At 38.2% G+C, this 72089-nt stretch overlaps 2 protein-coding genes and 1 long non-coding RNA gene across 5 annotated transcripts; 1 reads left to right on the plus strand and 2 right to left on the minus strand.

Annotated features, from left to right (window-relative positions):
- The first annotated feature begins 26694 nt into the window (after positions 1–26694).
- On the plus strand, positions 26695–37293 carry LOC104116590 (PHD finger protein EHD3). Of its 3 annotated transcripts, none has more exons than XM_070199962.1 (7): positions 26695–26836; positions 27577–27856; positions 29051–29287; positions 29390–29701; positions 34875–34964; positions 35064–35108; positions 35971–37293. In XM_070199962.1, exons 2-7 carry the CDS (start codon positions 27629–27631, stop codon positions 36856–36858), a joined length of 1800 nt encoding a protein of 599 aa, XP_070056063.1. In that variant the 5' UTR covers positions 26695–26836; positions 27577–27628; the 3' UTR covers positions 36859–37293. The 3 variants fall into 3 exon arrangements, with proteins under 3 accessions (XP_070056063.1, XP_009625770.1, XP_070056064.1); XM_009627475.4 differs by having other exon boundaries at positions 26698–26836; positions 27613–27856; XM_070199963.1 differs by having other exon boundaries at positions 26735–26836; positions 27357–27856.
- Positions 37294–37396: 103 nt separating this feature from the next.
- On the minus strand, positions 37397–41599 carry LOC104116589 (uncharacterized). The gene is made up of 5 exons (XM_009627474.4): positions 41202–41599; positions 39618–39756; positions 39083–39114; positions 38334–38420; positions 37397–37999 (listed from the first exon to the last, which is right to left on the minus strand). Exons 1-5 carry the CDS (start codon positions 41418–41420, stop codon positions 37865–37867), a joined length of 612 nt encoding a protein of 203 aa, XP_009625769.1. The 5' UTR covers positions 41421–41599; the 3' UTR covers positions 37397–37864.
- Positions 41600–62145: 20546 nt separating this feature from the next.
- Positions 62146–64133, minus strand: LOC138910656 (uncharacterized). Its single transcript, XR_011415800.1, has 3 exons — positions 63446–64133; positions 63183–63243; positions 62146–62879 (listed from the first exon to the last, which is right to left on the minus strand). It is a non-coding gene; the product is annotated as an uncharacterized lncRNA (long non-coding RNA).
- Positions 64134–72089: the final 7956 nt, after the last annotated feature.

Genomic DNA, 72089 nt, shown 5'->3' on the forward strand with positions numbered 1-72089 from the left:
CACCTGTATACTTGCACCCAAGAGATTCTAGAGTGCCCAAAGAGATGAGATTTTTCTTCAAGTCAGGAACATGTCTAACATCGGTGAGAGTTCTTATCACACCATCGTGCATTTTGATTCGGACTGTATCTTTTTCAATAACTTTGCAGGCAGCATTGTTGCCCATCAAGATAACTCCACCTCCAATAAATTCATATATGGTAAATAAATTCCGACTGGGACACATATGATAAGAACAACTTGTATCTAAAATTCACTCATTATTAGATTTGAAACTATTATTAGTTGCTAAGAAAATAGTTCCCTCAGTCTCATCAGCAACTACACTTGCTTCGGCAGTGTCAGAATTTTTGTGCTCATTTTTGTTTTTTGTATGCTTTTCTTTGTTTTTCAATTTAAAGCATTCAGAAATAATGTGACATTTCTTATGACAATATTTACACATGACATTTCTGTATCTGAATTTTGACCTTGATTTAGGTTTCTCACTACTTGAATCTTTCTTATTGGATCTACCTCTTATGAATAAGCCTTCCCCTTGGTTCCCACTAGTTTTCCCAGTAATATCTCTATCTATTTGTTCTTTTGATTTCAAAATAGATTTGATATCTTTATAAGAGATATTATCCTTTCCGTAAAGCATAGTATCTTTTATATGTTTAAACGACTGGGGTAAGGAAACAAACAATAACACAGCTTGATCCTCATCTTTGATTTTAACATCTATGTTACTTAAATCTATAAGAAGAGAATCAAAAGTATCAAGATGTGTAAGTATTGAGGTACCTTCAGCCATACGGAAAGTGTAGAGTTTTTGCTTTAGGTAAAGCCTGTTTCTACTGTTCTTTTCATATATAGGGTTTTAAGCTTTTCCCATATGCCTTTGGCTAAGCTTTCTGCTGCAACTTCACGCAAAACCTTATTTGAAAGATTTAAAATAATACCTGCTTTTGTTTTTTTGTCTATGACAACAAACTCCTCGTCCATCATTTTATCTGGCATCTTCTCCTTTCCTTGCAGTGCCAAATCTAAGCCATCCTGAATTAGGATAGCTTCCATCTTTAATTGTCACATTCCGAAGTCTGCACTTCGGTCAAATTTCTCAACATAAGACTTTGTTAAAGTCATTTTGGCTATTAAACTAACCCGGTTAGATCTGGCTCTAATACCAATTTGTTAGGATCGGGTTATCGGGTAGTGTAGAATTTAGCCAAACAACATTATAATGACAATAACAAAGACAATACAAATTGATAATAACGGCAATTAAAGAAGATAAAGAAGACACAAATTTAACGTAGTTCGGTAAAGGTGACCTACGTCCACAAGCGGAGATGAGCAATTTTACTATACCAACAAAAGTACAAAAGAGAGTACAAAATTAGAGTAAATACTCTAATTAATCCCAAATACCCCAAGAGAATAACCTCACAAGATCACTCCAAAGAAAGGGTTCACATAAGTGTTTCCCAATACTCACTCTCTTACAAAATACTCTATAATAAAATAAAGGAGGAAAAAGAAAGACAAGAGTGAAAAAACTCTTGAATTGGTGTGTTTGCAAATGAGGAGAAGCTCCTCTATTTATAGCAAGAAATCCTTGGTCTAATAATGGATATTATGTCATGGCAAATATCATGATCCACAAATTTTGTTATAATAGATATTATATCATGGCAAATGTCATGAAAATTTGGCTATATTACACGCTTTTTGATACTTTCGCCCCTTAGGATTGCCCGGGGCGAGTTTGCTACTCCCAGTCCTGGGCTCGCCCCAGTTTCATTGTTTAAAATACTGGTAATTATGTATGAAATCATTGATTGTGATAGTTTTTTTGCAAGTATGAAATTGTTGCTTGTTCTGCTCTTCGTTATTTGTCGCTAGGCTATATTTTCTTTCTCTAGCTGTATGTATTTCTAGCAAATGCCTAACCATGCGAGTTTCTCTAATTCCACCTTTAGTAATCTAAGTTGAATCTGTTATTTGATTTTTATTTTCTTCTCCAATAATTTTATAATAGCGCAAGAAAAAAAGAACGTGCAGTATAGGGGTGCACATAAAATCCGAAAAATCGAATTACGAACTGGACCAAACTAATTTGGTATTTCGGTATCGATTTATTCGATATTTTAGTATTATATTTTTCGGTATTTTGGTATGGTACTTGATATTGAGTTTACAATAGTTCGATATACCGAAATACCAAAATACCAAGATATTTAAGTGCTACACTGACCAGCTCACCTCTATTTATATTTTTCAGCCCAATAAAACTAATCCCAACACTTATACCCCAACTGCCCAACGCCCCAAAACTGTGATGATCTGCTTATCCATATACTGCGAAGTATTCATCGATGGTGTAGTGTATATATAAATTTTGCTTTGTTCTTGTGATTTTGGATTACTTGCGCTGAAAACTATAGAGTTTGTTTTATTCATCGATGGTGTAGTGTATATATAATTTTTTTTGTTTTTGTTCTTGTGATTTTGTTTTATACTGCGAAGTATTCATCGATGGTTATATTTTGCCATTTACCTGAAATTAAATGATATAATAATGTCATAGTTTACAATAAATAAATATTCATTTTAGAACACAAAAGCCTTATACAATAATAATAATAATGGAGTAATTACTCTTTCTTTATATTCTATTATTGATATCTCATCCTCTTTCTTTTTTCACTTCTACTATCAGAAGTTATGGAGCTACAAGAAAGGCACAAAAGTATGAAAAAGAATGTACATAAAGGTCTAAGAGGGTGTTAGTTCACCTTTCCTAAGACCATCTCTATGACTCTTGGATGATGATGACGCCTATAAAGAGTTAAATATATTAGTACTACCTTTCAAGTTTGACAGGCTATCTCTAGCACTTTTGGGATTTCTTCCATTTCGTCAATCGGCATTTATACTCAAAATTTTAAAAATTTCAGCCTCTAAAGATGACACAAAATAATACTCTAGAATTTTGAGTTTTAAAAAGCAATCCCTTGATAACATATTGACAGAATTTGTGATCTTAAAACTCTCTTGCACAATAAAGGTGAATTTACATTCAAAAAGAAAGACTTCTATCTGATTTAAGAGATGCATGATTAAACTGAGAGCGAGAACATAAAGTATATATATAGTATCCTTTCAAATAGGGGAGTTGCTGCCCTAATCCTTAGCATCAGAACTCTGTGGCCTCTTTTGCTGCCATTGTCGTATTCAACCAATTGTTTTAACCTCCATCTTTCTTCAATGCCCTCACTCCTTCTATTTCCTTCCTTTGCTTGTCCTCCTCATTAGATACAACTAATTTATAGCCATTGGCCAATACATCAACAGTGCTTCTCAGTTCTAACTGCAAAAAAAAAAAAAAAAAAAAAAAAGAGAAGAAAAAAATTTAAGTTTTTGGAAGCAATTTGACGAAGAAAATATTATTTTTCGCAGTCACATTTGTGCTCACATACAAACAAAAATTCAGCATAACCTGTGTTACACATATTCAATATTTCTTATTTTTACTAATAAAGAAATTAGCTATATAGGCATTTGATACATTTAAATTACAAATAGAAATCGTAATAATCAAATCCAAAACTATTGAAGAGAAGATAAATAGAACTTACCTTGATGAGAGCAAACTCTTGCTTGTTGAAAGTTCAAAAATTAAAATTTTTTAGTACAAAAAAGAATTATAGCATAAAACGTGAAAAAAAAGGTTAAGAGAAAATTTAGAAGATAAATAAGGATACAAACGACAAAGCAGACTGATGAAGCTTCTTGTTCTTCACTCACTGTTTTGTCTTTTTACCATACCATGATGTTAGAGATTCAAGAACATCTCCATCTCAAGCATAGGCGTATCCAGAATTTTAAAACTATGGGTGCACTGTTTGAAAGTAGTGAAGGATTTGTCATCCTTTGAACTTCCGGAGCTATTTGTGAACTCACGGATGGCCGAGTACGTAGTACTAGAACTTGGCTTACCATTTTTTGGCTTGGTGAGAAATCTATCTATTTCAATGTTAAGAATTATCGTTCCTACAAAGTTAAACATTTACACTTTTATTCAATCTATCTTAATTCAAATAGAATAGTATAATTCAAATCATAGAGTAATTGAATTTAAGGGACACAAATCAATCGATTACTCCATTAGATCAGTTTTCTCATTCATTGGCCTCATAGTATGATTCTTTTTTTGATTGTTAGTAATTACTTCATTTTTAGAGAATTCTTAGTAGAAGTTCAAACTCTAGTTCTTAGCAAAGTTCAATCTTATGTTATCTTGGTACAAAATACTAATAATTAGTCAGAAATTAAGTTCGCATAGCCCCTACTTAACTAAGCTCGATCAAGTATTTTCTCAAACATAATATGTGGGCAATAAATACTGCCAATATTCAAGACTTTAAAGCCATAGCTCTCCCAAATTCTCCCAAAAATTGCGTTCAATAACCCAATCTTAGAAATAAACAATAATAATCACCAACAACAAAACAAAATCTTGGCAAGAGATTCATACATTGAAAAAAGGAAAAAGAGAATTCGAAAAACTGCAAGAGGAGAAGAAAGTTCAGCGAGTAAATTAAAATATAGAGCAAGAAGAGAGACAGGGTAGTTGCATACCTGAGAAACTAAAAGCAGAGAGCAATGAGAATGAGGAGAAATTGCGCTCTTGATTCTTGAAGAATCCACCGAGGGCGAAGAGAGATGGAGTATTCAAAGAGAGAAAGAGAGTAGTTGTAAAAAGGAAAGAAAAAGATAGTAAAAAGGGACTTGGGATTGGGGTCTTAGTGTTTTAGGGATCCGTTAATAGAAAATTTTAAGACAAAAGGGACACTCAATCACCAATGCACCAAAGTAATCAATTGAGCATGAGTGATCATCAATATATTTATGTATATAACTGAAAATTTTATACTGTATATACATAGCTTAGGAAGGAAAGCATGGGTGCATATACCCCACTCCCCTCCACATAAATCCGCCCTTGATCCCAAGCAATTATTATCCATTTCAATGGGGGTATTACAAGGAAAGAGAAGAGGAACCAACGCCTGTTAAAAGGAAAGGCATCTACGGTCTGCCTTTGTAAGCAAGAATTGGAAGAAAAATGCCCATGCATTAATACTCACTCATAATTGTGGTACTTAATTCATTTTAGGAAGAGAAAACGGAAGCAATACAAAGGAAATTTGAGAGATTTCAATGAAGTAGTAACTAGTATTAGCATCGCGCGGACACTAACCATGTCAAATATTTGAGTTATTTGGATTATATGTGAATAATCTTAAAATTTAAACATTCTCAATAAATATAGATAATCATTGGATATTAATTAAGAAACACTACGTGAAAAAGATTAACTATTTCTCAAATCTCCTAGTTATAATTCTATTTTTTTGTACCATTCTTGCCGGTGTCATTGGATCCTAAAAATAGTCACGAAACAAAATAATAATTCATATTTATGGTAAAATAATCAAAGGTTGAGACTATGAAGGACTCTTTGGATACGACTTGAATTTTTCACTATTACTTGAACTCTTATTTGGTGTGTTGATATCTTTCAAAAAATATTTCTATTTTAAAATTTCAGTTTCTAAAACTTTGTTTTTCAATAATAATTATTTTTATAATAATGAAAGTGAAAATATTATCCTTAATTCAAAACTCATTTTAGTCGGCTATCTAAACATTTAAAAAATTATTTAGCTAGTGAATTTTTTTTCCCCAGTATGACTCCATTTTGATATTTGACATTAACCATATTAAATATCTGAGTTATTTGAATTATATGTAAATAACCTTAAAATTTAAACCTTCTAGATAATTATAGATTAGAGCCGTCAATATGGGTTTGGCTCGTTGGGCCAACCTAGCCCAACCTGTGATTTAGCAGGGTTGGGCTAGAGTTTTTGGAGCCCATTTAAAAACGAGGCTTTTAAACCCGACCCACGTAACCCGTGAGGCTTGATTGAGGCTGGTCTGGGCCGGCCCGTGGGCCTAATAAAAATATTTATTTAAAATATATGAAATATAAAACGTATACTGCCTCTAGTGATGGAAAGTCAGAATTGAATCTTTACTTAGAGGAACCAAAGCTTGATCTTGAGAAGTTCCAAGAGATGGATGTTGTCATGTATTGGAAGGACCATTTTAGAAATATCCCGATCTTTCATTGATGGCGCGTGATGTACTTAGTATTCCTATTATCACTTGTAACGACCCGGCCGGTCGTTTTGAGAGTAATAGCCCCGATCCTCTATTAACTACTTTTCACAAATATTTTTCTGCTATTGTGATTTGTCGGGATGATTGGTTTTGAGTTTTAGAGTATTTTGGGACACTTAGTCCCTAAATGAGAGCTTAAGCCTTAGAATTTGGACAGTAGTCGGAACTGTGTGAAGACGGATCCGGAATGGAGCACGTCCGGAATGTGTTTTGGGGGGGTCTGTAGCAGATTTAGGCTTGAATTGGCGGAAGCTAGTTTTTTGGCGATTTCGGCCGATAGTGAAAATTTTGATATCGAGCTCGGAATGGAATTCTGAAAGTGGCTGTAGGTTCGTAATGTTGATTATGACTTGTGCGCAAAATTCGAGGTCAATCGGACGTGATTTGATAGGTTTCGACATCGGTTGTAGAATTTTGAAGTTTCAAATTCTTTAAATTTGAATTGGAGGGTGATTCGTGATTTTAGCGTTGTTTGATGGGATTTGAGAGCTCGACTAAGTTCGTAAGGTGTTTTAGGATTGGTTGGTATGTTTGGTTGAGGTCCCGGGAGCCTCGGGTGTGTTTCGGATGCTTAACGGGTGAAAACTTGAACTTAGAGGGATTTCTGAACTTTGCTGGTTATGGTGTTCCTCGCACCTACGTTTCTTTGATTTCTTTGTCGTGCGAGTTATTGACACCAAAAAATTCTAAGATTCTATCCTATTCTTTCTCACAGATGGTGAGGACCCGCAATGGGAGGACCGACGATCAGGCACCCGAGCCCCCTGCCAGAGCCACCAGAGGCCGAGGTCAGGGTAGAGGACGACCACGCGGTGCAGCCCGAGCACCTGTGGTCTCTTTTACGCTGGTGCGAAAATACCAGAACCAACAAAGTTCAGAAATTCCTCTAAGTCCAAGTTTTCACCCGTTAAGCATCTGAAACACACCCGAGGCCCCCGGGACCTCAACCAAATATACCAACCAATCCTAAAACACCTTACGAACTTAGTCGAGCTCTCAAATCCCATCAAACAACGCTAAAATCACGAATCACCCTCCTATTCAAACTTGTAGAATTTGAAAGTAACGACCCGGCCGGTCGTTTTGAGAGTAATAGCCCTGATCCCCTATTAACTGCTTTTCCCAAATATTTTTCTGCTATTGTGACTTGCCGGGATGATTGGTTTTGAGTTTCAGAGTGTTTTGGGACACTTAGTCCCTAAATGAGAGTTTAAGCCTTAAGATTTGAACCGTAGTCGGAATTGTGTGAATACGGATCCAAAAAGGAATTCCGTCAACTCCGTTAGCTCCGTTGAGTGATTTTAGGGTTAGGAGAACGTCCGAAATGTGTTTTTTGGGGGGGGGGGGTCTGTAGCACATTTAGGCTTGAATTGGCAGAAGCTAGTTTTTCGGCGATTTCAGCCGATAGTGGAAATTTTGATATCGAGCTCGGAATGGAATTCCGAAAGTGGCTGTAGGTTAGTAATGTAGATTATGATTTGTGCGCAAAATTCGAGGTCAATCGTACGTGATTTGATAGGTTTCGATATCGGTTGTAGAATTTTGAAGTTTCAAATTCTTTAAGTTTGAATTGGAGGGTGATTCGTGATTTTAGCGTTGTTTGATGGGATTTGAGAGCTCGACTAAGTTCGTAAGGTGTTTTAGGATTGGTTGGTATATTTGGTTGAGGTCCCGGGTGCCTCGGGTGTGTTTCAGATGCTTAACGGGTGAAAACTTGGACTTAGAGAAATTTCTGAACTTTGCTGGTTCTAGTGTTTTCGCACCTGCGTAAAAGAGACCGCAGGTGCGCGAGACGCACATGCGGAGATGGAAGCGCAGATGCGATATATCGAGAGTTGGCTTGGGGTCGCAGGTGCGAGGAAGTTTCCGCATCTGCGATGCCCGCAATTGCGCAAGGACGTTCGCAAATGCGCAAGATGCGCAGAAGCGGAAGGGACTCCGCAGGCGCGAGTGCGCAGATGCGGCCCTTTCGTCGCAGATGCGAAGGCAGAGTGGGTAAGTGAGTTGCACAGATACGCACATTTTTCCACATAAGCACACCCGCAGGTGCGAGCCCTGGTTTCGCAGGTGCGGAAATACTTGAGCAGTGATTAAAACAGAAGGGCTTCGCGATTTTTATCATTTTTAGCTTTGCAAACTCGGGTTAGGGCGATTTTTGAGAGCATTTTCGAGGCATTTCTTGAGGTAAGTTCCTTATGCTTATTTTTGGTCAATAATCTTGCCTTGCCATATATTTTCCCACCTAGTTAATGTGTATTTAAGGTGAAAATTGGAAGTTGGAGACTAGGGATTTGAAAGTTTGAATTGTGGATTGGAGGACCATTTGGTGTCGGATTTTAGTAAATTTGATATGGTTAGACTCGTGAGTGAATGAGCTTTCTAGTTTCATGAATTTTGTCGGGTTTCGAGACGTGGGCCCTGGGGCCGAGTTTGAGACAATTTCGGATTTTTGGCCTAATTTTTGTAGTTTTCTTGTGGGATATATTCCATTAGTGCGTATTGATGTTATTGTACTGTTTTGAATAGATTCGGGCCATTTAGAGTCGGATACTCGTTGCAAGAACGTGATATCAAGTTGATTTGAGCGGTTCGAGGTAAGTGGCTTACCTAACCCTGTGTTGGGGACTCCCCCCTTAGGATATCTTGATATTATTTGGTGTGTGGGCACCATGTACGTGAGGTGACGAGTACGTACACGGGCTATTATTGCAAAAATCCCGTTTTTCCTTTTTAATCATAAATTGTTTTTTTTCTTATTAAATTGCACTAATACGTTTAATTGTGAAACTTAGACTAGAGAAGTATGCTTACGTGTTTTAATGCCTAATTGACATTTTGTGGGTCATGTTTAGTTAAGTCCTTATTTGCCTTATCTGTGTCCAGTATAAACTGTATAACTCGATGCCATACCTGCTATTTCATCTTGCATTGCATATTTAAATTGGGACTACGGACGTATTCCGGGAGATCCACCTGTACTGCATATTTAAATTGGGACTACGGACGTATTCCGGGAGATTCTCCTGTACTGCATATTTAAATTGGGACTACAGACATATTCCGGGAGATCCCTCTGTACTGCATATTTAAATTGGGACTACGGACGTATTCCGGGAGATCCCCCAGTACTGCATATTTACTTTGGGACTACGGACGTATTCCGGGAGATCCCCCATGTACTTCATATTCATTTGATACTACGGGACGATATCCCGAGAGATTTTCCATTGTGTTTACCTTGTTCTGAGCCGAGGGCTCCCTTTTTAATTGTGTTATCGTAAATTTTACTTATATCTTTTACTGTTTGAATTACTATATTTTCTTCGGTAGGGCCTTAACCTGACCGAGGTTAGGCTTGGCACTTACTGGATACCATTGTGGTGTACTCATGCTCTTTCCTGCACATATTTTTCGTGTGCAAATCCAGGTATGAGCTATCAGCCTTGGGGTTAGCGCGTGCTGCTGATTCTAGGAGACTTTAAGGTATTTCTGCTTGCGTCCATAGATCTTCGGAATCCCCTTCTACTCCCTCGTCTAGAGATTTTTCTTTATTATTTTCAGACTTTTGTATAGAGCTACATAGATTATAGCAGCTTGTGACTTAGCGATATTTCGGGTCTTGGAAAATTATTTTGTATATGCCGAGTGGTACTACTCTTGGCTATTTATAATATGTTGATTATCTTTAAAATATTGTATTTCTTTATATTTTTCGCAATATTAGGCTTACCTAGTCGTAAAGACTATGTGCGATCACGGCACCTTACAGAGGGTTAATTTGGGATCGTGACATCACTGTAGTATCGGAATTAGCATTTAGCATTGGTGGGCGTGTTTTGACAAAGTACAGAAGTTGCATCCATCATGAAAATATCCAAACACTTGTTACTACTCGAAATTAGCTGCACGGCTTTTCCCAAACTCAAACTGGTAATATTTTTTTTATGTGAATTTGAATATTATTAGTTTTTAAAATTTAATTATTCTTAATATTTAACTAATTAATATTGCATATGAATTATAGATGTAGATGAAAGTGAAGATATTAAGACAACCGTGTCACAAGCGGATCCAAATGTGTTTGATGAAAATAATGTGTTGGATATCCCATAAGCGTCATGGACGCTCTTGAATAGTTTGTTTTGAGTTTTGACTTTTAGTGAATGAAATATAGTTTTGTCTTTTACTTTTTTAGTGTTTATTGTGATATATTGGAACAGTATAAAAATTTACTAAGTTTTGCAAAAATTTTCTAATAAGATATTTTTTAACGTTTAAACATTTATCTTTTTTTAGTTTATAACTTAAAAAAAATATATAATTATATTTTAAAAAATAATGGGCCGGCCCATGGGGACCTGCGGCCCACATAGGGCTGGGGTGGGCTGACCACTATAAAGTCCATCAAAATGGTGGGCTAGCCCAACCCAGTTCGGCAATTGCTAAAGCCCACATGGGTTGTGTTGGGCTAACCCGGTCATGCCCATATTGACAGCTCTATTATAGATAATCGTTAGATATTAATTAAGAAACACTAAATGAAAAACGACTAACATTTTCTCAAATCTCGTAGTAATAATTTTATTTTTACACTATTCTCATTGGTGTCATTGGAACCTAAAAAAGCCACAAAGCGAAATAATAGCTCGTATTTATGGCAATTCATAAAGGTTGACACAATATGAATGATTCTTTTGTTATGACGTGACTCTTTTACTATGACTTGAATTCTTATTTGGTATGTTGTTATCCTTCAAAAATATTTCTATTTTGAAATTCTAATTTCTAAAACATTATATATATTTAAATAATGATTATCTTTATAATGATGCAAGTGAAGATATTATTCTTAATTTAAAATCCACTTTAATCGGCTATCTAAAATTTTAAATGATTCTTTAGCCGGTGAAACTTTATTTTAGTATGACTCTGTTTTGAGTTTATCGATATCTCTAGCCACATATTTTAAATTTTGAATATGCTATGTATACAGATTTTTTGTTCTTTGAATCATTAAATGTTAAATTAGTTGATTGTTATAATATAACATTGCATATATTATCTTAAAATTGCCAAGTAGTTTTTTTTGACACCATACTTGGCTTAACCTTAATGCAAACTACACAAATTGTATTTAAATTTAAATTCAAATATTATATCAGTTTGTTAGTAATAGTAATTTTTTTAAAAACGACACACAATGTAAAGTAAAAACAATATTCTAAGATATCCTTATCTTATAATCTATGTATTTGAGTTGAAAATAATATTTGAAATTGATGAGATCAACTTTCAAATTTTTATACTCAACAAAGATGAAACAGAAGAAGACATTCGTTGTCATCTCTTATTTCTGGTTTTTAGAATTTTTCATACATTATTTTCTATATTTATTTTATTTTATCTTATTTTTTGTGTCTTTTTTATTCTGTTACAAAAAATTAATTTATTTCGCTATAAAAGGATGAGTTTTAATAGAAATTTTCTACATAAGAACTTTATTTATATTTTTAGTCTTTGGTTGAAATTCTTTTATATTTTTCTTTTGGCTTTATCTAATCAACCTAAATAGGTGCTCACCCAAGTTGGGCGTAAGGCGGGGCATTTTATATATGTCTCAGCGGGGCGTAAGCCCCGAGACGTGAGGCGTAAGCCCCATAGGTATTTAATTTTTAATATTTTATAAAATAATATAATGACAGTTAATATTTATAAACAGGTAAAATTGCATAAAAATTGAAGAAAACTATATATATGTGTACTCCATCCCCACAAAAAACTAATCAAAAAATCTATTATACGTTACTTACAAGCACAAGTAATTTGAATTTAAAAGAATAAAGTTTTCTATATAGAGGAACAAAAAGGATGATTAACCTGCAATTTGAACTTTGGATTTGTTGCTATGAAGAAAAATATAGTTCTCTTTGTATTTGTAAAAAAAATAAAATATTCGTTGCTTTTGGGAGATATTAGCAGACTAGAGGACAAGATAAAAAATTGGAAAAACCATGAATTAGAGCTTAAATCAATAAAAAAGATCTTTACTTTTAAATTTAATACTTTTGAGTTCCTTTTTAAACCTTTTGAGTAATTACCAAACTCACTTTTGAAACTTTGGGTATTATATGAAGGACTAATTCAACAAATTTTATTTTAATTTAAAAAAGTATCTAGGGCTTACTCCTTACTAAAAAAGCGCCTTTTGAGACCTTCGCCCCACACCATCGCCCGGGTGTATGCCTTTTGAGACTTTCGCTCCACACCATCGCCCCGGGGCATTTTTGGTACGCCTCGCCCCGGGGCTCGCCCCAGAAACGCCTTTTAAAACAGAGCACCCAACCACTTAAATTAAAAAAATTGAAGGATGTGTAGTTTATATATAATTCATATATAATATGTGTATAATCGTATGTTGTCGGTATATCATCTATGTATATTAGCTATAAAAAAGTAAATAATACATCTGGCCGGGATATTTATATAAATATTTCATAGGATTTAGGTTTCTTGATTTTATCCATGATATGACTTCTATTATAATAATTTTAAAAGCTCTTTACTAAAATTCAAAAATATCTTATTTTTTTATTTTTAAAATTATATTATAATTTAAAAAATAATCCCATTTCGAATAATTTATTTACATTTTCAAAAAAAAAAATTCACGTCATACCAATTTATTTTTTAAAAAAAATATACTTTTTGTTACACTTGAAAATTGCTATAGAAACTATCAATTAGAAGCCAATACTCCTCTTGTTGAATTCGAGAAAAAAAATCTTTCACATAATCTAATGATGAATTCGAGAAAAAATAACCTTTCACATAATCTAATGATTCAAAACTAATATTCTTCAACGAAAAAAATATTATACCTTTGCAATGTTGGCTTAACTGCAGCTAAATGAAGAGGTTTCAGCTTATACCCTTCAATTCTAGAAGGTGCTAAATTGAAATTAATGATAGCAATTGTATAGTCAAAATTTTGTTATTTGTTTAATGTCCATTTATACAAATTGACTCTTCGAACGAACATTCTTCAAAAAAAAAAAATATTGAATATTGACTGATTTTTGTGATGTTTTTTCTCCAGCATATAGTTTTACTTCATTATATACGTAAGTAAACTTTTATTCGATTTTTAAACTCTTTTTTGTTATCTAGATAAACATAGACATGTACCATATATATATATATATATATATATATATATATATAAAACTGAATTAAATTTAAAGGATAATTTTGAATTTATAGATAATGTTTTTAAATTTGAATTAAAATAAAAAAAATTTTATCTTTTATTATTTGTTATCATACTTAATTCGGTTAATGTTCATATGCAATCATGTTTGGAACTTTTGTTATCTTTTCTAATTATTTAAATACTACTTCGCCTCTGAAAAAAAAAGGAAAAAAAAACTGCTCCATATAACTATAAAACTCTTTCACATTTAAAACCCTATAATTATAGTTCTTTAAAACACTATATCTAGATTTGAATAAATTGAATTTCATTTAAAATAAATGTAATATATATATTTGACTAACATAATCAAATATAAAATAAAGTTACTATATACTATTGACATTTATTAGCTTGCCACTTGGCTTAACCACAATGCCAATTATGTATGGTAACTTTATTCCTTTAATATATATATATATATATATATATATATATATATATATATATATATATATATATATATATATATATATATATATATATATAGAGAGAGAGAGAGAGAGAGAGAGAGAGAGAGAGAGAGAGAGATAGATAAATGAGTAGTATTAAGAAGGAAAGAGATAAATCAGGTAAACTTAAAATTTTGCTGATTTTTAGATGAAAAATAAGGATAAAAAGCAAAAAATTGAGAAAACAGATAAATAGGTTTTTTTTGCATATAAGAGGTACCACCTCACTTTTACATTTCCCTCTTTTATATAAATATATAGATTTTTCTTTTTAAGTATTTAATTTTAAATTATTAAATATGGGTGTTACAATTAGGAATTTGATCGCTTGGAGTATGTATTACTCTGTATACTTATAATTATGCTTGGATAGTTAAATCAATTTTTGCTCATTCTTTATTTCTTGAACTTTATAAAGAATAATATAATTTTATTTAATTTCATGGAACTTTGGCCTATCCCCGTGATATGATTTCACATGACAATATTAACTTTGGAAAGTCAAATCGTTCTTGATTACGGTTTTCAAATGTAGTGTACACGGTCAAAATCGAGTTAGCCTTCGAACGACTGGTCGAAATGGAATATAATGGACCGAAGAGCGTCTTCATAATATCGGGATGAGATCCGAAGTCAGGTTACCGAGCTTCGAGTTTCAGAGACCGATCAATACCGAGCTCGAAGTTATTATCGAGCTCGAATCTAAAATCGAACTATGATGCGAAGCGACGTTATCGAGCTTAAGAATCAAAGACAGACCAATACTGAGCCCGAATTAATACCGGGCCCCGAGTCAAAATCGAGCTCGAGTCAATATCGAGCTCGAGTCAAAATCGAGCTCGGGTCAATATCGAGCTCATAGACAAGAGCCGTTACAGCCGCACTAAGAAAGGGAATGTAGGCGGAAACTAGGAAAAAAGTGATTTATCATGGGTTCCCCACTATTATTTTTAATTATATCTAAAGTAGGATCCCTCCACTATAAGAGAGATGACTATTATTCCTGTAAAGGGAATCTATCAAGTGATTCATACACTGTAACTAAAATACTATTGATACATTCCTATATTGGAAGATTATCCATTGGAGCTTCATACATCATTTTATCTTGCTTGTTCATAAATCATCCTCTTTTTATCTTTGCTTGTTTTTCATCCTTTACAGTCAATATTTGATATTTTTATTTTCCTTTACGATTCATGTCAAGTTATACCACATATCCTTAGAACTATATACAAATTCAACTCTATCCATTTTTCGGGTAAACAGTTTGGCGCCCACTGTGGGGCTAAGGATAACAGTGGTTATTTGATACGAATCTACAAAACACGCCATTTTACGTTTGTTGTTGAAAGTGTCTTTGATTTCGGGTTAGCAACGACGAACTCCCAATTAATGGCCTTACCTATCGACAACGAAGCTGGCCTTCAAGGTGAGAACAATAACTTGATGCCCAAGGCCGAAAGGCCGCTTGTCGATACCATTGGGGCTCAAGTCGAAGTACCATTAGACGTTAATTCGCATGTAGTCATTGAGGCAAACCAACATTCTGAACCTGAAAATAGCATTCATGGTGATATTCGATCTGCAGCTCGAGACACCCATAACGTTGAGGAAAACGGAATCCGCTTTGCGTATGATTTTCGAAATGTTGGCAAGCTCAACAGGTAGCGATAGCTCAGTTGCAGATTCAAACCCAGATACCGAGCAGGCCAGAGCCCAGTCCACCCCGAGAAGTCACCCATAGAACAGAGCCAGCTATAGTAAGGTCAAATGAGCAAGAATCGGGGACTAATCCCGAAATTACTAAGATGTTCGAAGAACTGACAAAACGAATAGAATCAGGAGAAATGAGGATCGAGGCAAACGACAAAAATGTGAAAACGTATAACTCCAGGGTTGATCAAATCCCAGGGGAACCACCAGTATTGAAGGGTTTGGATTCCAAAAAATTCGTGCAAAAGCCTTTTCCACCAAATGCAGCTCCAAAACCGATCCCCAAAAAATTTCGCATGCCCGATATTCCTAAATATAATGAAACGACCGACCCCAACGAACATGTCACCTCTTATACATATGCCATTAAAGGGAATGACCTAGAAGATGATGAGATCAAATATGTACTGTTCAAAAAATTCGGAGAGACCCTTTCGAAGGGAGCAATGATTTGGTATCACAACCTGCCACCAAACTCCATCGACTCATTCGCCATGTTAGCAGATTCTTTCGTAAAGGTACACACAGGGGCCACAAAGGTCGTAACGAGGAAATCAGATCTTTTCAAGGTGAGACAAAGGGGTAATGAAATGCTGAGAGAGTTCGTGTCCCGGTTTCAAATATAACGCATGGAATTGCCACCGGTCACATATGATTGGGCCATTCAAGCTTTCACCTAAGGGTTGAACGAGCGGAGTTCGATAGCATCACGTCAGTTGAAACAAAGTTTGATCTAGTATCCGTCCGTAACGTGGGCAAATGTGCACAACCGATATCAATCGAAGATTAGGATCGAAGACGACCAACTAGGGGGCCCTTCCAGTTCAGTACATCCAAACAGGTCGGTAGTCAAAAACCAGAGGGAAATCGAAAGGGAGCCAAGGTCGAACAGAGACCGATATCAACCATATACTGCAGATCGAAGGAACAATGGTTCAGGACGCAATTCCATCTGAAACAATCCAAGAAGTGATCGAGGACAAAGTTCTCGGGGACTTATGAGTAAAAGTGGTTTTGACAAGTATGCCGATCCCACAGAGTCACCTCGGTTATCGGAATATAACTTTAGCATTGATGCATCGGGAATTGTATCGGCAATCGGAAGGATCAAAGATACTAGGTGGCCCAGACCCATACAGACCGATCTTTCCCAAAGAAACCCAAATTTGATGTGCAAGTATCATGGCACGCATGGCCACAAGATCGAGGATTGCAGACAATTAAGGGAGGAGGTAGCCCGTCTATTCAACGAGGGCCACCTTTGAGAGTTCCTCAGTGATCGAGCCAAGAATCATTTCAGAGAAAGAGACGCCAATAGGAAAAATGAACAAGAGGAACCCCAACATGTCATTCATATGATCGTCGGTGGGGTCGACATTCCACAGGGACCCATGTTCAAACACACTAAGGTATCAACCGCTAGGGAAAAACGAACCCGAGATTATGTACCCGAAGGCACTTTGTCATTCAACAACGAAGAAGCAGAAGGCATTTCTTAGCCCCACAACGACGCTCTAGTAATTTCTATATTATTAAGTAATGTTCAAGTTAAGCGTGCTTTAGTGGATTCAGGTAGTTCGGCGAATATCATCCGATCGAGGGTCGTGGAACAACTTGACCTACAGAATCAAATCGTACCCGCAGCTCGGGTTTTAAACAACTTTAATATGGACAGTGAAATAACTAAAGGGAAGATTATTCTACCGGTGAACGTGGCTGGAACAATTCAAGACACCAAGTTCCACGTAATCGAGGTGACATGAGATATAATGCCCTGCTCGGAAGACCTTGGATCCACAATATGAGGGGCAGTCCCTTCGACCCTCCACCAAGTGATGAAGTTCCCGACGTCAGACGGTGTAAAAGCAGCATACGGGGAACAGCATGCTGCAAAGGAAATGTTTGCGGTCGATGAGGTAACACCGATATCGAATCTATCAACCTTGGAAAGGACGAGCATTAAAGGTAAAGAGGAAGTCAAATAGCAATCACAACCATTAGCCTCGACCGAATCGGGGAAGCATGAGATAAAAGAAAAAGATGAGGACTTTTTGACCCCTCGAACTTTTATTGTTCCCGAAGATTCCGACGCCACCAAATCAACGGTCGAAGAGCTGGAACAAGTTATATTGATCGAGTACCGGCCCGATCGAAAAGTATACCTGGGAACGGGATTAACCCCCGAACTCAGAAAAAGGCTTATTCAATTTCTTATTGATAACATAGATTATTTTGCTTGGTCCCATTTAGACATGACAGGGATCCCACCGGAGATAACGATGCATCGGCTAAGCCTGGACCCCGGGTTCAAACCGGTGAAGCAAAAGAGGAGACCCCAGTCCGAGATAAAGCACGCATTCAAAAAGGATGAGGTAACTAAACTTCTCAAAATAGGATCCATTCGGGAGGTAAAATATCCCGAATGGTTAGCTAATGTAGTTGTAGTCCCTAAAAAAGGGAACAAACTTAGAATGTGTGTAGATTATAAGCATTTAAACAAGGAGTGCCCCAAGGATTCTTTTCCACTGCCTAACATCGATCGCATGATCGATTCCACGGCCGACCACGAGATCCTTATTTTTCTTGATGCCTATTCCGGGTACAATCAAATCCAAATGAACCCGGAGGACCGAGAAAAGACTTCATTTATCACCAAGTATGGAACATATTGTTATAATGTAATGCCATTCGGGCTAAAAAATGCAGGAGCTACTTACCAACGCCCAGTAAATAAAATGTTCGAAGAACAAATATGTAAATCAATGGAAGTTTATATTGACGACATGCTAGTTAAGTCCCTGCACGCAGAGGAACATTTGGTTCATTTGCAGGAAACGTTCGAGATTTTAAGGAAATACAACATGAAGCTCAACCACGAGAAATGTGCTTTTGGGGTCGATTCGGGCAAGTTCCTTGGATTTATGGTATCGAATTGGGGAATCAGGATCAACCCCGATAAAATCAAGGCCATCGAAGACATCACCGTCGTGGACAGTGTAAAAGCCGCACAGAAGCTAACCGGATGGATAGCTGCCTTAGGCCGATTCATTTTGAGGTCGTCGGATCGAAGCCACCGATTTTTCTCTCTACTCAAAAAGAAGAGTGATTTCGCCTGGACCCCGAAATGCCAACATGCATTAGAGGAATTGAAGCGATACCTATCGAGCCCACTGCTGCTTCACACTCCGAAGGCAGATGAGAAACTTTACTTGTACTTGGCAGTATCAGAAATATCGATAAGTGGTGTCCTAGTTCGAGAGGAGCAAGGTACGCAATTTCCTGTTTATTATATAAGTCGAACCTTAGGGGAAGCAGAAACTAGATATCTGCACTTAGAGAAATTGGCACTTGCACTGATAAGTGCCTCTAGAAAGTTAAGACCATACTTTCAGTGTCACCCCATATGCATGTTAACCACTTACCCACTTCGTAATATTTTGCACAAGCTCGAACTATCGGGCCGATTGGCCAAATGGGTCGTCGAACTCAGTGGGTACGATATCGAATATCAACCCCGGACGGCCATCAAGTCTCAAATTTTAGCGGATTTCGTGGCCGACTTCACGCCAACCCTCGTACCTGAAGTTGAAAAGGAACTCTTGTTAAAATCGGGTACATCATCGAGGGTATGGACCCTCTTCACATACAGTGCCTTGAATGTGAAGGGGTCCGGGTTAGGCATCATTTTGAAGCCGCCCATGGGTAGCACTATTAGGCAATCTATCAAAACTTCTAAGTTAACTAACAATGAGGCCGAGTACGAGGCCATGATTGCAGGTCTCGAGCTAGCTAAAAGCTTGGGAGCAGAAGTCATTGAAGCCAAGTGTGACTCTTTACTGGTGGTAAACCAAGTAAACAAAACCTTCGAAGTTCGAGAGGATAGAATGCAAAGGTATTTGGACAAACTGCAGGTAACTTTGCACCGTTTCAAAGAATGGACTTTACAGCATGTACCTCGAGAACAAAAAAGTGAGGCTGGTGCACTTGCAGATTTGGGGTCATCAGTCGAGGAAGACGAGATCAACTCGGGGACTGTCTTTCAACTCTCGAGATCCGTGATCAAGGAAGGTCCTGCCGAGATAAATTCTACGAGCTTAACCTGGGATTTGAGGAATAAATATATTGAATACTTGAAAAACTGAAAGCTCCCATCAGACCCTAAAGAGTCAAGGACCCTACAAATCAAAGTTGCCTGATTCACATTTGCTAAAGATGGAACATTATACAGAAAGACATTCGATGGACTATTAGCAGTATGCTTAGGACTAAGAGATGCCGATTATGTTTTACGAGAGGTCCATGAAGGCACTTGTGGGAACCACTCCGGCGCCGAATCACTAGTACACAAAATCATTAGAGCAGGATACTATTGGGATATCATGGAAAAAGACACTAAGGAGTTTGTTTGAAAATGTGATAAATATCAAAGGTTTGCACCGATGATCCATCAGCCCGGAGAACAACTTCATTCAGTCCTATCCCCATGGCCATTCATGAAATAGGAGATGGACATCGTCGGCCCTCTGCCATCAGCCCCATGTAAAGCTAAGTTCATTTTATTTATGACTGACTATTTCTCTAAATGGGTTGAGGCATAGGCGTTCGAGAAAGTGAGAGAGAAATAGGTTATAGACTTCATCTGGGATCACATCGTATGTCTATTTGGGATACCCGCCGAAATAGTATGTGATAATAGAAAATAATTTATCGGCAGCAAGGTGATGAAATTCCTCAAAGACCATAAAATAAAAAGGATATTAACAACGCTGTATCACCCTAGTGGGAACGGACAGGCCGAATCGACGAACAAGACTATCATTCAAAACATAAAGAAAAGGTTGAACGACGCTAAGGGGAAATGGAGAGAAATTTTACCCGAAGTCCTTTGGGCATATCGAACAACATCAAAATATAGTACGGGTGCATCCCCGTTCTCCTTAGTATATGGCTTTGAGGCCTTGATTCCAGTCGAAGTCGGGGAACCCAGTGCCAGGTTTCGATATACAACAGAAGAGTCAAATCACGAGGCTATGAATACTAGCCTCGAATTATTGGATAAAAAACGAGAAGCCGCTCTCATCCGATTGGCAGCCTAAAAACAACGGATCGAAAGATACTATAATCGAAGAACCAATCTTCGCCATTTTAAAATCGGGGACTTAGTGCTAAGGAAAGTCACCCCAACACCCGAAATCCAAATGAAGGAAAATTGGGTCCGAACTGGGAAGGACCATATCAGGTACTCGAAATCATCGGTAAGGGATCCTACAAGCTCGGTGTTATAAACGGCAAACAACTACCATGCAATTGGAACGTGTCGTACCTAAAACGATACTACTGCTAAGTTACGACCCTCCCATGTTCGTTTATATTTCGGAACTAACCCTTGCAGGAGTTCAGCCAGGAACAAGGATGGATTATTCAACACAGCCTTAGGCCTAAAAGCACGCATTGCACTCTTTTTCCCTTACACCGTTTTTATCCCAAATGGGTTTTTCGGCAAGGTTTTTAATGAGGCAACCATTGATCGTGCTAACTTAGAACAATTCAACAGTATCCGAGGCCTCTTTACAATCAATCTCGAATACTGGGGGGCATTACCCTCAAATATATCAAGTAAGTTCGATTATCAAGTTTGATGCAAGAAAGTTACTTCATAACAACAGGGTTTCGATAGGAAAAATTGTAAGAGCCAAATGGTCAAAACGAACCATGCTCGTGTAGGTTGCTTGATCCCTAGTACAAAACATGAACACATGTACAATGACATAAAAAGAAACTTCTTCTTTGCCGATATCTTATGTATCAAAACCTATCCTCTATTTCATGATCTATTATGCAAACAGGCTCGAGGATCGTCCATTACCCCATTAATCGGGGACTGCCAACCGAAAAATCAACGAGGCCAAGCCCCACACAAAGCCTACGGACTACCTTCCTTCGAGTTCGAGCATTTACTCACTCGACTATTAAGCCTACGGGCTACCTTACTTTGAGTTCGAGTAAAGCACTCACTCGACCAATAAAAGCCTAAGGGCTACTATTACTTCGAGTTCGAGCAAAGCACTCACTCGACTACTAAGCCTACGGGCTACCTTATTTCGAGTTCGAGCAAAACACTCACTTGACTAATAAAGCCTATGGGCTACCTTTCTTCGAGTTTGAGCAATCACTCACTCGACTATTAAGCCTACGAGCTACCTTACTTCGAGTTCGAGCAAAGCACTCACTCGACTAATAAAGCCTACGGGCTACCTTCCTTCGAGTTCGAGCAATCACTCACTCGATTACTAAGCCTACGAGCTACCTTACTTCGAGCTCGAGCAAAGCACTCACTCGACTAATAGATCCTACGGGCTACCTTTCTTCGAGTTTAAGCAATCACTCACTTGACTATTAAGCCTACGGGCTACCTTACTTCGAGTTCGAGCAAAGCACTCACTCGACTAATAAAGCCTACGGGCTACCTTACTTCGAGTTCGAGCAAAGCACTCACTCGACTAATAAAAGCCTAAGGGCTACTATTACTTCGAGTTCGAGCAAAGCACTCACTCGACTACTAAGCCTACGAGCTACTTTACTTCGAGTTCGAGCAAAATACTCACTCAACTAATAAAGCCTACGGGCTACCTTTCTTCGAGTTCGAGCAATCACTCACTCGACTATTAAGCCTACGGTCTACCTTACTTTGAGTTCGAGCAAAGCACTCACTCGACTAATAAAGCCTATGGGCTACCTTCCTTCAAGTTCGAGCAATCACTCACTCGACTAATAAAGCCTACGGGCTACCTTTCTTCGAGTTCGAGCAATCACTCACTCAACTATAAAGCTTGCGAGCTACCTTTCTTCGAGTTCAAGCAATCACTCACTTGAATACTAAGCCTAAGGGCTAACAATTATTCTGAGTTCGAGAAAAGCACTCACTCGGTTATAAAGACTACAAGGTCCGAATTCGATCAAAATGCCTAAAGCCTCGAATTTATGAAAACTTTCATAAGGCATGAATGAAACAAGATCTTCACAAGGCCGAAAAAAATAGAGACAAGTCGGGAAAGGAAAAGATCTTTATATATATATATATACAAGAGTGTTTACAACGTCCGAACAGGACCCTACATAAAAAATAAATAAAAAACTCTAAGTCTACTGGTTATCTCCGGAGGTGGTCTCTTCTCCATCGGGCTCCTCCCCGCTCTCAGACCCACTCTCGCTCCTATCATCATCATTATCATCGTCATCATCGGAAGCCAAGGCTTCAACATCGGCTTCGAGCTCTTTAGCCTTTTTTATCTCTTCGGTGAGATTGAAACCTCGAGCATGGATCTTCTCGAGGGTCACCCTGCGAGATTGGTATTTGGCAAGTTCAGCAACCCAATATGCTCGGGTTTTAGCTGTCTCGACTGCCTTTCTTACTTGTACCTGAGCAGCTTCAGCATCAGCCCGATAGACGGCCATGAATGCATCCGCATTGCCTTTGCTTTTTTGGCGTCAGATTTGACCTTGGCAAGTTCGGAGGCCAACCGAGCCTCGACCTCCTCTATTTTTCTTGCTTGAACCGAGCTCTTCTCCTTTATGCTTTGAAGTTGGTTTTCAGCCGATGATAATTGGGCTGGAGTAGTTTCTTTTTCTCCTTCCATGCCATCTTTCTATCCCAAGGTCTCCGCCCTTATCATATCGACCTCCTCATGAAGCTTCCCAATCACCTCAAGCTTTTGCTGCAGCTGTGATATCGAAATATTAGCTGCCATTCCAGAATCGAGCCCATGGGTTTTTAAGATTATCATTACCTACTCGGTCAGGTCGGTCTGTTCTTGATGAGCCTTGGCCAATTCAGCTCAGAGGTCCTTGATTTCTTCTTCCCTTTGCCCGAAGAGGAGTCTAATGGCATTCCTCTCCTCCGTGACCCGTCATAGGTTGACCTCGTACCGACGCAGCTCAGATCGAGACCGAGAACATGCTTCTCGATGAACCGTTGCGGCCTACGAATAAAGAAGAAAAGAAGTTAGAAAAGAATAGCAAACATGAAAGTGGTATCAACGAAGGGAGTTATAGCTTACCCGATTCAGAACTTGTTGCACTTCACAGAAAAGGCTCGACACATCACTAGGGCCAACAACATCCTCGACACCAGTAAACAAATCACGGAAGGGGTCCTCCCCTTCATGAGACCGGTCTACCTCGAGGGCCCCCAAAGCTTGGGCTTCCCGAATCGCCCATTCGGAAAAAGTAGGGAGAGTGGGCGAGTCTTCGATTACTATTGTCCCAAGCGACTCGCTTGGGGCGTTCTCCTCAGTTCGGAGAGCTTCAGGACCGGACCCTTTGGATATACCCACCGTTTGTTGACTTCGGTGGGAAGCATCCTCGGTCTCTAATGATTTGGGGACTCTACCCGAATCTTTCTCCGATATCCCCTCAGTTCGAGGCGGAGCTTCATAAACCATCATCGATCTAACTGCCTTTGGGGCATTGATAATTTTCTTCACTCGGGCCACCAGTACGGACCCGTCAACTTCTTCTTCTTCTTCTTCTTCTTCTTCTTCCCTCAGACGCTGAACAGATTCTTCGGTCAGAGGAATAATTTTCCTCTTCGGCTTACGAGCTGTCCTTGTCTTGGGTTTTGGATCCTCGGAAGTGGAGACCCTTTTTCTCTTATTGTCCTTCGTTGGTTTCGGAACCGGGGCTGAAGTCTCTTCCTCACCAGATGGGGGCCTCATGACCGCATCTTTGCCCAAGCTTACACACAAGAAAATTGGTTAAGTATATGAAAAACATTCTGTTTGAACCAACAAAGGCATGTGAAAGAGGCTTACCATGATTTTTGGCCTCCCATAGGCCCTTTAACAAATCACGCTATGAGCGCTCGGCGTATATAGAGGTCGAAGCCAGGGCCTGTACCCAGCTCTTAAGGTGAGGAACAACACCGGGAATCCAAGCAATCGCTATATCACAAAAAAAAGATATCGGTGAAAGAAACAAAGGAGCAAAGCAATTAAAGCTAACAATCGAAATACACATGCGCTTCATGTTCCACTCCTCAGGGAATGACATCTGCTCGGCCGAGATCAGATCGGAGGTCTTCACTCGAACGAACCTGCCCATCCAACCCCGGTCCTTGTCCTCATCTATGTTCGAGAAGAGCACTTTGTTAGCCCGGCGTTAGAGTTTTATTATCCCACCTCGATAGAGGCGGGGGCTGTACAGTCTGATAAGATGGTCGAGGGTGAAAGGCATCCCCTCGATCTTGTTCACAAAAAAACGGATCAGAATAACGATCCGCCAAAATGAAGGATGGATTTGGCCTAGGGTTATTTGATATTGGCGGTAAAAATAGATAACAACAGGGTCGAGGTGGCCCAATGTGAAAGGGTAAGTATACACACTTAAAAACCCTTTCACATAAGTAGTAATATCTTTTTCGGGAGCCAGGATTATCACTTCTATTTTCTCCCAGTTACAATCTTTTCTCATCTGCTCGAGATGTCCCTTAGTTATCGAGCACATATACCTCGATACTAGTTCACATCGACCAGGAACCGACTAGGCTTTATCGACCTTAAAATCGGAGGTAAGAACATATGCCCCGGGAACAGACTCCTCAGGCCGTGGTTCCACCGGTGTTTTGATGGCGGCAGACTGTGAAGAAGAAGTCTTTTCTTTGTGAGGAACAATTTTTGATGTTTTCGCCATTTTGGATTTAAAGATCGAAAAAGGAAGGAGATAACAAAGATCTGATGTTTTAAAGAAAGATTTTGCAGTAAAAATCGCAGAAGAAAGATTTTACAGTGAAAAATTATAGATTTACAGATGAACTCAGAAGATGCAAGAAAGAACTTTAGAAAATTTGGAGATTGGAGATGTAAAAGTGACAAATGGTAAAGAAAAGAGCTATTTATAGATTGAGCAATGTAGGTTCAATATCAACAGTGGCCGACCATCGTCTGACACGCATTAAATGCCTTGGTAAACTAAACCGATGGGACAGCTATCACGTATGTCATGATCGAGCTCAATGCAAACGCCAGTATATATCTAATCGTACCGTTGGAAAATCATATCGTTTCTCGCTACATCCTTCCCGAAAAACGAGGGGACTATCTGTATACAGTCAAAATCGAGTTCGGCCTTCGAACGACTGGTCGAGATGGGAACATAATGGACCGAAGAGCGTCTTCATAATATCGTGATGAGATCCGAAGCCAGGTTGCAGAACTTCAAATTTCAGGGACCGATCAATACCGAGCTCGAATCCAAAATCAAACTATGGTGCGAAGCGACGTTATCGAGCTTAAAAGTCAAATACCGACCAATACTGAGCCCGAATTAATACCGGGCCCCGAGTCAAAATCGAGCTCGAGTCAAAATCGAGCTCGGGTCAATATCGAGCTCATAGACAAGAGCCGTTACAACCGCACTAAGAAAGGGAATCTCGGCGGAAACTAGAAAAAAACTGATTTATCATGGGTTTCCCACTATGTATTTTTAATTATATCCAAAGTAGGATCCCTCCACTATAAGAGAGATGACTATTATTCCTGTAAAGGGAATCTATTAAGTGATTCATACACTGTAACTAAAATACTATTGATACATTCCTATATTGGAAGATTATCCTTTGGAGCTTCATACATCATTTTATCTTGCTTGTTCATAAATCATCCTCTTTTCAACTTTGCTTATTTTCCATCATTTACAGTTCCTTTATGATTCATGTCAAGTTATACCACATATTTTTAGAACTACATACAAATTCAACTCTATCTATTTTTGGGTAAATATGTAGTTATTAAGAATTTGAGTTATAGTATCTAGGTAAATTTCAACGATGTATATCTTATCTTATTTATAGAAAAATAGAAAATTTAATATCCAAATCGAGACTGAAGTAAAGAAATGTTCTAGCCCAAATCCACAATATGAGCCGTGACTCGTGAGAGAATTTTCTACCGGATACCGATATTAGCCGGTCCGTCCTAAACGCAGACAATAACCGGACCGTCAATTTCCAGTCAACATGTCAAATAAACAAAAAAAAGAAAAAAGCTTCTTTCTAGTTAAACTACGCAAAAAGCGGAAAAAGCCCTCTTAGTTTTCAAAATTTAAATGAACCCTCTCGGATAAGACACAGCGCTCTCTCTCTCTCTCTCTCCATTTTTTCAGACTCAAAAACCTCTATACATTTACTCAGGTGAAGTTAAAATTTGCACTATTTATGTTTACTACTTTGTATAATTTCTTTGAATGTATTCTTTATAAGTTAATTAGTTTCTTAAAGTTTTATTTCTTACTGAAATATTGCAGTTCTTTAAAGAGTTGTTTAGATTAAGGGGTTTATTTTAGTGTTGGAATTGTGAAATGGTGTTATTTTGTTGCCTGGACAGATAAATTAGGTTGTTTAATTTAGTGTGTATTGGGGTATTTTCTTGTGGAATTTTAGTTTTCTCTTGCTGTAGAGATTTAGGAATTTAGGGTTTTTTTTCTTGATTTACCGAGGAGGTAAAAATGGTTGATGAAGTAAAAAATGTAATCTTCTTTTGACATAGTTGTTACTTTCTCTGCTATTGAGAGTTTCTGTTGATGTTGGGGTTTGAGAATAATTACCTTTTTTGAGTATTTTGAGTTGTTAAACGAAAGAGGTTAATTTATTGTCAAAATAGTGAAATGGGTTGTGTTTTGTTGAACTGACAGAGAAATTGGTGTTTTTGCAGTGTAAATTTTGGTTCTTTCTGCTCTAAAGGTTTTGGAATTAGGGTTTTGGTTGATTGGTCAAGGAATGCCTCCTCTTTTGGAGTATTTTGAGTTGTTTGAGTATTTTGAGTTTTTTAAAGAAAGAGAGAAACTTATTCTCATCATAGTTAAATGGGTCGTGTTTTGTTGATTGACAGAGAAATTATAAATATCTGATGGTGCAAAGTGGGGTTTTTGCAGATGAAATTTAATTCTCTTTGCTGTATTTGGAATTAGGGCCAAGGAGGAAGAAATGGTTGGTGAAGATGTAGGAAATAGTGGTGGTGATAGTGTCGTGCTGGGTGTATTGGCTGAAAATGCTCTAACTGTAAGGAAATTGAAGGGCCGCCCAGTTAATGTCGAGAATGGTGATATGAACCCTTCAGGGTCATCAGGTGATGTTTGCCGGACTTACAAGAGGCGGAAGCGTACCAAAGTAGTAGAAGATGGCAAGGTTCCGGCTTGTCAAAATACTTACAAGGTCTGGTGATCTTTTACATGAACTCTTAAGATGACTTTATATCTTCTATTTGTTACATTTCCTCATGCCACCTTTGAGATTTGTGGACCTCGATTTTTCTTTTTTGAATGCCTCATGTGCGTCTTCTGGCTTGTTTTTCTTGTGATTCTTTAAAGTTTGCTTCCTTCTTGTTTCCAATTTGTCCTTTTGTATCAAACATCACTTTTTCTTCATGCTTTCTACAATTTCGGCGTGTAAAGATGTTCTGTATGAATATCATATGATAAAATTTTAGAATTGATTACTCTGAGTTATGCTGTCTGTCTATTTGGAATTTGTGTCGATACAGACTTTATTTGAAAGAAATGTTATATAAAGTAGAAAATGCACGCTAATGTGCCAGTTGGGTTAGTAGCGATGTACAAAATGTGATTTCTCTTGGGTAGCTGCAAGAGCTATTAGGTGTCTAGTGCTCCACCCTGGTTTCAAGTGATATGCTCCACCGAAGGATCAACTGCTCAGCATTGTCAAAGGCGAAAAGAATAGAAAAGGCCAAGGTCTATTGACGTTTCAAGTGCAAAGCTCAATCAAAGCTCGGTATTAGTGCTGATATGTGAATCAAGAAAAGATGAAAAAATATATGACACAAGAAAAAACAACTATATATACAACTATGATTATATTGATAGAGAAATTAATAAATTGTGATTAAGTGGATTTATGAAGCAAAAACCATGTTAATCAAGTTGAAACACTATATCAAAGTTTAGTTCAGATGCAAAGATGCAATTTCAAGTTTTCTTACTCCAAAATTCTGATTTCCCATTATAAAGTATTCACCTATTTTTTTTTTTTTTTTTTTTTGACAATTATCTTTATATATATACTATTTAGTACCTCTTTCTTTTGAAGAGCTCTCATGAGCCTAGTGAATTATCCTGATTTTTCAAAAAAAAAACTATTGGTTTGGTGGTTTTTGCGTAGATGGCCTCGGTATTTCACTGCCTGTACGCCTTGCTTCAAGGCTTAAATTGCGCCCTTGACAACTTTGCAGTTACTCTTAAGTGATGCACTTCCTATTAAGAAATCTCGTCCTTTAAGTACTTGGTGGTGGTTCTCTTCTTGTTTCTTCCTCTTCCCTGTTTTTCTTTTTCCTTTTGCACTATATTTTTCTTTTTCTTTGTTACTACAACTGGTTTGCTTGATCTTATGCAGTCAATGAATGAACCACTAGATACAACTCTTAACAAAAGTTCCTGCACACAAGCTAGTGTAGCTCATTTGAGACCACATGGTCTTCTGAATGATTTCAGTTATCAGCCTGTTAGAAATTGGAAGGGTGCTGTTCTGAAGCAGATGTTTCAATCACTAGAGAGTGATGGTGGTTTAAAAGAGTGTATTCAAGAGGCACTTGCATCACATTCAGAAGCCGGTTGTGCTGTTGAAACTAAGGTAGTGCTATTGCACGTAGCTGGATAACCTAATATGCAGTAGTGAATCACTGTTTTCTTTGTTGTTAACTGTTCTTTGATAGCTAGTTGCTTGTTTCTTTAGGAATCTGGAAAGTGTTGTGATTATGGGAACAGACATTCTCTGCCATCAAAGTTTGTATCTCAAAATGGAGCAAAGGCAGTGTCTAATGGATCAGTGGATGAGCCAAAAAGATACACAGTGACAGAGATCTGTCAGCAGATGTTTCTGGATGTTGTCAAATCAGAAAAATTTGCTCAATTATGTGATGTGCTTTTTAAAAATTTTGAAGGAATGAAGGTTGACAAATTTTTTGATGTCAGTCATATTCACTCAAGGATGAAAGATGGATCTTATGAGGGCTCATCCCTCCTTTTTCAAACAGATATTCAACAGGTACTATTTTGTATCTTCTATTTATGCTTTGAATTCAGGAAAATAGTCATGCTTGGATTTAGCTAACAATCTAGCAAGAATCTATCAAGTTCATGCAATATGATTTTCCTGTAATGTACTTAATCCATCTTTCATCCTCTCTGCTTAGTTTCTTATTTTCTGCGTCTGATAAGATGAACACCTCTTAGCTTTAAGATGCATTTATTCCTTATCTGCTTTACCCTGTGCATCTGGTGAGTTTTATGAATCTTCATGTTACATTATGAAAAGGAGCGAATTGGTTATGTTTTGACTTCTTGGTATGGTAGTTGGTTGGGTTAGAACACTATTCCCAACTTCACTGCAATTTTTCATGGTCAAGAACCCACATGTCTCAATTCCTAGATATTCTTGAAAGATTGATATGATCTGTTATTTATTCCATATAATCGCGCTGTTATGCAGGAACTTTGTGCACATAGGAGACACACTTAATGAACTTTTTTTAAAAATTTAAAATTTCAAATATTTTCAAGTAATTCCACTGACCAAACCACACACACAAAAAAAAACTATTCAATCAAAATTGGTAGTCCCTATTCTGTTTGTACTGACCTCATGGGGCTACAAGCATTACAAGATTCACGAGACACATGTTAACATCATTCCGCTAGTTATCATGTTTATCGTTACATTCCCAGCTTATATTTTTCTCTTCCATTTAATAAGATAGCAATGAAGAAAACTCAATGTAAGTAATCTTTCATAACATAATTTATAAAAAAAATATAAATAAAAATATATAAGAAAATTTTCTTTAACTTGTTATATTGATAGATCTGTGCATAAATAGAATAAACAGTCAACTTACATATGGGCACACCACCGATGGAGAAATTTTATAATGGGTGAGACAGTGTGAAGGATTTTCAATAAAATGATAAGTGTAATGTGGGACCAATTATGACGGGAAAAAATATGTGACCCATTATCCCTTCTTTCCCCTCTCTTCACCAATCACCCAACTTCCCAAATTCAATTTTGGCCAGTGAATTGGCCGCTAATTGAAACCGCAGCTCATTACAATAATGGAAGCATCTGAATTGGCTGGTTGTGCATCTTGTTACAATAACCGATGCATCCCAAATGGGGATTGCAGAAACTTTTCCTATCATGGGATTGCCTATCTTGAATGTAGTTTTGGTAGTAGAACATATATAGTCTTACTCAAAGATATTGAAAGCAAATTGTAATTGTTAGATTCCGAGTAGTCTTCCTTTATTGTTACGTCTGCTGTTTCAGAAAAGAGAAAAAGTCTCTCCCCTGTCTGCCATTCTTGGACCAATAACTCTTCAAGATGTTCCTCATTCACAACCCATCTTTTCAATTCCGCTTATATCCAATTTGTTTCCAATGTTTTTAATTATACCACCCTCTGTTTACTCTCCCAATTTTTTTCCATTTTCACTATCAATATTTTCAACTCCTTGCAAATGCTTGTATTTTCTAAATGTTTTGACATTTCATTACCCAACCAAAATAGAGAGAGGAAGGGAGAAAATATGATGATAGAGTTGTGGATTAAACAGTGGCATCCCCATTTCTACTGTGAACTTGGGGCTGGGGTTGGATTGGGATTTAGGGCTTGTTCTGATGAATGAAGAGAGAGAAAAGATAGAATAGCGGAAGGGAGGGGCTGTCCAGGAGTGTGAGCTGTGGAGAGGGGATAAATTGAGCGGCCAAGGGTAAGGAGAGAAGGAGAAAGTGAAAGAGCAAGGGATAAGGAATTTATGGTCCTACAGTTTACACTTCTCATGAAATGAGAACCTCACACAACTAATAATACTTGTGTCTCACACCAAAATACATTTCTCCTCCTACTGAGCCATAAAGTGAAGTTGTAAAAAGCTGCCGAAGTATCAGTACTGAATTGAGATTGAGTAGCTTTACCTGATGATAAATCTTAATTACTGGGATACCTTATTAGATATCCCTCTTGAGTCTTGAACCCAAGAAGACCGTTTTCATTACAAATCCTAGTAACCTCCTGCTCACTGTTGTATAAAACTTGCATCTGCATTCTGTTCTGATCAATATGGCACTGTTTATCAGAAAGTGCTTTTTGTATCTCTTGGAATGATTTGTCTTTGGTGTGAAATTCTCTCCTAGGTGCAACATAAACATCTCTGAAGGATAAATTCACAAGGTGTGAGTTCTTTGTTTTGGTAAGATTGATGATGTATGGGAATGTCTTCTCCTGAAAGTAATGATTGATATTTTCTGGCATGGGAGACTGGGGATATTAGGATTATGCCATACTAACTGTAGAAGGTTCAACTAAGTTTTCCGGTTTTGATCTGTTAGGTTCTTTGCTTAGTAATTGCTATGTATCATCGATAGAGTATTGCATGATTGCATGCTATTGTGGTTGTCTAAAATAGGTGCTTTATGGTTGCATACTTGGTCAATAGCTTTGGTTTTTGTCTGTGAAAATACTGTCAATGCTTTCAGTGAAATGAGTTGTCATTTAAATGGGACCCTTCGATTAGTAAAATGGTCTAAAGTTCAATGTAATAAGGAGGGAAAGAGCTTTAGCTTATGTGTATATTTGGATTGCTGAATAATACATGTGAGTGATGAAAGCTATGTTTGATTTTAGCGGTTAAATCATGTCTTGTTTCGGGAATTGGGTCTTCGTAGGCTGAGGAGACAGTTTTTACGAGGAAAGAGGACTTGAACATTCTTGACAAGAGAAGATTTCGCAGTTCTCTAATCTAGGAAACTAAGCTGTCTTACTGCTGCTCAACTAATAAGGGAAGGGGTCCTAGTGTGTTCTCCCCGCCTTAATTTACATGACGTCTTGACCTGTGTTGATTGTCTACATACTTATATTTAAGTAGATTATTGTATGATTTTTAATGATAACAGATGGAAAGTGTGAAAGTAGGGTATTTTCTTTAATGTATGTGTACTAGTGTAATGGCTTATTGCTGATCAAGACTGAGTTTTGGTGAATGGGAACTTTTGCGTTTTTATAAAGGAGTTAAACTCAGATCTGATGGGTTCGAGTACCCCGAGGGAGGTGCCAGATCGACTTCTAGTTGTACTGGATCTTATCTTTTTTACGGTATCTCTGTAATACGGAAAAATCTGGGTCTTGGTGTTTTACCTATCCTTTTTGCTCGAGTACCTTTAGCTCTCTTGTCTTAGTGATTCTTTCTCTTTTCTAGGTTATTTTCCGAGTTATAAAAAGGCAATTTTTTCATTTGCCAATGAATTGGGTGTAGTAGCTCAGCTCCATTTCGTTCCTTCTAGAGTTCTTACTTCCTTCAAATTACTTGAAAAGATTGATAAAAGAGATTCATTGCATGAAATCCTATATAGTTCAATATCATTGCAGTGCTGCTTGTACCTGCATTATTTAGTACGTGAAGATGATAGATTTTGGCCCCAACTCAATGCCAAAAGCTTGTTCATGGCTTGAGAATTGTCCAAGACAATATAGGAGACATCTCAACCAATATGGGACACTTAACAGTTAACACCGTCTCCCCTCCCCCACCCCACCTGCACGACCAGGAGTGGTCATTTTGGAAGCATGGACAACATAACATAGTTGCCCAACATTGGGTTAACCAAGAAAATGGAACTTGCGCCGAAGCCAATTGCAAAAGGAAATAATAAGCAAATGTTGAAGTTAATCAAGAATCATTTTACAACACTTCAGTCAATAAGGGACTGTCTTACGTGTACTAGTGACTCGTTCACCCCTAATAGTTTTAGCTCCCTGCTTTTGACTAATGCTTCTTAGTCAGTATTCAATATTATCATTTTAACTACGCCATGAGCGTCACAACCAGATTTAAGACAATTATACGAACCACAATCCTATCGTGGATTCTTTGTACAATTTATCTTTATACCAGAACTGTAGTTATACTTCAAAGCCTAGACAGTTTTATAGGCTTTGCTCAGCCATTGTGATAGTTGTCAGACTCTGGGATTTGAGTTATGTCTAATTAAATTTTATTGCACTTCTGAATTGGTTAATCTTTTCGAGGTAGTATATTATATAATACCTTAGGGTCGACTTTTTCTTGTGGAGATATCCGATCCTGCAGAAGTTCTACTCGAAGTTTAACTTTAGGAACCTTCTAATTCAGCCATATGATGAAGTACTGTCTAAATATGATGCTTTTGTAAATTGTAATAGTTACCTTCAGCAAATCAGCCCACATAAAATCACACATTCGACGGTTTGCGAATTTCTTAGTTGGTGAAGATATGCCACTGTTGGAATGCCCTTGCTAAAATTAGATTATTTGATTCATAGTTTGTATTGTCAGATCAGTAGCTTTATCTTGGCGCTGTGATATTTGATCAGGGTAATTCATAGTCAATCTGTTTTTAATGATGTATTTGCAACTGATATTTTGGTAGCTCTGCAATCTTGTTGATAAGGATATACTGCTTTTGATACACAGGTGCTAAAACTATATTAGTGAATCCATGATTTGTGTTGGCATATCAGCACTGATATATTTGTGGGTATGTGATACTCTTAGTTGGCAGGACTTATCCTTTGTGGATATACCATGCTAATTTCATAAATCAGTTTCGATATAAGGTTGATGATATTGGGTACTATAGCAAATTCTTGGTTGGTGATGATAAAATTGATTAGTAATTAATTGAGCCAACATCAAAAATGATTATGTTGGGAGCTGTAGCAGATTCTTAGGAAAAGAGAGCATGTCACCATGGATGCACCCGTGGCAGAACTTGTATGATGACTTGATAGTTTCTGATGGATATGATTTATCTGTACTGATATAACTTGATCTGTGACATTTGTAAAATACAAATTTTGGTAAGACACTACGAAACAGCTAATTATTATTAATTTTTTTTTTTTGCTACATTTTTATTTTATAAAGTTCAACAGTTAATATATGGTCCTACAAGAGCGTGGTTCTGCCTTTCATCTGAGGCCACAAATTGATGATGAAGCATTTCTTAATAGTTGATGATACTTCTGAAAATATTGTCTGATCACTGGTCAATAATGTAATTAAGCAATGGATGGTTTGGATGACTAATGTGGGACTTGAATTTGCATGGATTGTCCTTTTTTTATGTGCCGAAGATAGTCATCCCTTCTAATTCGTGTATCTTTATCCTGAATTATTTGCAGATGTGGACAAAGCTTCATGAAGTTGGCAGTGAAATGATTTCTCTTTCAAGGAGCCTTTCAGACATATCAAGGGCTTCTTTCCAAGCTCAGGTATATGATTTCTCGCTAACTCTTGGTTCATTGAGTTGCTTCTTTCTTTTGCATACACTGCTGGTAAAACTGACTGATTTTAACCTTTTACCTCTTTAGGTGAGCTGTTCAACGCGTGGAATTACTGAGGATGGAAAAGATGAGGCAAGTCTTTTTACTGTCATGCTTTAGTGTTTCTGTTTTGAGTGGTAGATTATTCTGTGAGGTCATTTTGGTTGCTCTTCAGTCAGCTGCTTGGAGGAGAAACTGCGTTTGAAAACTGTGCCTGAAAATTTCAAATTCCTTATTGTTCTGTTAGCGTAAAATTTCTCACTCAGTGTAATACCTCCCAATTTCGGAATTTGGTTGTGGCACGTACCTGCCAGCCACCAAGTACTTGCAGTTATTCCAGATTTCTTGGGGAACCATTCAGGCAAACAATGTTACAAAGCTCTTAAAAGTGGTGTTGCAAGCCCTTTGTGGGGACATATAGGTACCGACCAAATATAATGCTCACTCACCGAAATGGTGTGGTCTTGTAGTCAAAATGAAATGGGTGCATACCTTGGAGACTAGGGGTCAAATCCCAGCAGTGACAAAAAACACTAGGTGATTCATTGCCATACGTGTCTAAGCTTTGGTGCTGAGTTGCCCAGTACATATGTTGGTGGGAGATAGTAGATAGCGGCGGAATAGTCGAGTTGTGCATAAGCTGGTTTGGACACTACCGTTGTTAAAATTAAAAAGCTCATATATACTTATTTTGCTTTTGGTTTCAGTCCTTTGAGGTCCACATCCTTGGAATTATTCACTTAGTTTAAATATGAAATTATAATTAAAAAATCTTGCTTTTGTCAAGACAGTGCTGCAATTTTGATAAAATTGACTGAAGTAAAATTCACCAAAATTCCAAGGCATTGCATCGGTCGTATCTTTAATTCTTTTTACAACTTGAAACTGATTTGTATGTTTTAACATATTATAAACTTCAGGTTACTATATTTTCTTTTCTTTTCGATGTTGACAGTTGGTTGCTAAAATGGAACAAGCAGAGATCTCTGGTGTAAATAAAAGGTGTGCTTGCCAATGTTGTGGGGAGAAGGCGGATGGTAGAGATAGTTTAGCTTGTGATTCATGTGAGGAGATTTACCACGTCTGCTGTGTTGAGCCTACTGTGAAAGAAATTCCACTAAAAAGTTGGTATTGTGCCAAATGTACTGCAAAGGGAATTGAATCACCGCATGACAACTGTGTAGTATGCGAAAGACTCAGCGCCTCTAGATCAGTGATAATTGAAGATGGGGTTGAAGAATCTACAACTGAAGACATGCTTCTGGAATTGGAGGAAAGCTTAAATGGTTTAGTGGATGATGAACTTAAACTATGTAAAGGAGTTGAGGATCTGCCCTGTTGCAACATATGTAGAGCTGAGGTGGGAAGTAATGGAAACTATAAAATATGTGGCCATTCCTTCTGCCCTCACAAGTTTTACCATGAGAGGTGCTTGACTAGAAAGCAGTTGGATACTTATGGCTCCTGCTGGTACTGTCCGTCGTGTCTGTGTAGAGCTTGCCTTAAAGATTGTGATGATGACAAAATTGTACTTTGTGACGGCTGTGATCACGCTTATCATATTTTCTGCATGCAGCCACCACGCACTTCAATTCCTAGAGGGAAATGGTTTTGCAGAAAATGTGACATGCAGATACAGCGTATACGCAAAGCAAAAAGGACATATGAGACTAAGCAAAATGAATTGAAAAAGAGAACTGAACAATGTGGAAGATTAGGTGTACCAAAAGGAAAGGATGAGGAAGCTTTAAACAAATCTGGAGGTGTGGAAATGCTTCTAAATGCTGCCAAAACTCTGAACTATCAGGAGGATTTAGCTTCTTTTGGATCGAAGGACCAATAGAACTTAGATTATGCATGAGTAGCTCTGTAGACGACGGATGTTGTTCCAGAGTAGTCAGTGCTACATGACCTGGTTGCTGGATCTTTGTGGAGTGTAACAATGACACAAGTCTTGAACTGACTCTCAGATTTTGGTAGCATAGAATTTCTTGTCTAACTGATAGTCCTAACAGCCATGCCTGAACTGTTTCACCTTGTATTTTTGTTAATATTCTTTCTGGGATAATCAGCAACTGATGTTCCATGTGTTGTAAAATGAGAGGAGCATAAGGATTAGCCTGTTTTCCGAATATCAAAGGGAAGTAATCTGTCGTGATCTGTTGTATAAGCCATTGCTGCATTGACTGTATCAAGTTAAATTTCTTAGCATTAACTTGGCTTGTTCTATATTTAAGTGAAAGTGCGGATATATCAGCCTTTTTATGTTGATGTTTCACTGATCTTCATGTCACAAGGTGTTCAGATTGGCAGTGTAGTTCTTCATTTGAAGCCTTTTGTGAAAATGCATGTTACAAGTAATCCTTCAATTAACTCCAAAGTAAAACAAAAAAGAAAAAAGGTACAGTTGGTTATCAAAAAAGAACAAAGGTACAGTTAATGAACCATCACCATTCTAAAACAAACTCCTCCAGTGGCAAGGATCTTTGAAATGCACTTGTAAATGTAATAATGTCAGTTTGATTTGCTCAACAGAAAGTTACTAATCTGAATTCTTTTTACTAAAAACAGAACAACGAAGTAACTCTAGATTAGAGGTCAAAAGACTACATAGCAGCACATCTGTAGTGAAGGTATACATTTCAGTGGGGGGCATCGAGTTTTATCTTTGTAAACAAGCTTCTGACTTCTCTCCTCGCTGAGAAGCGCACACAGAAAATTCTTGCTGTTGCTGCACCAGTATTTTAAGCAACAATGACTCGAAGTCATATGTGCGGGTCAAGCCCATCATTATGGAAGCAGTACATGTTCCCTAGCCTCCAGTGTTTTACCGCTACATTTTCAAACCTTCAACCGCTCTCAGATTTGTCTACTACAGCAAAACGGTTTTGGTTCATGCTCAAACCTGATGTCTGTAACTGTTTTCTCCTCTGAATATGATGCAAGGCCGCTTGTCGGTCATTACGCACCTCAGCAGAATCCGGCTGCAAAACAAGTCTGATTCACTTAGGTGCATAAATAATAGACTTAACACGTGAGCATCAAATACAGAGGCAGTGACATGCTTAGCACAATATTCCAATGAACATTTCAGAACTAGGATCTGACAGAAGTTAGCATGATAAATAGAGTTTCGCACTTGCTAAAATCTCAGAAGACAGTTTGCTCTCCAGATACAAAGGAAATGCTGACATTGGGGTATTGCATATAAAGCAGAGAATATGCATTTATTCATGAAGCCTCAAAAGAAACATCTCCAGTGAAAGAGGATCCCTAGAGGCAGCAGGTATGAATGTTATAAATATATCTAAGCTATACCTTGATGGCTAATGCTCTGTCTAAGCTTTCGATAGCACTGTCAGGCTCACCATAATTCAGCTGTGCTCTACCAAGGGTGATCCACGCCTGCAACAAACAGAGGAACTAGTAATAAGGACTAGAATAAAAGGCAATGTCTTGACTGTTTCCTAAGATTCAGAATGCTGTTAATCGCTTTTCAGTCAAAGCTTCTTATTCCAAAAGCTGTAAATAGTTTGGATGTAAGAAATGTAAGAGAAAAGGAGCCTGTGACTTTCACTTGATCATGCCATATAACTCTAAGCTTAATTATGCATGCAAGTAAGACCAGGAAACTCAGAAGTGCAAAGCTGCTTCGACCTGCATGAGGTAGCTTGTCTTGGTAATTTATTACCAAGTGAAGACAAAGAAGCATCACATTCTCATAGTCTAGGGGACAGATGCAGGAAGAGGTAGAACAGACGAGGAAGTAATGTGCATGTCGGGTGAATAACTAAAGCTGAAAGTCAGGGGACATTTGTATATCAAAACTAGCACATGACGCTCATAGCTAGTTAAAATTCGACAAATTATTCTTTAAGTATTGAAACTGAACAGAGCACAGATAAAAATCAGTGTTCCATTTTTCATAAGGATCATACGATATAGGCAAAGGTGGTGTGGGTTCCAATTACTATAGTGCACTGTGAGTTGATTTTGCATCCCTAAAGCAGGTAAATTTGCAAAAGGTGAAGCAATAGCAGAAAACGAATGACAACAATTTCACACACCTCAGCCCAGCTTGGTTCCAATCCAGTTGCACCTGCTCAAAAAGGAAGCAGGTTATATATGTGTCATGAGATTATATCATCAAAAGTTATTTTATATACAAATGCAGATCACTGACTTAAAGGGCATTAGTTACAATCCAAGTAGGCTAGAAACCCAACTTCGAATATCGCTATGCCAGATATAGATTTACAACGGGAAAGATGTGGAGAAGAAAATTAGCTCATGCTACCGAAAAGGAAAACAGAAGATAGACTTAGTCGTAATCTAGGTTCCCATTGGCTGGTATTAAGATGATTTGAAACGATATATTTGTGTGATTAATCCATAACTTTAAAGATGTGTCAAAAAGTTGGCATTAAGGAACTTCAGAGCCTAAAAGTAGGTCCAGTAACCTTTCATGAGATATAACATTGAAAATAAATCCATTAAAATTTAAAAGAATGTCTACAAATTGGCATTATCCCACTCAGAATAACTTGCTCAGAAAACAAGGAGAATCAATTTGAGAATAATGCAAGAAGTGTCAAAACATACGAGTAGCAGCTTTTAGCGCATTCCATGTTTCTCCAAGTTCAAGCAAAATTTGAGCCTTCTGTTCATGCAGAATTGCACGATCTGGCATCAAAAGTATTGCAGCTTCCCACTTCCCAAGTGCTTCACGATATTTCCCATCCTTAAAAAAATTACAATAAAAATAAGAATAAAAGGCTTAACCCTAGTTGAGGGATCATGCTGCCGGAAATGATATCAGCAATTAATTAAGTGTTGGAAACCACTTATTCAGTGCAGAGGCTATTTTTACGACTTCCTTTCAACTTTAGGGCCACCATGCAATAAACTTAGCATTGCGTTTAGCCTCAGTACAACCTTACCTCCACTCAAGAATCTGTAAGAATTGCTTTCTGCAGTGGATTTTCCATTGTACTTAGACTTGCCTTTAAGTGCTAATGCAAAATATAGTACACATCCAGGTCACTTCATACTCAACTTACCATTGCTAGTTTCAAGACTCAACTCTTCACTTCAATTCACCTTCTAACTATAAGCTTACTGTCGTGTTGAAGCTCACTTTTAAGTGGCGCAATATAACTATTCTGCAAATAACCTTGTTTTTCACATGGCAAGACAGTTATTACAACAACAACAAACCCAGTATAATCTCACAAGTGGGGTTTGGAAGGTTAGTGTCAAGTGTGTATGTTTGACCTCCAACTCACAACTTCAAACTTAACGTTATACTGATGCAATCACCTTTTAAGTGTTTTTTAAGGTAATGGGAGGTTATCAAAACCCAGGGTCAGGGTATGCCCCTCAACAAGGACTTACATTGTATCTATAAAATGTCCAGCAAAATGGAATGTTCACAGCAGGAGTTCAATAGACAGACACTCCAATTATGTCCAGCAATCAGACGAAACAAAAACCTCCTTAAAACTAACAACATGCCCTGCCTTACCCCCTGGAGTTCCTGAGAAAATATAGAGTTACAATTGCTAAAAGAGAGAAAGAGGGAGAGACAAAGAAATAGAGTCAAAGGGAGTAAAGAGAGGGGATGATAATGCACCCAAGGGTGTAGCTTAGCAGTTGAGGAGCTAACGAAGACCATGCGATACCATCTGAGGCAAAAAGCTTGGAGATTTCTTTCCATTTTGCCTAAATCCTGGTGGGCAGATTTAATCATTACATGTACTAGCGGGAGAGGGTGCATCTAAATTGGCCCAAACACCACCATGATCAAAAGGGGATGAGAATACCTATTGAATTCTTAAATATTCAAGTATGTTAAACGACGACAACTTAGAAATATTGGAATAACTAATACTCCATTAGAATAATACTAGATAAAACCTCATCTCTAACATTAAAATAATCTTCATTTTGTTTCCAACTAATAGACAGAGATAACTAAAATCAACTGATAACCATATCATCCAGCTGCAATTTGCTAAATCTAATCCCAACCAACAATTTTCAACTTTCACATTAACACACATAATAGTATTCAACAAAGACGCTCACATAATAGAAATAACAAGTTCAGCTATACGCACTGAATAAACTAAAAAAAGAAAAAGAAAAGAAAGGTGAAGGAGGTCGGTCACCCAAGTAAAGAAATACCTCAGCAAGCTTATTTCCTAGTTCTTGAAAGGATTCCACAAGCTTTATTGTATCATCATCTCCATTAGTATGAGAAATTAAGTTACTCTCCGACACGGCTTCGACAGTGAAATCGTGAGTAGGATTTTCAACTTCGAAAGGGAGGTTTTGGGAAGGAGGAGTAATGGGTCTCTTATTATTAGGTTTCTTTTTGCTCTGATTTTTCCATGTCATCTTCATCTTCTTCTTTCTCTAGTCTTAAGTGAAGTTGATTCTCTGTTTTGCTTGCCGCAGAAGAAGAAGAAGAAGAAGAAGAAGAATTAAGCAATTTAAAGGAAGGTAATCAAAGTGACACGATTGGAAAAAATGACATAAAGTCTCGATTTTTGGTCCATTTATCCAACACTTTCAAGGAATCAGCTGTTGCATAACAATATCTCAGAAGCAAGGTGTCCACTGAAATGCCCAATATAGCCCCTGATAGTCGGTAAGCTAACATGAAATAATTTCACTAAAAAATTATACTTAAAAACTACTCTCGTCATTAACTTAATTGAATTTCTCATTCTAGTAATAGAGTCATTACAATTTTTTGTTGTCACTTTAAATTAGTTAAATTTTACCTATATTAACTTTAAAGCCACAGAATTTTATTGATAACAGGAAAATTATCTTGATGGGCAGGTTTTGATATTATTGTAGGTAAGTTTGAGTTACTGTATAGTTGGTAAAGCTAAGTTATTTTATTATAACAAAAGAATAGTTTTCTAATTTTGGGTAAAATTTGTTGACTCTACTATTATAGTGGTTTTTTAGTTCAATTATTATAACGCGACAACCAGGGACAGAGCCACCTTGTGGGAAGCGGTGTCACGTGATACCGCTTTGTCAGAAAGATTTATTAAATGCATATATAGACATAAGCAAAACCAGATAATACAAGTGACACAACTTGAATAAAATAGCTCGTTGCCCAGCTGGTTAAGCGTTTCAACTTCTTAGTAGAGGTCGGGAGTTTGAATCCTTTTGGTGGCACGCTTAAGTTTTTATTGTTTTGGAGATATTATTTATTAAAGAAGAATTAAAATATATTATGTATTAGTGAGGCTTGAACCACTTACCTCTAACAAAATTAAGCAACAACAAAAATCACTTGAGCAAGAATTCATTTGTTAGTCAAGTTGACAATAAATATACTCAAATCATTCTTCGAAAAAGACATACTTGGCACTAGTATTTCTAATGAGACTATCATTAATACATTTCAGAAAATAAACTCGTTGTAGAGATTTATAGTAATGTTTTGATTTTTTTTTTATAAATATGATGTCATTATAGTTATTCATTTGTTCACCTATTACAAATGTGACACCGCTTACGAAAAATTCTACGTACGCCATTGACGACAACAATTATGTTGTATATTTAACCCTATATCAATGAGTGAAATTAACATGCAGACAAGCTTAAACTCACTCTTCTCTATTCATCGCGTACTTGCATTGCACACACATGTTGTATCAATTATTACAAAATTAGTGAACTCGTTCGCAATTTGGACGATGGTAAAGTACCCCGTGTAATTTACAAAAACGATTAAAGGAAGTATATGCCTTAGTTTTTCATTCAACTAGCCACTAATTATTGCTTCCTTTTCGTACGTTGTTTATTGATTTAAGATTAAAGGAAGTATATACCCGATAGGTCGTTTTGAGTACTAGCCTTAATTTTTGTATTCGGAAATCTCTCATAGCTTCATTTGATGTTTATTGGTTTGCGTGTGTGGTCCGTGTCGTTTTTCGGAAAGCTTTTACGTAAAATTTTGAAGAAAAATTGACTTTTGACTTTAAAGCCACAGAATTTTATTGATAACAGGAAAATTGACTTTTGACTTAAAATTTTATTGATAACATACATACATTCCGGTAGGTTCATATGGTATTTTTGGACTTGTATGTATGTTTAGTTGGGGTCCCGGGGTGATCCGAGCGCATTTCGGTGCATTATGTGAAAGATTGTGAAAATGAGTTTTTAAGTAGAAATCTAGACTTTTGATGATCGATTCTTGTTATTTGATGTTGTTTTGATGATTTGAGGTAGCGGAAAAGTTGCTATGATATTATTACACTTGTGTGATGTTCGGTTTGGAGTCCGAGGGGATCGAATGAGATTTGGGATACATTGCGGACTGATTTGGAACAATTGATGCATAACTGTTGCTAGTGTAAACCTGCATATCTCGCAAATACGAGCCTCGCTTTTGTGAGTGACTGCTCGCATTTGCAAAAGGTGTTGGGGAATTAGCAATTCGCAATTGCGAAGTTTGGATTGCAAATGCGGATTAGGGGAGCTCTGCAAATGCGATATGGCTGTCGCATTTGCGACACTTGAGCTTCGCAAATACGAAGCTTTGATCACATTTGAGCACATGGGGGTAGTCGCAAATGCGAGGCTTTTGTCGCAGTTGCGACTTCTGGGGGTCTGATGCACTGATTGCATTTGTGATCAGTGTTTCGCAATTTCGGACATCGCATTTTCCAATTGCAACGTTTGCAGCTGAGTAAAAGGTGGGAAAGTCGGGACTTAGCTCATTTGACACTATGTTTTAACCCTAAACACTCTAGAGGCGATTTTTGAAGATGATTTTCTTCCCAAATTCATTGGTAAACAACTTTAACTAGTTTTCAATCAATTTTAATTGCTTTTCCATGAATTTTATCATCAAATCCATAAATTTCAAGGTAGAAATTAGGAATTTTGAGTAGAATTTAGGAATTTTGTAAAATTGAGTTTTAGACCTCAAATTAAGGCCGGATTTCGAAATAAATCACATATCCGGGCTCGGAGGGTGAATGGATAATCGGGCTGGGGGGTGACTTTTTTAATTATGATCAAAATTGAACCCTTTTCATTCGTGTATAGTTTCTAAAGCTTGTTTTGAATTATTTGGACGATTATTGGCTAGATTTGGTTGGTTTTGAGGGTTGTTCGAAAGGCAAAGCCGTGGTTGATTATTAATTTAGTTGCGTAAAGAGATAAGTATCGTGGTTAACCTTGACTTGAGGGAATTAGGACTTAATTGGTCTATTTGTTACTTGATTTTATGTGTGGGGACGTCTTATAAGGTGACAAATGTACATACATTGTCATGGGTTAAGCATGTGGGGTGAGCTTTTAACTGTGCATTTTAACTATATCATGCCTTCTTATACTCCGTGCTACTATTCATGTCATGCCGTCATTGCTACTTGTCCTTACTTGTTAAATACATGTCTTTCTTGCTACATGCCTTCTTTTGCTACATGTTTCGTACACCCATGTTTTACTTGTCCGTTTTTACTTGTTCTATGCCTTTAATTGTTTATTTGGCTTTAGTTGCTTCTATTTCGCTTTGGTTTGTTATATTGCTTTGCCTTAGAGTATTTGCTTGTTTTGGTTCCTTTCTCATATGTTGAGAGCTACGCCATAGTTGTTTGTAGTATTGCTATTATTGTTTGGGATCGGGTTGCATGTTGCAACAGATATTGATAATTATTATTTGGAATCGCATTGTACGCCGCAACGAATATTGATATTTTTGTTTGGGATCGGGTTGCACACCGCGGCGGATATTGATATAGTTTTTGGGATCGGGTTGCACACCACAATGGTGTTGGTATATATATGTGTGTGAGTCGGGTTGTCCGCCGCAACAAAGAATATATGTTATAACTGTTCTTGACTGTTGGTTCTATATCTATGTTGTATTGTGAATTTGAACATAGACGATATTCCGGGGCCTTCTGTTATGTATTGTTTGTTTCGGTTTTTGTGTTAGTCGTTGCCTCTCTATTCTATTATTGTTTTTATTTATACTCGTACAAGTTTATTGTGAGTGCCTTGTTATAGCCTCATTACTACTTCGTCGAGGTTAGGATCGACACTTACGGAGTACATGAGGTTGGTTGTACTCATACTATACTTCTGCACTTCTTTTGCAGATTCTGGTGTTGGTCCCTCAGCATTTAGCGGAGGCTTGCTCGGATCGTCATTTACCCAGAGACTTGAGGTAGATCTGCACGGTGTTCGCAGATCCTGAAGTTTCCTTCTTATCTTTATGCTGTTCACTTCATTCTGACAGTTATATTTTATTTCGGACCTTGCTTGTAGTAGTTTTAGTAGCTCATATAGTTGTGACACCTAATTCCGGGATTAGACTAGACAACATATTTGGAGTTTATTATATATATTTTGAAGATCTATAGCTTTATCTTCTTATTAATATGCTTTTAAAATTGTTAAAAATGAATATTGTGTAGCTAATGTTGGCTTGTCTAGCAAGTTGTTGTTAGGTGCCATCACGACCTCGTGGTTGGGATTTCGGGTCGTGACAAGTTGATATCAGAGCACTAGGTTGAATAGGTCTCACGAGTCATGAGCAAGCTTAGTAGAGTCTGGAAGATATATACGGAGACGTCTGTACTTATCTTCTAGAGGCTATAAGGCTTTAGGAAATTTCACTTTCTTTATTTCTCTATCGTGCGACTTTATTCTATCATAGTGTTTGAATCATTCTATTCTTGTTCTCTCATAGATGGTGAGGACACGCACAACATCCACAACTGATCAGGACCCGAAGGCCTAGGTTGTATCCACTACCAGGGATAGGGGCCGCGACCGAGGTAGGGCCAGAGGCAAAGGCAGAGCTCAGCCTAGAGCACGCATAACAACACCTATTGCAGAGCCTTAGATCAAGAAGGATGAGGAGGTACCCGTTCAGACCGTGCCAGTTGGACAAGATCAGGTCCCATAGGGGTTCATTGCTACCCCAGTACTTTACCACGCCCTAATCCGCCTGGTTGGCCTTATGGAGAGAGTGGCCCAGGCCGATGTGTTTCTTATGGCACCAGCCATGTCTCAGGCTGGGGGAGGATCTTAGACTCCTGCTACTCACATTGTAGAGCATATGGCTCACGGATATCAGACTCCGACAGTTCCACCAGTTGGAACAGTTCAGACTGTTATTGCTACAAAGCCCGGGGAGGGACCCACGATGTCGTTCGGATGGCTGAAGTGGTTGGACAAGTTCACCAAGTTCTTTCCTATTCGCTTTGGTGGCACACCTTTTGAGGACCCCCAAGATTTATTGGACCGTTTCCATGAGGTATTGCGCAATATAGGTATAGTGGAGTCCAAAGAAGTTGACTTCGCAGTGTTTCAGATGGATGGCTTTGCCAAGAGGTGGTGGCAGGAGTATGTTCGGGTCTGACCAGTAGGTTAACCTCCTCTCACTTTGGATCAGTTCTCACAACTATTCTTGGAGAAGTTCATCCCCTTCACCCAGAGAGAGGATTTTTGCAGTTCGTTTGAGCGCCCCCAGCAGGGTAGCATGACCATTACCTAGTACGAGACCAAATTCATGGATTTATCCCGCCATTTAGTTGTCTTAATTCCTATTGAGAGGGAGAGGGTGTTGAGATTTATAGATGACCTTACTTATGGTATTAGGCCATAGATGGATAGAGAGACTGAGGATGATATTTCCTTCACTCAAGTTATGGAGATTGCTAGGCGGATCGAGAGGATTCGTGGTCAGGGTAGAGAGGAAGCATCTGAGAAGAGGCCTTGTCATTTCAGTGGTTTCAGTGGTAACCTTGTCGTGAGGCAGGGTTTATTTGGTAGAGTCCATTCTATCAGGCCGGTTCAGTCAACTCTCCAGGTATCACATGGTGCTTTGGGCAATCGTAGTTCTTATGGGTCTTGTCCTGAGCAACTAGCATACTGTGCACCTTCAGCTCTCATTAGTGCACCGCCAATTTAGACCTATCACAACAGTTATTCGAACTATCAGGGTCAGTCCTAGATTCAACAGCCACATCAGCACAGAAAGTGCTTTGAGTGGGGAGGTATGGGTCATATCAAGAGGTACTGTCCCAGACTTCAAGGCAGTACTCGTCAAGCCCAAGAGTATTGCCACAAAACACCCGTAAAGCCTCATACTACGCCAAAATAGGCTTTTAGTGGCAATATTTATTGCCGCAAAATTATTTAGCAGCAATAAATTAAATGCCATTAGATCTAGGGTCGCTAAATCCTCTAGCTGCATTTATGCCGAATGCTGGTAAAGACCCAAATTATTGCCGCAAAAACTAATTACTTTTAGCAGCATTTATTTAGCAGCAATTACTATAGCCAGTAAAGTTGATTTAGAAATGTAGTATTTAACATATTTTGCGGCTTTTGTTATTGCCGTTAAAATTCAACAATTGCCATTAAAGGTAATTTATTTTAGTGGCAATTATTATGGTGGCTAAACTGACCATAAATTCACCTTAATCCACTCATTTAAGAAACACTATTTTATAGCATAAAAAATAAAGTCATAAGAGCAATACCTTCAAACTAGAAGAATTATCAAACTCAAAACAATGCCATTTGCTTGAAACAAGAACTAACAAAGCCGACACACCAACTTAGTTATCGACTTGTAAGAAATGTAGTATCCTTATGTACAAGACAACTAAACATCAAATTGAAAACTGAGTCTCTCATCAACAATGTGATATTCTCAATCTTCTCTTCCATTTATTAACAATGTGATACTCTTGTCAGCTACCATTGTGTGACCTTAGAGCCAAATTTCCTTGTTTAAGTTTCTGCATTTCACCATCATACAATAATAATTTTTTGCAGATAAAATACATATTATAACATATACGAGAGCAAATCCAAGAAGATAGCAAGAATTAAAGTAATATACATGTAATCATTTGAAGACAACTAAAAATAAGAAAACAGAGTCATATTTGATATTATGTCTCTCAAATTGTAAGCCTACATATGCTCCCTCAATTCAAACTAGAATGAAGCGATAGGTTAAAGCGCCATCACTCTGCCATTAACATTGCTAATATATAAGGCATATGTCTAGGAATCTGTTGCTCCAGTTTGTTTCCTTGTAAAAAGAAATAGCTGAAGTTGGATTGAATTTTATAATTTCATTTTGTTCGTACGTCTTTTTTCTATTTCATCAATCGACATTAAATGTCGAGTCTGTTTGCTATGGATCCCCTCCCCTCCCCTCTCTTGCCCTTTATGTAAAACAATGGCAACTTAAACATGGTAAAATAGCTGCCATATGACCAGGAAGTCACGAGTTCGAGCCGTGGAAACAGCCTCTTGTAAAAATGCAGGGTAAGACTGCGTACGATAGACCCTTGTGGTCCGACCCTTCCTCGGACCCCGTGCATAGCGAGAGCTTAGTGCACTGGGCTGTCCTTTTTAAATAAGAATGGCCAAGTGCTTCAAATAAGAATCAGTGCATAGGTTCTAGTAACATAATTACAGGAATTTTAATACAGAATTAAGTTGTTCTATAGCTGCCTGACCTCAAAATTTCTCACCGGTTAATTAGATTCTAACATCAACTAGCGAGGTCCTTCAATCCAACAAACTAGTCTTTCATTAAAAACACTTGGACATAACACAGCTTCTAAAAAACTCATCAAATGAAACACTATACATCACAAAACATAGGAACAAGGCATAAACATATTACATTATTCCCTATCGGGCTAATTCCATTTACACAATAAGTTGTAACATAACAAATATCAAACCAGTGTTTTTTTCAAATCAGATACATAAGTTTTTCTTTTTAATAATAAAATCGGTATATGGAGAAGTACAAAAATTCACATGATATTTACATTCTTACCTCTAAACTTTAACACCCGAGCTCGACTACTGCTGGTGAATAGTGAAAGGCAAAGTTTTGTGTGAATCTGCGGAGGAAAATTTCTAACCCTAACGATAAGAAATTTCAGAACGTATATGAGAAAGTTCAAAATTGAGCTGAACTTACAGAAGCTATGGAGATTACCGAGATTTGATATACAAAGCAAAGAGAACGACTTCAGATTGTAGAGTAAAAATACCAAAACCAATACAAAAATCGCAAAAATCAAAATTAAAACAAAAAGCAAAGACAATATATACAGTAATAGTATAAAGTATAAACATATATAAGATCGATCAGATTGATATTACACTAAACTTAACTAAAATGCTAGCTGAATCGAATAAGTACATTTATAGAAAAATCGAGAAGTAGATAAAAGAATAACTAAGTTGAATTGAAAAGACATTCACCGATCAGAGGAAGAGAAATGGAGAGAGAGAGAGATCGTAGGCTTCGAATTTGAATGGGGGAATTTAGAGACTAAAAATAATTGGAGGGAAGCTAAAGAGAATTGGAGGTCACACAACTTGAATTTGAAAATGCTAGTTTTTCTCTTTCTCGACTAATATTTTTAGTTTGTCACTAGAAAGTATTCTTTTACCAGCTAAAGATTAACTGCCAGTAATTAATGACTCTAGAATATAAATTAGCGGCAATTAAGCTATTGCCGCTAATTAATTACCGCTAAATGTCTAATTTGTTGTAGTGGATCACCACTCCAAAAGAACCGATCACTTCTATTACTATTTTGATCCGACCCACTATCAAACTGTCTTATTTCTTTGAGTTCCTCCCGACTTGCCTTCAAGTTAACACTTCTTCTTGCCAGTATACTACGATCCTTAACAAAGCGCACCACAAGAGATCCTAGCATAAAATCACATCGTCTTAAAGCCCATAACCACTGCATTCCCTCTTAAGCACCCAATAATACCGCAACTGAGATACTCACTCTGAATAAACCTTCTGTAAATTTGAAGCTGTTTCTTTAACCCCTCTGATACGGAAATGTAGAATCACTCATATTACAGAAATACCAAAAGTCTCAACGCCATCCAATGCAAATCTCAGATCTTAGCCATATACAAATCCTGGTAATCCTCAACTACCATATATGAATCTTGAACTCATTAGAACTTTCACGAGATTCGTCCACCCTGCCCTAATATTCAATGCACCACCAATACGAGTCGATCGACTGGTGCCCCATTAGCACACAAACACCTAAAGAAGTAACCCCTACATTTCAGCAACCGAGTGAATCCTTTCTCCTAGCACACTACATATACCACGAATAACAAACCTGAATTATTCCAAGATTCCCATATGTCCATAAAGTATAGCACAACATGCATCCAGTAATTCCCTTGCTCAAGTTGCAACTGATCCACAAATATGCCTCAGGCCCAAATTGATATAACACATGACCATACAATCTGATCGGTGATAATATGCTCCCCCACTTAGCTCGAAGCCATAGAACATAACATCCGATAACCCGCAACACCCTTACTCCATTTGAAAAAAAAGAATTTAGTCAAATATTTTTGAAAATAAACTATTATCTTATGTATACTAGTTCATTTCCAAGAAATTAACAGGAGTCATCCTAATTAATCCATTATACCCGCACAAACACCACACACTCACACATACACACACGCACATACACACACACGCACTCTCTCACAAACACACACACACCATGCAACAATAAACTAAATAAAAAGTAGTTTTCGGAAACTTAATTAGCTTGAAAGATTAATAGGTTGGTGGTTCATACATACGAATTACACAATCTTTTAATTTAACATAAGACTTTAGATAAAAATGAATATATACGTATTATATTCCAAATCCAAAACCCAAACACAGAGACACATTCTATGCAAGAATGAACAACAATGTTCGTTCAATCTTACTTGAGCTAACTCAGAAATTCACCAGAATTTACATGAAAAAAAAACAGAGTAAGCCATAAACAAAAGCTTCAACTCCTATAAATACCTCACATGAACTACTTCTGAAAACACCATAAGTTAAGCAACAAAGCAATTTCATACACTCTCATATTATATGTAACTCTACGACATCCGAAGAGATGGACAATAATAATGGAAAGGGTAAAGGATATATTGGTGAAATGTCACGATCCAAAATCCCACCACAGGCGTCGTGATGGCACCTAGTCTCTAAGACTAGGTAAGCCGATTTCTATTACATTTTGAAGCCATTTTTTTTTAAAATTAAATAAGTAACCAAAACTAACAGCGGAAATAATTACAATACACAACCTCCCAAAACTGGTAATACTGAGTCACGAACTCTACTGAATACATGGAATGATCACGAGGACCGAATATACAATACTATTTGATTACAATTTAACAGTACAATGAAATAAAAAGACTCCAAGGGACTGCGACGACCAAACAGCTCTACCTTAAATCCTTACAATCCCGCTTTAATTCTTCTCAAGCCCAATAACTTCAATACCTGGCTCTGCACAAAAATGTGCAGAAGTGTAGAGTGAGCACACCACAGCGGTGCCCAGTAAGTATCAAGACTAACCTCAATGGAGTAGAGACGAGGTACAGTCAAGACACTCACTAGTCTAATAACCTGTGCAATATAATATACAAAATAATAGAAAATAAATAATAATAAAGGCAGGATAAAACAACTAGTGATATGCACAACAGACAACAAACAATACCATTAATATCACTCAATAATTAATAAACACAAATACACCCAATTAAATCAAGCCCTTTAAATAAATTTCTTTCACATAGTTCTTCCAGATAACTCTCTTTCAAATATAATTTTCTCAAATAATTATTTTTCAAATATAATTCTTTCAATAAATATTTTCAAATACAATTTTCTCAAATAATTATCTTTCAAAATACAATTCTTTTATATAATACTTTCTAAGTAAAAATCCTTCTAAATAAATATATTGAATATAATTCTTTCAATTAAAAAGTCACCATGTGACACCTCATTTCAAAATCATCAAAATACGGGTCTCAGCCCATTTTTCATATTTTTCGTAAATACGGGTCTCAGCCCATTTTCATATTTTCACGGCACCTCGTGCCCATAATTAAATTATCATATTTTTCCGGCACCTCGTTCCCTCATTTCATATCACAACTGCTCGGACAATTCACATGCTAAATATCATTATCATTTCATCATAGTACCTCGTGCCCACATTTTATATCACAACTGCACTGACAATTCACGTGCCAATATCCCCATCTCATATCAAAATTCACGGCACCTCGTGCCCACATTTTATTTTATAAACCGCCTGACAATAGCCACAAGCTTCCAATTTCAACATAAATCAGATTATTATCAATTTACTAACAACAAGATAAGTTGCACAACGTATAAAAATAAACACAAATAAATCACAACATTACATGAAAATTATCAACACCACAACCCCAAATCATCACATATCGTCCCTGACAATAGCCACCCTTATCGCTCCTATTTCCACCCTTATCGCTCCTATAGCCACTCTTATCGCTCCGCCCATACAATATCAATAGCCACCCTTATCGTTCTGCCCGGACAATATCAATAGCCACCCTTATCGCTCTTATTGCCACCCTTATCGCTCTTATAACCACTCTTATCGCTCCTATTGCCACCCTTATCGCTCCTATAACCACCCTTATCGCTCCGCCCAGACAATATCAATAACCAACAAACACAACAGTGAAATTTCACCCTTATAACTACATAATATCAACGGTGAAATGCCATCCTTATAACCACATAATATCAACGGTGAAATGCCACCCTTATCTCCCCAAAATAACAACTCACACAATACAACAATTTACACGGAAAATTATCACAATAATATAACAAAAATCAATTCATATCACAATTTGCCCAATGGCCACAACCAAATTTCAAAGCTACAACCAAGTCAATTAATTTCACAACAAATATCCAAATGCTCCACACAATGTGTACAACACCCAAAAATAATCAATAGAGATAGAAATTACTCAACATAAAGCAAAGTCTTCATAAAAGATCAAATTTTCAATAATTTTATAAACACCTCTTCTTAAGATCATTTTATTAATTATTTACAGAGGGAAAAATCCAAAATGAAATCAAATTTTAATAATTATCAAGCCAGCAAATTCACAAAATTTTATAAATAATCAAATAACAATCACATCACATTGTCATATAACAACAGAGTCAACAACAAGGGTTTAGGCACGACAAGTAGATGATAAAATTTATGCCAACAATTATCTAATTTACTACACAATATGCTCAAGACTTTAACTCAATAAAATTTGCACATATAAACCAAGTACGTACTCGTCATCTCACGTTCATGGTTTTCAATTACCCAAGTTGCACATAAGACTCAATGCCTAAGAGGAATTTTTCTCACTCGAGGTTAAGCATGACACTTACCTTTTTTGAAGTTAGACCGATATTCCAAAATAGCCTTCTTGCTTGAATTGACCTCCGGGCCGTTCAAATCTATCCAAATTAATTGTATAACTTCATTAAAATTCATCGAAAATAATTTCGGATAATAATACACCGACTTAAAAATTTATTCCAAAAAGTCAACAAAAGTCAATGCGGGACCCGCCTCTCGGAACCCAACATAATTTTCATGAAATCCGAACACCCATTCTAATACGAGTTCAACCATACCAATTTTATCGAATTTCAATAACAAATCGACCTCCAAATCTTAAATTTAAACCAAGAGGGTTTTTTAATTTTTCAACCCAATTCACTAATTTAGTGATAAAAACAACAATAGATTTATGTAATTTAACCAAAATCAAGTTAGGAATTCTTACCCCAATATTTTCCTTGAAAAACTCTCGAAACATCGCCTCACCCAAGCTTCCTTGGTCCAAAAATAGAAGAATAATACGAATTTGGACTTTATTCTTGTCACGACCCAACTGGAGGGTCATGACTAGCACCCGGGCCATACTTGCCGAGCACCAACGTACATTTTATCTAACCTTCCTTATTATCTTTAAGGGCCGACAAGATCAATATAAATAGTAGACATGGATCATGAACATCCAACAATGAAAGATAATGTCATGAACATACATAACATGGGACGACAAGACTGTCAAGAACTATATATAAGGTACGAGCTAACATGATGCCATGAAAGACTATACAACAAAAAATCAGCCGACAAGGCATTCTAAACCATACATAAGTCGACACCTGTCTATGAGCCTCTAAAGTTACATCAGTGCTACAACATTGCCGGAACAGGGCCCCGACATACCCATAATGTCAATAACAAAAATGCATACCAAGACCACGGCAAGTCCGGAGAAAGGATCTTGCCAATAACGCTGAACCGGATAGCCTACTGTGATGGGGGAGCTGCGTCTACCCGTCTATCAGGACCTGCAGCACGACATGCAGGGTCCACAAATAAAAGGACGTCAGTACGAATAAAGTACTGAGTATGTAAGGCAGAATAGCATAAGTAAGAACAATAATGTAAACAGTGATAGGGAATATACAACCTGTGACATCTGGGTACCTCTGAGGGCTACTAACATGAAATACATGATACATACATATATATATACATAAACTTTTAAAACATATGCCTTTGTGGGCATCATCATCATCATATCATACCCGGCCGTAATAGGCTCGGTAAAACGTACCCGGCCATCATAGGGCTCGGTAGAATCGTACCCGGCCACGTGGAGCTCGGTAAAACCCAACTGATCAGTGGTTGCACAATAGGTGCCATACCCGGCCAACTATAGCGTGGCTCGGTAGAGTAAAATAGATACATATATATGATGCATGCTGGACTCATTGGAATCACATTTTGAACCTTTTGGAGTGACGTAAGGTCGGTATCCTTCGTACATGTTATTAGGATTAACCCTTCATCAAGAATCTTATAAGAATAAGGAGCTACCAACAACATTGATAATATAAGAATAAGAGAAGTAACATCAATATTAATCGTTTCATAAGAAGGGCAGCAATGTAAGTACTGCTAGCTTCTAAGAGTAGAGTATCTTTGGGAGCTCGTTCATTACATTATGTACAATTGGAGTCGTGCAAAATAATGAAGGGGATAGCCTCACATACCTTGTATATACTGCCCAACCTCAAGCTATGCAAATGTCACGACTCCTTAGTCTACAATAAGACAAATGACACTATCATTTTCGTTTAAGCGTCGTAACTATTATGTATCGACCACAACCTATTTTACGATGAAATGGACAGCACCTCCCCTATTTATATGACTTCACACAAGTCAATACAATCACCAAACAGCCCAAACAACATCATTAATAATCATATTGAGCCTCCAAAACAGTCCACCAACCAACAACATTACTACCAAGCCTTTCGATATATATTTCACAAGTTCTAGCTTCAATGACTTAGCTGCAACTTGGATAATCTTAAATATCTATAGAGTAAGGGGTTCCTTACCTTTAAACAGAAAGAACAACTCCAATTTGACCTTAATGTTCCACGAAATATCCCTCAAATTCTGCCACAAGAACAAGGAAGCGAAACTAGCAATCAATTTGGGCTTTTCGGAACTAGAATTACTTTAGAAGACTTGAAATCACCTAGGGTTGATATTAAGAACTTTAAGGAGTATTTACAGAACATAAAACACTTAAAACAACCTCCAACACGAGCTGGAACAACACAAAAATCAGCAACAACAAGAAGAACAAGAAACTTACTAGCGCCACGGGATTCCCGACACTTGATTTGTGTTGTTTGCCCTTTGTTTGGGTCTTGGATCATGAGAGAACCTTGAGAGAGTGTTTTTAGGTGTCTAGGGTCTGAAGAGAATGAAAATTAATGAGTTAAAACGGGGTTAAAGGGTCTGATATATATCAATATATCTCAACCGCCTATGTGGGCCCCATAGAGAGCTGCTTGGCGCACTCTCACAAAAACGCGAATATCTCTCTATTCCGAGATCGTATCGACAAACGGTTTAATGCGTTGGAAAGTAGACTCATAGATCTTCAATTTGATAGGAAGATCACCCCATAATTCCATGTACATTGGGAGAAAACTGTAGTAACATTTGACCTAAATTTTATGTAAAATTATAAACATAAGTTGCGACAACTTTTATCGACTTTTGTTTCATAACTCTCTTGACTTCAAGACTTATGATATGGATATTATATTATTCAAATACATTAAAACATAACCTCTTGGGACAATTAATCACCTCTAGTTTTACCCGAAAATGCGGGTTACAACATCCTTGATTCGTTTCACTTCTAATACTTGTTAACCACTCTTATACACCCTTGTATCGTTTAAGACCAATAGGATTAACTTCTTATCATCTCAAAGATAATCTCTTCTTGGATTTACGTCGACTAACTTATGGAATGATCTAAGGTACGCAAATTTGGGTTGTAACATCCTCCCCCCCTTAGGAACATTCGTCCTCGAATGTAAGGGTTTATGGAGAGTCTAACTTATCGTGGATTCTGACGGAAATGTCCGGCTTAGTTTCCCCTATAAAATGGACACTAGCCAACCTTACAAGAAGTTAAACCCAACCTATGGCCTTACAATACTATACAAAGCATTATGGATATGTACATTATCTGCATATCACCATTTTGTATTAAAAAAATAGTATTCACAAGCTATTGCTTACCTCATAGAGCCGTTTCACTTTATAATACGTCTTGCTTTCCCCCGGCATCCTCGTTATCCTCACTCTGGAATAGGTAAGGGTATTTAGACTTCATCTCCTTTTCTGATTCCCATGTCATTTCTTCTATATTCTTGTTCCTCCATAATACTTTGACGGAAGCTACATCCTTTGTTCTCAGCTTGCGGACTTGTCGATCTAATATAGCCACTGGCACTTCATCATATGATAGATCCTCTGTAACTTGTACATCTTTGATAGGGACGACCCGAGAAGGGTCTCCAATACATTTCCTCAACATAGATACATGGAATACCGGGTGGACAAATTCCAATTCGGATGGCAATTCTAACTTATAAGCAACCTGTCCAATTCGTTGAAGAATTTTGTACGGCCCAATATACCGCGGACTCAACTTACCTTTCCTCCCAAAACGCATAACACCCTTCATCGGTGAGATCTTCAGGAAAACCCAATCACCAACCTCAAATTCCAGATCACGACGTCGGACATCGGAATAAGACTTTTGCCTGCTTTGTGCCGTCCTCAGTCGCTCTTGTATCACTTTCACCTTCTCAATGGCTTGGTGAATCAAATCTGGCCCATATAATTCTGTCTCACCGACTTCGAACCATCCAACTGGTGATCTACATCTCCTCCCGTACAGTGCCTCATACGGGGCCATTTTAATACTGGAATGGTAGCTATTATTGTAGGCAAATTCAATGAGTGCCAGATGGTCATCCCAATTCCCCTTGAAATCTAGAACACATGCTCGTAGCATATCTTCAAGCGTCTGAATGGTACGTTCAGCCTGTCCGTCAGTCTGCGGATGGAATGCAGTGCTGAGATTTACTTGTGTGCCTAAACCCTTCTGAAAAGACCTCCAAAAGTTAGCCGTAAATTGAGCTCCTCGGTCTGATATAATAGATACCGGCACACCATGAAGCCTAACAATCTCCTTGATATACAACTTCGCATAATCTTCAGCCGTGTAAGTTGTCTTAACTGGCAGGAAATGGGCAGATTTTGTAAGTCGATCGACTATCACCCAGATGGAGTCAAACTTATGATAAGAGCGAGGTAATCCAATAATGAAGTCCATATTAATCACCTCCCATTTCCAGGTCGGAATCTCTATATTCTGAATCAATCCACTGGGTTTCTGATGCTCGATCTTTACTTGTTGACAATTAGGACACTGGGCTACAAATTCTGCAATACACTTCTTCATGTTATCCCACCAATACTGCTCCTTAACGTCATGATACATCTTTGTCGAACCGGGATGGATAGAATATCGGGACTGATGAATCTCAATCATAATCTTCTCTCGCAACCCTGCCACACTAGGCACACATAATCGGCCCTGGTATCTCAGTGTCCCATCCCCTCCGATTTTGAAAGCTGTAATCTTACACTGCTGAATTCCCTCTCTCAATCTTACTAAGGTAGGATCTTCATATTGCCGTGCTTTTACCTCGGCTACCAAAGATGATTCTGCTGTATTCTGTACAGTAACACCTCCGTCATCAGAGTCCAACAATCTGATTCTCATATTGGCCAGCTGGTGAAGCTCTTTGGTCAACCCTTGTCTACCTGCCTCAATATGTATTAAGCTTCCCATTGACTTACGGCTGAGAGCGTCTGCCACAACATTGGCTTTACCGGGATGGTACAATATCTCGACGTCATAGTCTTTCAGTAATTCAAGCCACCTACACTGCCTCAAATTCAACTCCTTCTGCTTGAAGATGTATTGTAAACTTTTATGATCTGTGTAGATGTCAACATGGACGCCGTATAAGTAGTGCCGCCATATCTTTAAAGCATATATTACTGCAGCCAATTCCAAATCATGAGTCGGGTAATTCTTTTCATGCTTCTTCAATTGTCTTGATGCATAAGCAATCACCTTCCCACGTTGCATCAATACGCACCCCAAACCTATACCTGAGGCATCACAATATACCACATAACCTTCTGTTCCTTCTGGGAGAGTGAGCACTGGCGCGGATGTCAATCGATTCTTTAGCTCCTGAAAACTATATTCACAAGAATCAGACCACTGGAACTTGGTAGCTTTCTGTGTTAACTTAGTCAATGGTGCTGATATAGAGGAAAACCCTTCTACAAACCGCCTATAATATCCTGCTAGCCCCAGGAAGCTGCGGACTTCTGATGGTGTTGTAGGTCTCGGCCAATTCTTCACTGCATCGATCTTCTGAGTGTCGACACTAATACCCTCATCAGATATCACATGGCCAAGGAATGCTACTGAGTTCAGCCAGAATTCACATTTAGAGAACTTAGCATATAACTTATGATCCTGAAGGGTCTGTAATACTATCCGCAAGTGGCCCGCATGTTCCGCCTCCGAACGAGAATACACCAGAATGTCATCAATGAATACGATCACGAACACATCAAGATAGGGCCTGAATACACTATTCATGAGATCCATAAAAGCTGCTGGGGCATTTGTTAGCCCGAACGACATCACCAAGAACTCAAAGTGCCCATATCTTGTCCGGAAGGCCGTCTTTGGAATATCCTTCTCCTTAACCCTCACCTGATGATACCCTGAACGCAAGTCAATCTTGGAGAAATACTTGGCACCCTGGAGTTGGTCAAATAGGTCATCAATCCTTGGAAGTGGATACTTGTTCTTTATTGTAGACTTATTCAACTGTCGATAATCGATACACATCCTTAACGACCCATCTTTCTTCCGCACGAATAAGACTGGCGCACCCCAAGGTGAAGTGCTAGGCCTAATGAAACCCTTATCCAGCAAGTCCTTCAACTGCACCTTCAACTCTCGCAACTCTGCCGGGGCCATCCTGTATGGAGGGATAGAGATCGGTTGAGTGTCAGGCAATGCATCAATGCTAAACTCAATCTCCCTTTCAGGAGGCAGGCCTGGGAGTTCATCCGGGAAAACATCTGGAAATTCATTGACCATGGGGATTAATTGTAGAGTAGGAGGCTTTGCCTCCACATCCCTCACGCGAACAAGATGATAAATGTAACCTTTTGAGATCATCTTCCTTGCCTTAAGATAGGAAATAAACCTACCTTTCGGCGTTGCAATATTCCCCTTCCATTCAATGGCGGGTTCATCAGGAAACTGAAACCTAACCATCTTCGTACGACAGTCAACATTTGCATAGCATGAGGCCAACCAGTCCATTCCCATTATCACATCGAAATCAACCATTTCTAACTCAAATAAATTTGCCGAGGTTTTATGACTACAAATCATCACAGTGCAACCCTTATATACCCTTCTAGCAATCACAGAATCTCCTATCGGAGTGGATATCGCAAGTGGTTTACTTATCAATTTAGGTTCAATGCCAAACTTATTAGCCACAAAGGGTGTAACATATGATAAGGTAGACCCCGGATCAATTAGTGCATATACATCATAAGAAAACACAGACAATATACCTGTAATGACATCCGGAGATGACTCGAGATCTTGTCGACCTACTAGAGCATAGGTTCGATTTTGAGCACCACTCGAACTCGGCATTGTACCTCTACCTCTACCACGACCTGTCGACTGTTGAAAACCTTGTGTTGGAGGTCGAACTGATAAGGAAGAACCAGACACAGATCCAGTCGGCTGAGCCATACCACCACCTCCTCTGTTAGGACAATCCCGCATCATATGGCCATGCTGTCCGCAAGAATAGCACGCATCGGAACCTCGACGGCACAGTCCAAAGTGGGCCTTGCCGCACTGATCACAACGAGGTGTTGGGGGTCTCGTTTGACTAGTATCTCTATGAAATTGTGAGCCTGATGCCCTCGAACTCTGACCTGAACCAGAATAGGTAAATCGATCATACCGAGGCCTCTGAAACTGTGGAGGAGCACTAGCTATAGGTGGCGTCGAACTCCTCAAATATTGGGGCCTGATACTGCCTCTGAACTCATTAGAATACCCTGCCAATCTCGCCCTCTTATGCTGGCCCCTATCCTGCTCCCTATCTGCCCTTTGCTGGCGCTTACGATCCTCTAGGGTCTGGGCATAAGCCTGAATACGGGAAATATCCATGCCCTCTACCAAGGAGGCTGTTGTGCACTCATTTATCAGATGTGGTCCCAACCCGTTCACGAACAGATGCACCCTATCACTCATCTCTGACACCATATGGGGAGCATACCTTGCTAAAGAGTCAAACTGTATACTATACTCTCGTACACTCATATTACCCTGTCGAAGGTTCAAGAACTTATCAGCTCTAGCTCGTCGTATCTCAACTGGCAAGTAGTGACGAAGAAAGGCCTCAGAAAATTCCTTCCACACGGCTGGAGGAGCGTTCGGACCCCTAGATCTCTCCCAACTATCATACCAGAAAATGGCTAAATCCCGTAACCGATAAGAAGCCAACTCTACTGCCTCCGTATCACTAGCATGCATAACCCGCAATGTACGATGAACCTGATCAATAAATGTTTGTGGGTCCTCCTTGGGGTCTGATCCGGTAAACACTGGAGGGTCTAGGCTAATAAAATCACGAACTCTCGCACTAACTGGTTTATCAGCAGCACCGGTATTCTGCCTTTGAGCCTGAGCAGCTACCAAGCTAGTCAACAACTGCACTGCACTGCGCATATCGTGGTCTGTAGTGCCAGACGGTGGAACTGGATGTACTGGGTGCCTCCTAATATCCTCTGGAGGAGACGGAGAGGTATGAGATGGCATCTCACTCTGAGCCTCACTTTGGCCTGCTCTGGCTGGAGGCACCTGAATGTTACCCTCGCCCACAGCTATATCAAGCCGTTTACTAATCGCTTGCTTCCTAGTCGAAGGCATCGCTGAAAGAAATCAATGTGAATATTAGATATGAACATTTACGACTCAACTCTACGAACGATCTAGATTTAGGAAGAAGGTAACAACCCTAGATGTCACGTAGCCTCCTGATTATAAATGTGGCGCGCTACACATCCATAATCAAAACTCTACTAGACACGGCTCATAGACAATCCTAGGACAGACTTGCTCTGATACCAAGTTTGTCACGACCCAACTGGAGGGTCATGACTAGCACCCGGGCCATACTTGCCGAGCACCAACGTACATTTTATCTAACCTTCCTTATTATCTTTAAGGGCCGACAAGATCAATATAAATAGTAGACATGGATCATGAACATCCAACAATGAAAGATAATGTCATGAACATACATAACATGGGACGACAAGACTGTCAAGAACTATATATAAGGTACGAGCTAACATGATGCCATGAAAGACTATACAACAAAAAATCAGCCGACAAGGCATTCTAAACCATACATAAGTCGACACCTGTCTATGAGCCTCTAAAGTTACATCAGTGCTACAACATTGCCGGAACAGGGCCCCGACATACCCATAATGTCAATAACAAAAATGCATACCAAGACCACGGCAAGTCCGGAGAAAGGATCTTGCCAATAACGCTGAACCGGATAGCCTACTGTGATGGGGGAGCTGCGTCTACCCGTCTATCAGGACCTGCAGCACGACATGCAGGGTCCACAAATAAAAAGGACGTCAGTACGAATAAAGTACTGAGTATGTAAGGCAGAATAGCATAAGTAAGAACAATAATGTAAACAGTGATAGGGAATATACAACCTGTGACATCTGGGTACCTCTGAGGGCTACTAACATGAAATACATGATACATACATATATATATACATAAACTTTTAAAACATATGCCTTTGTGGGCATCATCATCATCATATCATACCCGGCCGTAATAGGCTCGGTAAAACGTACCCGGCCATCATAGGGCTCGGTAGAATCGTACCCGGCCACGTGGAGCTCGGTAAAACCCAACTGATCAGTGGTTGCACAATAGGTGCCATACCCGGCCAACTATAGCGTGGCTCGGTAGAGTAAAATAGATACATATATATGATGCATGCTGGACTCATTGGAATCACATTTTGAACCTTTTGGAGTGACGTAAGGTCGGTATCCTTCGTACATGTTATTAGGATTAACCCTTCATCAAGAATCTTATAAGAATAAGGAGCTACCAACAACATTGATAATATAAGAATAAGAGAAGTAACATCAATATTAATCGTTTCATAAGAAGGGCAGCAATGTAAGTACTGCTAGCTTCTAAGAGTAGAGTATCTTTGGGAGCTCGTTCATTACATTATGTACAATTGGAGTCGTGCAAAATAATGAAGGGGATAGCCTCACATACCTTGTATATACTGCCCAACCTCAAGCTATGCAAATGTCACGACTCCTTAGTCTACAATAAGACAAATGACACTATCATTTTCGTTTAAGCGTCGTAACTATTATGTATCGACCACAACCTATTTTACGATGAAATGGACAGCACCTCCCCTATTTATATGACTTCACACAAGTCAATACAATCACCAAACAGCCCAAACAACATCATTAATAATCATATTGAGCCTCCAAAACAGTCCACCAACCAACAACATTACTACCAAGCCTTTCGATATATATTTCACAAGTTCTAGCTTCAATGACTTAGCTGCAACTTGGATAATCTTAAATATCTATAGAGTAAGGGGTTCCTTACCTTTAAACAGAAAGAACAACTCCAATTTGACCTTAATGTTCCACGAAATATCCCTCAAATTCTGCCACAAGAACAAGGAAGCGAAACTAGCAATCAATTTGGGCTTTTCGGAACTAGAATTACTTTAGAAGACTTGAAATCACCTAGGGTTGATATTAAGAACTTTAAGGAGTATTTACAGAACATAAAACACTTAAAACAACCTCCAACACGAGCTGGAACAACACAAAAATCAGCAACAACAAGAAGAACAAGAAACTTACTAGCGCCACGGGATTCCCGACACTTGATTTGTGTTGTTTGCCCTTTGTTTGGGTCTTGGATCATGAGAGAACCTTGAGAGAGTGTTTTTAGGTGTCTAGGGTCTGAAGAGAATGAAAATTAATGAGTTAAAACGGGGTTAAAGGGTCTGATATATATCAATATATCTCAACCGCCTATGTGGGCCCCATAGAGAGCTGCTTGGCGCACTCTCACAAAAACGCGAATATCTCTCTATTCCGAGATCGTATCGACAAACGGTTTAATGCGTTGGAAAGTAGACTCATAGATCTTCAATTTGATAGGAAGATCACCCCATAATTCCATGTACATTGGGAGAAAACTGTAGTAACATTTGACCTAAATTTTATGTAAAATTATAAACATAAGTTGCGACAACTTTTATCGACTTTTGTTTCATAACTCTCTTGACTTCAAGACTTATGATATGGATATTATATTATTCAAATACATTAAAACATAACCTCTTGGGACAATTAATCACCTCTAGTTTTACCCGAAAATGCGGGTTACAACATCCTTGATTCGTTTCACTTCTAATACTTGTTAACCACTCTTATACACCCTTGTATCGTTTAAGACCAATAGGATTAACTTCTTATCATCTCAAAGATAATCTCTTCTTGGATTTACGTCGACTAACTTATGGAATGATCTAAGGTACGCAAATTTGGGTTGTAACAATTCTACTGCCTAGGGGTTTGTTCTTCGCGTTCGCGAGACTCCCCTCGCGTTCGCGAAGAACAAATTTTTTAAAAGTCATTTTCAAACTCTTCTCAGATAGCCTCTAGTATAATGGTCATAAAGTTTTGTACAAAACTCCAAATGATGAATGGTTTAACTTTCTGAAAACTAGACTCCAAGGGCTATAACTTTCATTTGTTGCTCATCTCCCAATTCCTTATATATTACGAGATATAATCTTCCAAAATCATCCCTATGCAATAGAGATTTCCAAACTCTTCCCGGACAACCCATAGTATATCCACCATAACGTTTTGTACACAACTCCAAATGAAAGATGGTTTACCTTTCTGAAAACTAAACACAAAGAACTATAACTTTCATTTTTGGATCATCTCCAAATTCCTTATAGATTGTGAGATATCAGCCTCTAAACTCAGACGACGAACAACAAAATTTCCTTCTTCGCGAACGCGAGAATCTCTTCGCGAACGCGTAGAACAAAGTCCTAACAGCAAAATCCTTCTTCTCGAACGTGAGAGGTTCCTCACGAACGCGAAGAACAACACCAGAACCAGCAACATCAAAACACCTAAACTTGGTCCGGAACCACTCCGAATAAAACCCGAGGCCCCCGGGACCCTGTCCAATCGTACCAACCAATCCCAATACATAACACGAACCTGCTCGAGGCCTCAAATAACATCAAACAACATCAACGCCACGAATCATACGCCAATTCAAGCCTAATGAACTTAGAAATTTCAAATTCTATAACTTGTGCCGAAACACATCAAATCAATCCGGAATGACTTCAAATTTTGCAGGCAAGTCCCAAATAACATAACGGAGATGTTCCAACTCCCGGAATCGCATTCCGACCCCGATATCAAAAATTCAACCCCCCCGGTCAAACTTTCCAAAAATTTAACTTTCGCCATTTCAAGCCTAAATTGGCTGCAGAACTCAGATTCACGGTCTGAACACGCTCCTAAGTCCAAAATCACCCAACGAAGCTAACGGAACAGACAAAACTCTATTCCGAAGTCGTTTTCACACAGTTCCGACTACGGTAAAAATCCTAAGGCTTAAGCTTTCATCTCAGGGACTAAGTGTCCCAAATCTCTCTGAATCATTCGTAAATCAAACTCTACCACACACGCGGGTCATAGTACATATTGCGAGGCTGCTCGAAACCTTAAGTCACTGAACGAGGCGTAAAATTTTTAAACGACAAGTCGGGTCGTTAGATTCTCCACCTCTTAAACAAAGGTTCATCGTCGAACGTGCTAAGAATCTTTCTGAGGACTTTAAATTACTGAGTATATTCTTGCACACATACTTGTGAGTGATTTTACATTTCCGCAATTTAACACGAGTCCGACAACACCATCTCAATTGAGATTATTTCTTTTCTCCATTCTTATAAGCTTTGAAGCAAAATCCCTAACTCTCCAATCATTTCCAAAAATGCTTGAATTCTCACAACAACGCACAATATTAGTCTCAACTGGCTATAGCAACTCGTGCCTATGCACATATAAATTTCCTCAATAGTGTTGAAGTAAACTTTCTCTGGGGTGCTACATTATTCCCTGCTTAGGATCATTCTCCCTCAAACACATAACATAATTTATCTCTTCCTTTGCAAATCTCTATCCCCCAAATTTTACTAACTCCCAAATTTTTCAGAACTCTCGGCAGAGTCTCCCCTGTAATTGGGCCTATCCACCTGCTAGAGTAACACCCAAACAACTCCTAACAACATATCCATAACCCAACAAAATACCACAGGGTATATATCAATAACATTAATCTCAGCATTGCCTGATCATAATGATATCAAGACATGAAGCACATCATATATATGCTCATCACCACATCTCTGGTCTTAAAAGTTGTTCATAATTAATTCCAACATCATCAATTAATCTCATATTAACCATCACCTCGTTTTGAATTTTCACAATATTAACAACAAAACGTGAGGCATGAAGACCTCATGATTACTTACTCGGATTAATGTGTCACATTTAACACCACCTGGGCACTCACCTCATAGGCTAAAACTCAATATTTACAGCACAAAAATGGATGAATATGAACAGAAAATATACAAGCATTATCAAATAAGCCTAACAGGCATGACTCCCTATTAATATTATTGCACAAATAAATTTTACAAAGGAAAAATTTTTAAACTCATAAATATTTCACCACAAGGACCTCGTCCTTACATAACTTCTATCGCGGCTTGCATCCCGGTTTAAATATTTCACATCATATATAAATTTCGAAGATCTCGTCCTCAACTCCGAATCATAAGTATTTTTGCACATTGTGCCAACTAAAATTTTCAATTTCCTTTCTTTCTTCTTTTTAATATATTTCATAAATAATTTTCACAACATATAATGAACCCTCCTACCGGTAGGGCATATAATTCATAAAACATATTGAAATCAATTATTCCAAAACACATTAAACCCACTATAGTGAATAATTAAAATTACCTTTGGGCTTATAGCCCTCAATGGTGTACCAAAAATAAAATGACATACACGGGCTCACATATTTAAATCTCCCCACAGGGATAAACATATAAGTGAGTCACAAATTTATGAAGCTCACCCATAAGTGAAGCATAATAGGAGGACTCACCTCAATATTCAGAACTGAATCAAATTAAGGGAAATTATCCTTTATAATAAAAAATCAGGATCGTACCTGTAATGACACCATCTGGTGTATTGGCCTCAACCAAATCATAGTGATTAAATCAATGGGTCGGGCCTCCACCTCTTAGGCGTCCACTACCCGCCCGTCCTCCACCTCTAGCTGACTGTGCACGTGGAGTATCAACTGGAATAAAGCTTGTAGCTGGAGTGTTCTAATGAAATCCACCCCTCCCAAGTTTGGGACAATCTCTCATGATATGCCTAGTATCACCACACTCATAACAACCCCTCTGAGGTCCCAACTGCTCGTACTGAGTCTGTGTCGTATAACTGGGTTAACCACTGTAAGAATCTCGTATCGGTGGTGCAATGCAAATTGGAGTACTTCGAGTAATCTGATGTGCGGACTAAGCTGACCGACTGCTCGAGCCTCCGCTATAATGGGTTCTAGCTGAAGAGTAAAATCCACTGAACCCTCCAGATCTTCGAGACCTTTTAGCCTCCTTAGACTCCCTTTCCTCTCCTAAAACACGCTCAATCTTTCTTGCAATCTCCACTACTTGTTGAAATGGAGTATCGGTTTGTAATTCTCGAGCCATGCATATTTTAATATCATAATCGAGCCCCTCAATGAATCTGCGGACCCATTCTCTGATTGTAGGAACCAAGATAGGTGCATGACGGGCTAACTCACTGAATCTGATAGGATATTCTGACACTGTCATAGTGCCCTGACTCAACCGTTCAAACTCTGCGCGCCACACATCTCTGAGAGTCTCGGGAACAAACTCTTTCAAGAATATTTCTGAAAATTGAGCCCAAGTTAGTGGTGTGACATCGGCTGGTCTACCTTCTTCATAGATCTGCCACCACTGGTACGCTGCGCCCGACAGATGAAATGTAGTAAAGGAAACTGCGCTCACTTCCACAATACCCATGGTGCGGAGAATACAGTGACAATTTTCCAGAAATCCTTGGGCATCCTTTGTAGCTGTGCCACAGAAAGTTGGTGGATCATATTTCTTAAACCTTTCAAGTCTCTTTTGTTCTTCTTCTGATGCTTCGGGCCTGACCTCAGGCCGAACCGGAATAATAGGTTGTACCGGTACTACACCCGGAACCTGACCAATGTGAACCTGCTGCTCTGAAGTTGTGATAGGAGTCTGAGCTACTCCCCCAATCTGCGGAATATTTGGTGCAACAGAGATCAATCCCGCCTGAGTTAATGTACCAAACATACTCAGGAACTGTGCTAAAGTCTCCTGAAGTCCTGGGGTAACAACAGGTGCTTCTGGTACCTGTCCCCCAACTGGAGCTACTAGTGGCTCCCCAGCTGTTATTCTGACCGGTGCTCTAGTCGCAGTACATGCTCGCTCGACCTCTACCTCGACCTCTATCTCGGCCCCGGCCTCTTGCAGCCCTAGCAGTATGTGTGGATGCCTGCTCAGCTAACCCAGTAGCACGTGTCCTTACCATTTGTGAGAGAATGGAGATACAAAGGTTCAAATTTCAAATTCAACAAATTTCGCACGACAGGAATGAAAGAAATGGAAATTTCCTAAGAGTGTTGTAGCCTCTCGAAGATAAGTACAGACGTCTCCGTACCGATCCGCAAGACTCTACTAGACTCGTTCGTGACTCGTAGAACCTATGAACCTAGAGCTCTGATACCAACTTGTCACGACCTAAATCCCACCACAGGCGTCGTGATGGCACCTAGTCATTAAGACTAGGTAAACCGATTTCTATTACATTTTGAAGCCATTTTTTAAAATTAAATAAGTAACCAAAACTAACAGCGAAAATAATTACAAAACACAACATCCCAAGACTGGTAGTACTGAGTCACGAACTCTACTGAATACATGGAATGATCACGAGGACCGAATATACAATACTGTTTGATTACAATTTAACAGTACAATGAAATGAAAAGACTCCAAGAGACTGTGACGACCAAACATCTCTACCTTGAATCCTTACAATCCTGCTTTAATTCCTCTCAAGCCCAATAACTTCAATACCTGGCTCTGCACAAAAATATGCAGAAGTGTAGAGTGTGCACACCACAACGGTGCCAAGTAAGTATTAAGACTAACCTCAATGGAGTAGAGACGAGGTACAGTCAAGACACTCACTAGTCTAATAACCTGTGCAATATAATATACAAAATAATAGAAAATAAATAATAATAAAGGCAGGATAAAACAACCAGTGATATGCACAACAGACAATAAAAAACACCATTAATATCACTCAATAATTAATAAACACAAATACACCCAATTAAATCAAGCCCTTTAAATAAATGTCTTTCACATAGTTCTTCCAGATAACTCTCTTTCAAATATAATTTTCTCGAATAATTATTTTTCAAATATAATTCTTTCAATAAATCTTTCCAAATACAATTTCTTCAAATAATTATCTTTCAAAATACAATTCTTTTATATAATACTTTCTAAGTAAAAATCCTTCCAAATAAATATTTTGAATATAATTCTTTCAATTAAAAAGTCACCATGTGATACCTCATTTCAAAATCATCAAAATACGGGTCTCAGCCCATTTTTTATATTTTTCGTAAATACGGGTCTCAGCCCATTTTCATATTTCCACGACACCTCGTGCCCATAATTAAATTATCATATTTTTCCGGCACCTCGTGCCCTCATTTCATATCACAACTGCTCGGACAATTCACGTGCCAAATATCATTATCATTTCATCATAGTACCTCGTGCCCACATTTTATATCACAACTGCACGGACAATTCACGTGCCAATATCCCCATCTCATATCAAAATTCACGGCACCTCGTGCCCACATTTCATTTTATAAACCGCCTGGCAATAGCCACAGGCTTCCAATTTCAACATAAATCAGATTATTATCAATTTACTAACAACAAGACAAGTTGCACAAGGTATAAAAATAAACACAAAAAAATCACAACATCACATGAAAATTGTCAACACCACAACCCCACATCATCACATATCGTCCCTGACAATAGCTACCCTTATTGCTCCTATTTTCACCCTTATCGCTCCTATAGCCACCCTTATCGCTCCGCCCATATAATATCAATAGCCATCCTTATCGCTCCGCCCAGACAATATCAATAGCCACCCTTATCGCTCTTATTGCCACCCTTATCGCTCCTATAACTACCCTTATCGCTCTTATTGCCACCCTTATCGCTCCTATAACCACCCTTATCGCTCCGCCCAGACAATATCAATAACCAACAAACACAACAGTGAAATGCCACCCTTATAACCACATAATATCACCGGTGAAATGCCATCCTTATAACCACATAATATCAACGGTGAAATGCCACCCTTATCTCCCCAAAATAACAACTCACATAATACAACAATTTACACGGGAAATTATCACAACAACATAACAAAAATCAATTCATATCACAATTTGCCCAATGGCCACAACCAAATTTCAAAGCTACAACCAAGTCAATTAATTTCACAGCAAATAGCCAAATGCTCCACACAATGTGTACAACACCCAAAAATAATCAATAGAGATAGAAATTACTCAACATAAAGCAAAGTCTTCATAAAAGATCAAATTTTCAATAATTTTATAAACACCTCTTCTTAAGCTCATTTAATTAATTTTTTACAGAGGAAAAAATCCAAAATGAAATCAAATTTCAATAATTATCAAGCCAGCAAATTCACGAAATTTTATAAATAATCAAATAACAATCACATCACATTGTCATATAACAATAGAGTCAACAACAAGGGTTTAGGCACGACAAGTAGATGATATAATATATGCCAACAATTATCTAATTTACTACACAATATGCTCAAGACTTTAACTCAATAAAATTTGCACATATAAACCAAGTACGTACTCGTCATCTCGCGTACATGGTTTTCAATTACCCAAGTTGCACATAAGACTCAATGCCTAAGGGGAATTTTCACCACTCGAGGTTAAGCATGACACTTACCTTTTTTGAAGTTAGACCGATATTCCAATATAGCCTTCTTGCTTGAATTGACCTCCGGGCCGTTCAAATCTATCCAAATTAATTGTATAACTTCATTAAAATTCATCGAAAATAATTTCGGATAATAATACACCGACTTAAAAATTTATTCCAAAAAGTCAACAAAAGTCAACGCGGGACCCGCCTCTCGGAACCCAACATAATTTTCATGAAATCCGAACACCCATTCCGATACGAGTTCAACCATACCAATTTTATCGAATTCCAATAACAAATCGACCTCCAAATCTTAAATTTAAACCAAGAGGGTTTTCTAAAATTTTCAATCCAATTAACTAATTTAGTGATAAAAACAACAATAGATTCATGTAATTTAACCAAAATCAAGTTAGAAATTCTTACCCCAATGTTTTCCTTGAAAAACTCTCAAAACATCGCCTCACTCGAGCTTCCTTGGTCCAAAAATGGAAGAATGACACGAATTTGGACTTTATTCTACTGCCCAGGGGTTTGTTCTTGGCGTTCGCGAGACTCCTCTCGCGTTCGTGAAGAACAAATTCTTCAAAAGTCATTTTCAAACTCTTCTCAGACAGCCTCTAGTTTAATGTCCATAACATTTTGTATTAAACTCCAAATGATGAATGGTTTGACTTTCTGAAAACTAGACTCCAAGGGCTATAATTTTTATTTGTTGTTCATCTCCCAACTCCTTATATATTACGAGATATAAGCTTCCAAAGTCAGCCCTGTGCAACAGAGATTTCCAAACTTTTCTTGGACAGCCTATAGTATATCCACCATAACGTTTTGTACACAACTCCAAATGACAAATGGTTTATCTTTCTGAAAACTAGACACAAAGGACTATAGCTTTTATTTTTGGATCATCTCCAAATTTATTTATAGATTGTGAGATATCTGCCTCTAAAGTCAGACGATGAACAACAAAATTTCCCTCTTCGCGAACGCGAGAACCTCTTCGCGAACGCGAAGAACAAAGTCCTAATAGCAAAATCCTTTTTCGCGAACGCGAGAGGCTCCTTGCAATCCCGAAGAACAACACAAGAACCAGCAGCATCAAAACACCCCAACTTGGTCCGGAACCACCCCGAATCAAACCCGAGGCCCCGGGGACCCCGTCCAATCGTACCAACCAGTCCCAATACATAACACGAACTTGCTCGAGGCCTCAAATCACATCAAACAACATCAAAGCTACGAATCATACCCCAATTCAAGCCTAATGAACTTTGAAATTTTAAATTCTATAACTT

The sequence above is a fragment of the Nicotiana tomentosiformis genome, chromosome 4 (genome assembly GCF_000390325.3).
Source record: "Nicotiana tomentosiformis chromosome 4, ASM39032v3, whole genome shotgun sequence".
Taxonomy (NCBI): Eukaryota; Viridiplantae; Streptophyta; class Magnoliopsida; order Solanales; family Solanaceae; genus Nicotiana; species Nicotiana tomentosiformis.

Coding starts and splice junctions, on each gene's coding strand:
- LOC104116590 (XM_070199962.1), top strand. CDS start 27,629: ATGGTTGGTGAAGATGTAGGAAATAGTGGTGGTGATAGTGTCGTGCTG. Junction 27,857..29,050: donor CTTGTCAAAATACTTACAAG/GTCTGGTGATCT, acceptor GATCTTATGCAG/TCAATGAATGAACCACTAGA. Junction 35,109..35,970: donor CTGAGGATGGAAAAGATGAG/GCAAGTCTTTTT, acceptor CGATGTTGACAG/TTGGTTGCTAAAATGGAACA.
- LOC104116589 (XM_009627474.4), bottom strand. CDS start 41,420: ATGAAGATGACATGGAAAAATCAGAGCAAAAAGAAACCTAATAATAAG. Junction 39,757..41,201: donor TAGGAAATAAGCTTGCTGAG/GTATTTCTTTAC, acceptor AATTTTTTTAAG/GATGGGAAATATCGTGAAGC. Junction 39,115..39,617: donor TGCGCTAAAAGCTGCTACTC/GTATGTTTTGAC, acceptor CTTTTTGAGCAG/GTGCAACTGGATTGGAACCA.